General features: G+C 36.7%; 1 long non-coding RNA gene across 1 annotated transcript; it reads right to left on the bottom strand.

The window, feature by feature from the left end:
- Window positions 1–35,815: 35,815 nt before the first annotated feature.
- Window positions 35,816–46,818, bottom strand: LOC106018521 (uncharacterized). Its single transcript, XR_002404224.4, has 4 exons — window positions 46,660–46,818; window positions 45,542–45,646; window positions 43,074–43,200; window positions 35,816–36,232 (listed from the first exon to the last, which is right to left on the bottom strand). It is a non-coding gene; the product is annotated as an uncharacterized lncRNA (long non-coding RNA).
- Between the last annotated feature and the right edge of the window lie 25,271 nt (window positions 46,819–72,089).

Raw genomic sequence — 72,089 nt, forward strand, 5'->3', positions numbered from 1 at the left:
CCCACATTATCCCTAGTCTTCCTTTTACTGTTTACATACTTAAAAAACCCTTATTATCTTTTATCTCTTTTGCAAGCCTCATCTCTAGGCTTTAGCCTTCTTTGTCACGTCCCTGCAGGCCCTGACAATCCTTCTATACTCCTCCCAAGAGGACAGGCCCTTTTTGCATATTTCATAAACCTTCCTCTTCCTTTTGATCTTATCAATGAGCTCCTTGCTCGTCCATGCAGGTTTCCTGCCCCCTTCCTGATTTTCTACTCTTAGGGATGCACCAATCCTGAACTTGGAAGAAGTGCCGTTTAAATGTATCCCAGCTCTCACATGCACCCTTGCCTTCTAGCAACCTAGCCCATGAGATACTCCCAAGCAGGTCCCGGAAGAGGTTGAAGTTGGCTCTCCAAAAGTCCAGGCTTGCAATCCTGCTTTTAGCCTTACTTCTTCCACCAAGTTCCATCTTGAACCCCACCATCTCATGGTCGCTGCATCTCAAGTTGCCCCAATCTTCACATCCCTAACAAGTCCATTCCTGTTGATAAGGACAAAGTCCAGGAGCACCCCCTGCCTTGTCAGCTCCTCCACCACCTGCATATGAAAATTGTCTTCAACACATTGCAGGAACTGTTTGGACTGTGCATGCCTGGCTGAGTTTCTTACCCAACAGATGTTTGGAAAATTGAAGTTCCCCATGAGAACCAGTGCCTGTGATCATGAGGCTACTACCAGCTGCTTCTAGAAGGCCTCATCGACCTCCTCCTCCTGATTTGGTGACCTGTAGCACACCTCCACAACAGCGTCCCCCATACCAGCCCACCCGTTAATTCTCACCCACAAGCTCTCCACTTGTCCTTCACCCTCCCCCAGCTGGAGTTGGGTATACTGTAATTGCTCCCTCACATAAAGGGCAACCCCACCCCCTTGCTTCCCCAGCCTGTCTTTCCTAAAAAGGACATAGCCCTCCATGACAGCGTTCCAGTCGTGCAAGCTGTCCCACCATGTCGCTGTGATTTTAACAAGATCATGGCCCTGTGACTGAACACAGATCTCGAGCTCATCCTGTTTAATTCCCATGCTCCACACATTGGTATACAGGCACTTTAGGGAAGCAGCAGGCTCAGTTACCCCTGGAGGAATGCAAGAAGAAAATTCCGTATGGGGTATTGGGATCATTACCTTCTCTGAGGAGCCCTTGGATGATCCTATGGGACAACTCAGAGGTTTTTCCCTACTGTCTTCAACAGTGACAGCAGTGACAACTTCACCCAGCCCTTCTCTATCACTTTTAGCTTCCCTCCCTTCCACCGTCAAACCTAGTTTAAAGCCCTTGTAATTAGCCCAGAGAGCTTGCTTCCCAACACACTTGTGCACCACTTGCTGAGTTGAAGTCGGTCAGCAGCCCAGATACGTGGTTTCTCAAAGGGCTGCCCAAGATCGAAATACCCAAATCCTTGGTCCAGACACCACCCCCTCAGCTAGTCGTTCACCTGTCCTGTTCTCCTCCTTCTTTCTGGGTCCTGGTCACCCAGAGGGAGGACAGAGGCGAACAGTACCTGCACCCCTGATCCCTTCAACAACCTTCCCAGGGATGTAAAGTCCTTTTAAATATTCCTAATTTTTCTAGTTGCAGCTTCCCAGGATCCAACCTGAATGACAACAAAAAGATAGTAATCCTCTGGTTTAATGAGTTGTGTCAGAGCCTTCCTAATGTCTCTGACACGTGCCCCAGGAAGACAGCACACCTCTCTGGATAGGTTATCTGGGTGACAAATGGGAGCGTCAGTGCCCCTCAGCAAGGAGTCTCCGATCACTAAGACTCTCTGTTCTTTTTTTTTTTTTTGTGGCACTGGTTGTGATGCAGTGCTCCGCTCAGCCCTGATCCCTATGCTCAGTACTTCCCCCAGTCTTGACACGCTTCGGAGGGTTGCTTCCCAGGGTCCATGTGGTTCTGCAGACTAATCTATTTGACACTAAAATTGATACATCATAAAACAACTGTACACTAGGCATAATTTTCTTTAATTCAGTACTAATTGAATGTCCATATCATCATTTCATCCACTAAAAGAGAAGTGGAGCAGAAAAGTACAGGGAAACTCTATAATGCAAGGTAAAATAAGGGAACAGACAAAGGGCAGAGAAGACACAAAATAACTCTATAAATGTATCCAGAAAATATGATGGATTGGAGAGACATAGCCTTGTAAAATGACATGAGTATCACCTTTGTCCCTGAATGACAGAGTTACTCCAAAGCTATGAATTCCTTCCTAAAGGAGGAATATGAATGGACCATCAGATTGCTATTAGCTGCACACTGTGACAAGAAGCATGCTAAAGTAGGCACTGAGAGGAGGTTGTGCTGCTCTACAAATGTAGATAAAAATGTAAAAGAAATTGAATGTGGTTTTATGTAAAGAAAACATCATCTTACTCCCCATAGCAGAAATAAGAGAATACCTGACTTACACAGTGTCCAACAATTTGTAATGTTAAGACAAATTTCAGCTTAAAAAGCAAGTGAAGGAGGATTACCCACATGCTCTGTCTTATGCTAAAACAGAACCTGTGATTATTCTGTTCTTTGTCACTCAGAGACATTACATGAGATTCAATACACACCTCTTTCTACACAGACAATTATGTAAGTCATCACTGCTAAAATCCATGGTGCTAATCAGTATGGAATCACAGATATACAGAGAGAAGAGAAATGTTAAAAAATAAAATAATAATAACAAAAAAAAATGAAACACCTGGCATAACTTAAAAGTATTGCAATGTTTTAACTATATCAGCATTGTCATATATTGTCAATATTGTCAATATTGTCCTGAGTCTTGAAAGTGTTGAAAGTAGACTTTAAAGATAGTTCCATATTGCCTGCCAAGAGAGGCAAAGACACCTTCCACTATATCAGGTTGTTCAAAGCCCCATCCAAATAATTTTAGTTATAGTTTTTATGGAAGCTCAAACTTAAAAAGGGACTGACTATTCTCAGTTCCCACTGAAACCAAAAGGAGCTGAGATGGAGGTTCAGCAAATAACAAATATAATAAGATATAAACCTTAAATTCTGATCTTTGTTGAAATATGTCCCAAAATTAATAAAATAAAATAAAATAAAAAATGGATGAATAAAGATCTTTCTATTGAAGGACTTTAGCAGCCTTCATAAGGTAAATATTCTGATTAAGTTAAATAATTTAACACCTATGTGTTTATATCCATCTCATCTCTATTTCACAACATCTACTACAGAATAAATGTATGTTTTCTATCTAATAATGCCCAACTAACTTTCTGGCTAAAGGGAAGTGCCAACTAAATTCATATTCCCACAGGATGATGAAATAAATCCTGATGGATTAATTGACCGTATTGTCACACTTATGTCCCAAATTAAAAAAAGGATAGTACAAACTGAATCTTATTCCAACAACAGATGACTTTGAGTTTAGGCTGATGTGATAAGAAATCTGAAGCAATGAGAAAAAGGTGGCTTGAGGATACATGAACACTGTTGATAGCAAGCAAAAACAAACAAACAAAAATCTCCACCTCCACCACAAGAGCAAACAAAAACAAAGAGATAAACAAACAGACAAAAACAGCATTTGGAGTGAAAGCCAACTGAAATTGGATTAGAAAGTCTGTTTACCAAAGTGGTTCTTCTATGAAGCAGAGAATCCTTATTTTCTACCTGTGAATTCACTTTGCCAGGAAACACCTAAAAAGAGAGTATTCAAAAAACAAATATTCAACAAGAAAATATTATAGAAGGAGCAATGAACATTATGAAAGAAGCAAAGTAACTACCAGAGTGCTCTGATGGCATCATTCCCAGTCATTTTTGTGACACAATGAACAGTCATTCAGATATAGGGGGGTGGGGTGATCACTGTTGGGTCCGTACCCATTAGCCGCTGCAGGCTAGAGCCATACAGTGTGTGATCCGCCCCAGTTACTTGGGCCAGTTGTCTCATACAGTTGTCCCCCCATTCTCGTTTAAAAATGATCATCCCACCCCCGTCAAAGATCAGTCTACAAGTTTGTTTTATATCAAACGGGAGCATGTCGTCTCCCCTGAAAACACCATCTATGAGGGTGGAGACCATTGCAGAATGAAGCCCTTTATCCACAATGGCTTTAACGATCGCTTGCACATCCTTAGGGTTTGTTGGTGAGTGAACCCTCTGCCCCCTGTCTGTCACCCAGACTGGGAACGCTAGCATGGCCGATAAAGCCCAGACAGCACACACAATCTTAATTTTCCTCCAATCCATGAGAGGAATTTCTCTCCCTCGCGGTGCAGCTTTATTTCGGATGGGGATATTTTTGCTATCTGTCCCCATTTCCTCCTCCGAATTTGAATCGGTATCTGATCCGGAGTCGGAGCTCGACTGACTGCTCACCTCCGAGTCCCGGTACCCTCCCATCGAGTTCGGGCCCCGCCCACCGCCCCTGCGGGCGGGCTGCTCCCTGCTCCGGCCCCGCCCCCCACCCCTGCGGGCGGGCCGCTCTCTGCCTCGTGGCTCGCCCCGCCGCCTTCTCAGCGAGGCGTTTGCGCCACAGGAGCGTTTTTTCAGATGGCCGTTCCGATCGGCTCTCTGCCCCTCTCTCACGCTTCTACCTCCTCCCCGGTCGTCCCCGCAACCGTTCTCTTTCTCGCATTTCCACTTGTTAGTAAAACCTAACACTTCATCCCCGTTCCCGCCGGAGGCTTCTTCACCCAACTCTTCATCTTCTAGTTCAGCACCGTACTGGGGCGCACATGGCCGTGGTCTCTCCCAGATTTCCCCAGGCTCTGGTTCCCCACCGGCACCCCTGGCTTCCTCAGCCGAGCCACCCCATAGCTTCCACAACTTTGATACGACCTTCACAAGGGTTTCCATCTTCCTTGTTGGTCCGGGAGCGTCCTCCCCACCGGGCTGGTCCCGCCGCTCCGGCCGCCGTTCACCCGAATCCAGTTTTCCCGGGTTTCGGCACCACTTGTTGCCTTCAGGGGGCAGTGGCGACCTGGTTCAGGAACGGCACGGCGGCCAACCCCAGGCCGCTCGGTCCATCAGCTCACAGACACCAATGTGGTGGATGGCAAATGGCGTTTATTGTCGAGTCCCATGGGGTTATATACCCGAGGCCCATAGCGTCACTTCCGCTTGCTTACATCACAGGCCACACGCTACTGTCCATCAAGGGAGGGGCTCCACCTTTCCGTACATCACGACATCTTCCGGCCGCCAGACCCTAACTACCCACAAACAAGAAAATATATTATAGAAGGAGCAATGAACATTATGAAAGAAGCAAAGTAACTACCAGAGTGCTCTGATGGCATCATTCCCAGTCATTTTTGTGACACAATGAACAGTCATTCAGATATAGGAGTATTTCTTGGTATCCCTACCTGTGTATGTGTCCACGTGCCTTAGATAAAATGGCTGACAGGACTGGGCTGGGCTGTGAGTAAGTGTATGTGAGTAGATAAGTCCAAACATCTGATGGTATATGCCCCAAAACAGTAATGCTGAAGATGAAGACGGATGAAGCACTTTCCAGGGGATTTAAGGGAGTGTGAAACAAAGAAGACAGCTTGAAAAGCCTATAAGGTGAACATAAAGATATCAAGAGGTGAGAGATGCTATGGAGCAAAGAACACCAGTAGTGTGGGTTGCAGCACCAGGGCCCTGCAGCATGGTGCACCAGCACTGCCAGGGCTTTATCAACATAGGGTGGCAAGCATGGGGGTGTTGGGGACACCCCTGCAGCCAAAGATCCCAGACTGCCTGCAGGAGGGGTGCAAGGGGTACCCACATGCCCACAGAGAGTAGGAGAAGAGGTGGAGGAGGCTGGGAGGACAGGACATTTTTGTGTTAGAAGATTTTAGGAATTTGCAGCTGCTTATTAACTTTTTCTCCCTGTCTCCTATTGCAACTCTGTATTAGCAATATTGTTTCTGAATGTATAGTTCGCTGGTTGCTGTTTAATCACAGGTTGTTAGTAAATCAATACACTGTTTCAATCCAGTTTTGATTTAAACCACTTGAACTGAACAGTTTTTCCCCTGAGACACTGTATAAATAATTTTAGACAAATATGTCAAACATTTGCTATGTGCTGTAACATTCTTGATGTGAGGCAAAGGATGAAGGCATCTGTCATTCACTATACTCTGAGTTGATAAGGACAATGATTGAAGAGAGTGTCAGAAATGTAAATTATCTGAGGAAAGGAAAAATTTCCAATGATATCAGAACTATGTAGAACTCTTTGCCCAAAGTCTGAATGAGTGGTGAAGGACAGTTTTAAAACTTTTAAAATTACTTTTAAAATTATTTTATTATTTACATTATTTTTCCAAATTATTTAAATGTACATGTTGTTTAACTAGATTCAGTTAAATAATAACAAATGTATATATGTGGGAAATCAAAATACAAAAATTCTCATAGATCTATCAGTATTCTAATGTTATATTAATTATCAAGCTAAAAGTTTAAAAATGCAGTAGGCCTAACACTGTTTAAATTAGTGAAAAATAGCTTAGCAGTCTTTCCTCTACGTTTACTCTATGGCTGCCTGTTTTCACCTTTTTTTTTTTTTTTTTTTTTTTTTTCAGGCAATTTTATAATTTTTGGCAAATATTTTGTAAGAGAGCTACAGTTTACTAGGGATAGAAATATGCTTAATTGCTTATGAACTCATATATATCGAGCTCACATAAGTGTAATTTCCTCAGACACCTAGAAAGAGATGAAAAAAGCAGCATTCCATATTTGTTTGTCCATATTTTCCTCCTATCAAAATGAATTAAGAAAAGAAAAATAATACACAAAGATAGGAAAGAAAGCAAAGAATAAAAAATATTTTTTTTTTCCTGGAAAACTCTTTCTAGGCAGGTTCAAATCTTTGGTAAGAATATCAATGAATTGTTTGCTAGAGAAAAAATGTCACCAAGGTAAAGTAATTCATGTTGAGAGTTTTAAAATTAATGTATGATATTTAAGATTCAAAATTATATTAAAACACATTTTCAGAAGTTATTATGAGTAATTACTCGTATTTCAAAATATTCAGAATGCAAATGGAGTACAGTTTCTCTATTCCAAAATAGTATTTTAAAATATATTTTTTCAGTTCTTAGTTACCTAAAAGCCCATACATTTAATCATAAACAGGATTGTCCAGCTAAACACAATTATTATTCTTAATATTTCCATTAAGAAGTAGCTGTTCAATGACAAGAAAAAATAAGAGACAGCTGACAGAAAAAATCCAATACGCACACATACAGATCCACAAATAGATAGATCATCATACTATTTACCTAACACAACTAACAAAGAAATTAAATGTTTTTTTTTATGTACATTCCAAATAGTTTAAGCACTTACGTAATTCCTTTCTATTCCACAGTAAAATCTGTGGTTATTGTGTACCATGTAGGGCAAATACTTCCCTAAAAGTTATTTCATATCTGTCAACAAACTGCAGCTACACCCTTTACTAAATACATGCCACCAATTCCAGAGAATCACAGCTTTTGAACAGGCAGCTTGTTTTTCTTTGTAATTATGACATTTCAATACAGCCACTTATGCATGGGATGAAGTAGACACCTCATAAATTTGTAGCTGTTTTATGTGGGGAAACCCTCAAAGTCTTGGAAGGCTTTTAAAATGATCTAAAGCTGAAAAATACAGTAATATTTAAAAGCAAAAATTGCATGTTCACTTAGGTTTTACAGACTGGCATAACATAGCACCACATTGCTGGACAGGACAAGATGAAAACAGCTACATTTGTTTGTAAGGACTGAGATACATTGGGAGAGCTATGTGAACACTTAGCACAATAAAAGACCACTCAATGTCTGACTCTTAACAGTGGTGTTAATTTTGCCAAGTATTAAATTCATGCAAAATAAATTTTACATACATTAAAAAGACAAACCATTAGAGCAGAACTTGTAAACAGTTCTGTTTCAACTAGAAAACACACTTAAAGCAATGATGAGAGTGAGTCTCAGGCATAAGCTCTAAATTAAAAGTATCAAGATTGTGGGAAATGTTTTATCTTCTAACAACATATCAGGTTGTTATCCCTGCATCCTGATATCCCTGCATCCCATGGGTCCCATGGCAGAGCAGATCTCCATGCTGCAGCCCATGGAGGAGCTCCCAGTGGAGCAGGTGGATGTGGCCTGGACGAGGCTGCGGCCCATGGAGAGCCCCACAGAAACAGGCCCCGGGCTGGAGCTGCAGCCACATAGGAGCAGGAGGTCTGGGGGGAGCTGCTGCCCATGGAGGGACCTGTGCTGGAGCAGTTTGCTGGGGATGGACTTCACATTGTAGTATTCACAGTATAGTATTTACTAGAAAATTATAGAAAAGAAAAATAATAATAATAATAATAATGCTTCTTCACTGATAAGCATGTATTGCAATAGCTGCAAGAGAAAAAAGCAGCTGAACAAACTCATTTCTGCAGGAAGTTTCTTTCCTTCATTCCTTAATGTGATAAGCAGAAGAAGCTAATTGAAAAGGATAGTTCTTCAGCTGAAGTTATCATATAATCATTAGCCAAGGTTGATAGATTTTAGACTTAATTTTTTTTCTTCACCAAAGTAAGAGTTTAGGGTATCAGTAAGTAATTTTATCATTTTCAAGTATTTCAGGTGCTGATATTATCACCTGATATGTTATTCTAGCATACCATTTCTGATTATCCAATTGCTTTTTCCATCTCTGAGTCTTAAGCAAGTAAATACAAAATACTTCCTCCACTTTAAGTAAGTAGATGGTGCTGCTTGACACTTTTGATATGCTTACTGTTTTGAGAGAGGAGATAATCTTTTCCTTTCAAACTTTTACTTTTTTCCTGTACCTTCACACTGAACAAATGTCCTGTACTGTGATAATTCCTGCTTGCCACCAGCAGCCTATATCTGATTCTTTAAAGAGCTATTAACTTCACTGCAGATGCTAATTACAGAAAATAAACTGTAAGCATAAATATCACCCTTAAGGACAGAAAATTCAATTTTATTTTATTTTTTAATATGTGATATTCATACTCTTTCATATTATGAATTTAATAATGAGGATGATCGTATGAAATACTATTATTACTATTGACAGACCAACGATTGTCTGCGTGGCTGATGCAATGTTCAAGATTTTGGGTTCTGTGATCTCAGATGTCCTTTTGAGAGACCAGGCATGTTGAGATTGGATGGGGAGAACTTGACCAGGTCAGACAAAAGTGTTCTAGGCAGCTAGCTGGCTGGGCTAATTAGTACGGCTTTAAACTAGATGTAGCAGGGGAATGGGTTGGGGGAATGGGTTGTACTTCTGAGTGATGGAAGTGAACCTGGGAACAGTGTCACTTTAGGAAACAACAGAGAAATACTTGTAAAGTAATTAGGAAGGGTTCATCTGAAAAGATGATGTGACCAATAGCCCAGCTGAAGTGCCTTTACACCAATGAATGCAGCATGGGAAATCAGCAGAAGGAGGTTGAAACCATGGTGCAATTAGAAATATATGAGTTCATTGCTATCATAGAAATATGGTGGGATGGATCACATAACTGGAACATTGTAATAGAGGGCTACAAGCTTTTCAGAAGAGACAGGAGAGGAAGAAGGGGTGGAGGTGTTGCCCCCTATGTCAGGGAATGGATTGATTGTGAAGAACTGTCTCTGCAAAACAGCCACAGACAGGTTGAGAGCTTGTTGGTAAAAGTTAAGGACCAGACTAATAAGGACACCTTGTGGTTGGGGTCTGCCTGATCAAGGGGAGCTGTTGATGAGGTCTTTTTTTTTCACCTACAAGAAGCACAAATTCTCATTCTGATGGGGGATTTCAATCACTTGGATTTTTTCTGGGAAAACTACACAGCAGGCTGTGAGGAATCCAGGAGACTGTGGGAGTGCATTGAGGATAACTTCCCGATCCAGGTATTGGACTAACCAGAAACTAACCAGAAGAGAAGCATTACTGAACCTGGTGCTCACCAATGCAGATGAACAGAAGATTAAAGAAGTCAAGATTGGAGGCTGGGCTGCTGTGACCACTCCCTTGTTGTGTTTGTGACCTCAAGGAAAATGGGCCTGAAAAAGAGCAAAGTCAGGACCCCAAAATTTAAGCTAATGAATTTCCAGCTGTTTAAAGACACTGTGGATGAGATCCCCTGGGACACTGTCCTTAGGGACAGAGGAACTGATCAGACCCAGCAACTCTTTAAGGATGTTTTTCTTAGAGCGCAAGAACTCTCGATTTCCCTGTGTAAGAAAGCAAGCAGGGAGGGCAGGAAACCAGGATGACTGTGCAAGGAACAAAGGATCCTATGTAAGGATCAAACTAAGGTACAAGAAGGAAATGTGCAGGCAGTGAAAGCAGGAATATGTGACCTGGGAAGAGTAGAGGATACTGCCTGGATATGCAGGGATGGGATCTGAAAAGCCAAGGCACTGATGGAACTGAACTTGGCAAAGGATACAAAAAAAAAAAAAATAACAAGAAAGGAGACTATACATGCAGGTACATTGCTGAGAAAAGAAAGGCCAAGGATAGTATACCCCCTACAATGGATGAGAAGAGAGAAGTGGTAGCAACTGACATTGAGAAGGCTGATATACACAGCAAGTTCTTTGCCTCAATCTTCACTGTCAGTCAGGCTTCCCATGTCTCTAGCCTCATATCTGAAAAACCATAGCAGTCAGGTGATGTTCCTGGTGACTGGAAAAAGGGAAACATCACACCTATTTTTAGAAAGAGTAGAAAGAAGTAGCCATGGAACTACAGATCAGTGAGCCTTACCACTGTACCTGGAAAAATCATGGAACAGATCCTCCTGGAAGAAATGTCAAGGCACATGCAATGCAAGGATATCTGAGACAGCCAGCAGGGCTTCAGCAAGTGCAAATCATGCCTGACCAATCTGGTGGCCTTCTATGATGGAGTGACCATGTCAGTCAGCAAAAGAAGACTGACTGATGTCTTCTCCTTGGACATCTGTAAGGCCTTTGACACAGTCCCAAATTCTTGTCTCCAAATTGGACAGATATGGATTTGATGGGTGGACCATTCAGCAGATGAGAAATTGTCTTGAAGGCTGCACCCAGAGAGTGGTGGTCAATGGCTCTGTCTCCAAGTGGTGTCCTTCAAGGGTCTGTCTTGCAATCAGTACTGTTTAATATCTTTATCAATGACATAGACAGTGGGATCAAGTGAACCCTCAGCAAGTTTGCATATGACACCAAGCTGAGTGGTGCAGTCGATACAACAGAAAGAAGGGATGCCATCCAAAGGGCAAGCTAGAAAAGTGGGCCTATGGGAACCTAATGAGGTTCAACAAGTCTAAGTGCAAGGTGCTGCACCTGGGTTAGGGTAATCTCAGATATGAGATCAGGCTAGAAGAATTCATCAAGAGCAGCCTGCAGAGAAGGTCTTGGAGGTTCTGGTGGACAAAAAGTTCAACACGAACCAGCAGTGCGTGCTTGCAGCCCAGAAGGCCAACTACATCCCAGGCTACATTAACAGAGGAGTCATCAGCAGATCAAGGGAAGAGGTTTTTCCCCTCTTCTCTGGCCTTGTGAGGCCCCAGTTGAAGTGCTGCGTCCAGACATGGGTTGCCCAGCACAATAATTTATTCTATTAGATCTGTACTGTATAAAAGCTAAGAACTAGAATGGTGGTCTAATTTATTTATTTTTTTAAGTACAGCTATCATACTGATTTTTCTCATGTAATGATTTCAAGATGTAATAACTGTGTAATAACAGTATTAAAATGTTCTTTACATATTTTTGTGCCTAAAATGTTTAGAAATGATAAACCTGATACAACAAGGACATGAGAAAACATCTAGCAAGCTAAAATTACAAAGACATTTATAAAGACATAGTTATTTCAGTAATATTTACATGTTTTGTTTTGTTTTTTTCCAAACTATATTAATTTAAGAAATCTCTTGTCTGTTTATGCAGTATTTATAGTAAAGATTTTATATGACAATATATACTAAATGCTGTTTAACCATTAAAAAAATGTAAAGTTACAAAAAGCACATTCTATTTTTTTAACAGTTTTTCTTTTCTTAGATTTATAAATGTCATCTCCCTGAACTGTTCATCACTAAATGTTATTAGAATTCTTCATGAATATGAAAGTAATCTTCCATATGGAGATCATTTTACCAAAATAAAATTGTTAAGATATTTTCATTTTCTTTATGAAATGATTTTTTTTTCTCCATAATCTTTTTTTTTCAAGATTGTTTAATATAGTGAGATTTTCTAGTAATGCTGAAATGTGATAGAATTAAATTATTTCAATGACTTTTCAAATACAGCAGTGTATCCTTCATTGAAAAAAAAATAAAAATAAAAATAAAAATAAAAATAAATCTTTAACACAATCTGTCTTCTTTCACTGTGCTAAAAATTGTTTTGCACATAAATCATTGCTAATATATTTTTTAGATTATTAACTCCTTCCAATTGCAGTTCTATTTCAACAATAAAGAGTTTTAAAAAACTTTCAGTGTTTGTAATGAAAGCTGCACCAAGCTCACAGATAATGATATTTTATAGAATTATAGAATCATAGAATGGTTTAGATCGGAAGGGGCCTGAAAGATAGTTCCAACCACCCTGCCATGGGCAGGGACACCTCCTACTAGACCAGGTTGTTCAATGCCCCATCCAACTTGGCCTTCAGCACTTCCAGAGATGGAAGTGCCTCATTGCCCTCTGAGTAAAGAACTTCTTCCTTGTCTAAATTTATTTAGTTAGTTAGTTAGTCAGTTTAAAACCATTACTCCTTGTCCTATCAGTATATTCATTGACAAAAAGTCCCTCTCTTGCTTTCTTGTAGGCCCCTTTTAGGCACTAGAAGGTTGCAATGACATTTCCCCAGAGCCTTCTCCAGGCTGAACAACTTATACTCCCTCAGCCTGTCTTCATCAATGTTCCAGTCCTCTGATCACCTTTGCGACCTTCCTCTAGACTCATTCTAATATGTCGATGTCCTTCTTGTGCTGGGGGCTCCACAGCGGAATGCAATACTCTAGGTGGATTCTCAAGAGAGCAGAGTAGAAGGGGAGAATCACATCCCTCAGCCTGCTGGCCATGCTTCTTTTGATGCAGCCCAAAATATGGTTGGCTTTTGTGTTGCATGTGCACGTTACCAGTTCATGTCAAGCTACTGATCAACAAACACCCTAAATCCTTCTCCTCATGGCTGCTCTCAATCCATTCTCCACTGAACCTATATTTGTGCTTGGGATTGTCCCAACCAACATGCAACACTTGGTCTTGTTAAACTTCATGAGCTTTGCATGGTCCCACCTCCTGAGCCTGTCAAGGTCCCTCTGCATGGCATCCCCATCCCTCCTGCATGTTGACTGCACCACACAGCTTGGTGCCATCATCAAACTTGTTGAGGGTACATCCTATCCCACTCTGCATGTCACCGACAAAGATGTTAAACAGCACCAATCCCAGAAGTGACCCCTGAGGAACGCCACTTTTTGGATAGAATTGTAACAAAATTAATTCTTAAACTATTATGTGTCACAGACATTAACTTTCTTAATTTTGTTTTTTGGAATATTTGGAATAACCTATCTATTAAAAGAGCTAGCAGTAAGTTCAAGTTCTTCCGTATAATTTGCAATCCTTCCAAATAAGATGTCAGAAATATTTATAGTGTCATTTGAAATAACTTTCCCATTTCATAGGAAGTTTTTCTCTTAGGAAATTTTGTTTTTTAACCAACTGCAATAGTTACTGGTAGATGATATCCTTAAGTCTCTTTGGAAAACTGGGATTGTGGCATAAAGGCTACACAGACACCAGGGTTCTTTTAGGATCAGTAACTGCTACTTCTTTATTGATGACATAACATCATCTCTCTCTTACCGAAAGCCTAATTTCATCTCTCATATTGAGGACTTAACTTCATTATCCTTTTATCGAGGACAGGCTCCCTTCTTAGACCATTCGCCACACAGCAGTACTTTTCCCTTAACTATTCATTGGTCAACAACTTTGTCCAGCAACCACAAACACCCAGCAACTTCCATGCCTTAACAACTGGAGAACAAGCAACCAGAGACAACAAGGTGTCTCCTGAATCATCCTTCTTTGTTCCCTCTAAACTTTTTACATTCCTGATGGCCTCATTGTTAAGAATCTGATGTTATCACCAACCATGGGGCTTGTCGACCCCCATGGCCACACTCCCACATGGGATGAATCACTTTTTGGGGACAGTTGTTTCTCAGAGAGAATGCTGTTAAACAATGACTAAAGTAAATTACAGCTGAATAATTTTGTGTTAAAATGATCTGGTTTAAAGACAGTGAGAGACTAGTAGTAACTACTGAAGCATGAAATAAAACAAAATAGCAGATCATGTTTATTTTGTTATATATTGAAACATTGTTTCCAGGTGAAAACTTTTCCTTTATTTTTCCACTTGACAGATTTTTCTCATTGTTGTATCTACAACCTCTGCACCTCTGTGGTTTTATTTTTGAAATTCTTCTCCTTAAGTCTTTTATAATATTAGATTCTGAGCATGTTTAGATTAAAAGGAAATTATTCTGTCCTTTTTGACATCCTTTTCTAGGCAATGAATAACTAAATGAACATGCAATGAAAAACTAAAACTCCATCATCCTAATGAAAACTTAAAGATTTGTGGGTTTTGGTTTCTGTTTTGTTTGTTACATTGAACAATATTTATACAATAATTTTTCTGGTACTTCTTCTAAGACCAGAGAAGATTTAATTAGAAGAGATCTCAAATGTCATTTCAAATGTAGGGAGTTGCTAAAATGAGGGACATCTTTTCTCCTGCACATAATACCCTGTGTGAATTATCTTCCACTTCAAGTTTTTTCTAGTAACGCTACAATCCTTTTGTATTATGAAGGATCATTTTGCCCCATGAAAATATGCATGAAATGTCTGCTTTGACCCTGATCTCCTTGAGAGTAACAGGCAATCTCCACTTGTAAACTATTAATCCAAGGCTCTATTCATGGTTTCTGGTGTTTGTGGATGAACTGAAGTCCTTTTTTCTTGTATGTTATGCAATCTCAATTTCTGGCTATCAGGAAACTTTATTTTTCTACTTTCAATTAAAAAAAAAAAAAAAATTTAAACAACATTTTCAAAATAAACCTCATTCTTGTCTGTACGGCAAACTTAGCCCTCTCAAACATTTATATACACACAAAAATACAGTCATCTAAAGTGTACTTATTTTCTTTAAATAAATGAGAAAGAACTTCAGTTATCTATTCAAGTAATCTATTCAAGTTAGTAAGGTTTCTCTTAATGTCTTACCATGATATAAAATAATTGTTGAGAAAATTGGTTCTGTATCCTTGCACTTTTAAACACTAATTTAGTTAAGACAGGTTGTGGTAATTATCTCAGCACAAGCTGCTCAAGTTATACTAGGTAACAAGTGTGCAATTTATCCCTGACTAACTATATTGATTTCTCCCTTGCTGGCTATAATCAGATAAATAAGCCAATAAACAACACTTGTTCTTAACATCACTGCAGTTCAACAAAACTCAGCTTTGTTTACTGTTTTCTGGCAAATATCCCTGCAGAACTTACCCTTTTCATATCTAGCTGGCATGTGAGCTATGTTCTTATACCTGATAGATCATTTCCATAATAGCAGAAAAGTAGAGGAAGGAGAATCCCTAATGAACATAAACCTGTTTTGGGAGTCACATTCCACTGCTTTAGTCTTGCTTTAAGTCAATGTTTGCTTTGTTTGGGGCTTTAACATCTTAATTTGTTGGTAATAGCAGCTGTTCTCTTAGCCCATACATGGATATACTTATTTACTTTTCTCTCAGCTACAAGCAGTACTGTCTTTTTTAGAAACTACGTGAAATATGGATTATTTTAACATCGTTGGATTTGACTCTGCTACTTTGTATTTCTATTTCTCTGGGGAAGCAGGAAGCTTTGAGCTATATCACTGCCTAGGTGATGGCACAACTGACAAGCACTCTTCATATGAACATGTTAATAGGCCAGCCTTTTGAGAAGATAGAGTATCTAGATATCTAAGAGTATCAAGCATGGATATTAGTTTTAATATTTAGTCCTTTTCTGTATGGTATCTGGCCTGAAGGAGATTTGTATTAGCTATGCACAGTGACTCAACCAGAGCAGTACCTTTTACTTGGATCTTTGTAACTTGAGGCAGAAAATGATTAATTGCCTGAGAAAGCCTACTTCTGTAGCTGAACAGAAAACACAACCATTGGAAAAATATTTGATTTAGTTTTCAATATGTGTGTTTAAAGAGAATAAAATCTTACATTAACATAGCTATTCATTAAATGGCTATTGTGGAGTAGGATGAGGAACTAGGATGATTTTGTCCTCTCTAATGGAAGATTCCTCTCTCTTAAAATTTGCAGGCTTCTTATATGCCTGCTCATTTGAATTTCAGCCTTCCAGAGTTCTTTTTAGTTGAGTGTAATTTACAAATTACAGAATCACAGAATTGTAGGGGTTGGAAGGGAACTCCAGAGATCATTGGGTCCAACCCCCCTGCCAAAACAGGTTCTTTAGAGCAGGCTGCCCAGGTAGGCATCCAGACAGGCCTTAAATATCTCCATAGCAGGAGACTCCACAACCTCCCTGGGCAGCCTGTTCCAGTGCTGCATCACCCTCACCATGAAGAAGTTCTTTCACATGTTGGTGCGGAACTTCCTGTGATCCATTTTGTGGCCATTACCCCTTGTTCTATCCTCACAGACCACTGAAAAGAAGTTGGCCAAATCCCTCTGTCTCCCACACTTAAGGTATTTGTAAACATTAATAAGATCCCCCCTCAGTCTTCTTTTCTCCAGGCTGAACAGACCCAGGTCTCAGCCTTTCCTCACAGGGGAGATACTCCAGGCCCCGTATCATCTTTGTGGCCCTGCTATTATACCCTTATTATTACTGATTATTTCATCCCAACTTTAATTTTATTGAAATATTTATTTTTATATATTTCTAGCTCAAGATTTGCTGTATAGGTAAAGATGTTTTTGTGTTCATACATAATGTAGCAAAAACATCTATTGACTCAAGAGTTGAGTCCAGGCAGAAAAATAGAGGGTAGGTTAGTTCTGTATTTTGAACATTTATTAGGACAATAAGGTTAGTATGGTAATTCAAAGCTAGTTTATGAAATGGTTTTAGACATTCAACTGTAACCAAAAGGTGAACCGAGAGAGGTTAAGGTAATCAAAGAAGTTTCAAAAATGCACATAAAGTATACAACTGATTATTTTGTGACAGTGAAAAAAAAAAATTAGATTTGTATTATTGAAAATGGACCTATGTGAACAGCAACTTTGGAAGTGAATTTTGTGGTAGAGAAAGATATAATTATACTTTCTGTCAAAATATCCTTCCTGCAACATGGAAGGAACACTGGCCCTTGGAAGGACTAACTTTAAAAATGTGATTATGCCCCCAAACTTTTATACATGTATATTATTGACTTACGTTTTATGAAATTATCACAGAACCACAGAATTGTCTAGGTTGGAAGAGACCTCAAGATCATCAAGTCCAACCTCTGACCTAACACTAACAAGTCCTCCACTAGACCATATCGCTAAATTCAACATCTACATGTCTTTTAAAGACCTCCAGGGATGGTGACTCCACCACTTCCCTGGGCAGCCCATTCCAATGCCTCACAACCTGCTCAGTAAAGGTGACTCCAGCTCAGACAGACCCAACACATAATTACAGCAGAAACAGTAGTTCAGACCAGGTGAATAATTTCTGTATTATTCACCTGGTCTGAACTAATATAATAATATTAATATAATAATAATAATAAGTTCTTACTAATATCCAACCTAAAACACCCCTGACGCAACTTTAGCCCATTTCCCCTTGTCCTGTCACCAGGCACATGGGAGAATAGACCAACCCCCACCCACCTTATCACCTTATTATAATAAGCATTATCCACAAAGACTGTGACAGTAAAAGTAAAATGAAGTGAAAGTAGTGAGAATTTTGTTTAAAACTGGTTTTATCTGTGGAAAAAAAAAAAAAAAAAAAAAAAAAAAAAAAAGAGTTCCTAGTATTTGCCTCTTGAACTATTTCAGTGCCATCTAAATATCACAGCCTTGAACTGTACCACTTACCAAAAATTCTTCACAAGTTGTGGGTGGTAGTATCTCATGTTAAAGATCCATGTAAAAATTTCAGGATCATTTCCTTTTACAAGAACTTTGAGATTTCCATACCCAAATTAATCTGTGCCTCACTCCATCAGTTTCTCTAATACAGAAATTATTCACCTGGTCTGAACTACTGTTTCTGCTGTAATTATGTGTTGGGTCTGTCTGAGCTGGAGTCACCTTTTCCCTGCAGCAGTCCCCACAGTGCTGTGCTCTGCACTCGTAGCTGGAACAGCACTGATATCACTCAAGTGTTGTGCCTATTGCTGCATAGTTCTGGCACAGCATCAGGACTCCTTCCAAGCCCCCAAGAGCCAGCAGGCTGGGGGTGGTCAAGTGATGGGGAGGGGACGTCGCCAGGGCAGCTGACCTAAACCAACCAAGGGGTATCCCATAATACCTGATGTCATACTCAGCAATAAAAAGGGGGGCTGTTCCTCCTGAACAACCACTATGCGTTTTGAGGCCCTGCTTCCCAGGACGTGGCCGAACATCGCTCGTTGATGGGAAGTAGAGAATAATTTTTTTTTTTTTTTGCCCTCTCTCTGTGCTTCCACATGGACTTATTGTTTCTTTTGTTTCTTTTTCTTCCCATTCCATTTCCCTTTAATTAAACTTTTCTCATCTCAAACCTCAAGTTCTCTGTGTGGTATTTTCTCCCCCTTCCTCTTTGAGGAGAGGGGGAGTGAGAGAGCGGTTGTGGTGGAGCTTGGCTGCCCACCTGAGTAAAACCATCACAAATTATTAAATCATTGATATGTGCCCCTGCAGGATGATAGCATGACCCCTGTACACATTAATGGGTCTCTGCTCTGCTGATTTAACAGTTTCATTACAAAAAAAAAATTACAGAAGGTGGCCTTTGTGTTATAATAACCTTTGTAACCCTCTGACAACTCCTCCAACCTGGAGCACGGAGCAAGTTTTAACATTTTCAGATGAATGACTATACCTTTCCAACAATATAATATAAAGTTATATGGACTGTTGATTAAGATCTACTCTAGATATTCCAAAATACAGGAGAAAAATGTCATTAACTTTACAGGTAAGAATTGGCCCATTATAGTGTAAAAAAGGAGGAAAAACTACATTAATTTTTTGTTTGCAAAGCGGTCAAATTTTGTTCACAAATGGAACAGTCCTGTGAAATAAATGTCTTCTTTCCTTTCATAATGTTAATTATTTCCACACCAATACTAAATGAATCTTCCCTGTTTGTATTCAGCTAATACATTGTGGCAGATTCCCTTAAATTGTTTGGGTCTTCTTCTTTTGACGTAAAACTGTCTTTTGAATTCTGTCTGTTCTGTAGCAGTATCTCAGGTTCCTAAGACACTATGATTCATGTTCTAGTATTATCTGACCTGCTTTTATATTGAAATCACTGGCACTGTTTCAACATTGTAAAGCATAACTATAATATATGCTTTAACTCAAGTATAAATTATGGGATCAATACATATATATATATATACATGTATATACATATATACATATATATATGTATATATATATACATATATATGTGTATGTATTGTATATATATATGTATATATATGTATATATTGATGAATTTCTTAGCATTTTGCATGAGGAAAGAATTAATAGGCCATAAATTGTTCCTCTTAGCCCTAAAGAGGCCCTCGGTCTATGCAAATATTAAGAACAATGATAATTTAATCACGGGATTAAATTTGCACACCAAGGTTAAAATGACTCAACATGCACATAGACTACAGACCAGATTTTCAAAAGAAAATGTCTTTTACTTCAGCAACTAAAAAGAATCTGGATTTTCATAAAACCAGAGTGCTCAGCTTGCCAAGAAGTTCACACAATCTGGCCACTAATTTTTGTGAACTGGTTATAAAAGTGCATCTCTGTTAAAACTAATTGCAGGGTTTTATGGTTGTGCAAACACATTGTTCTGCCCTGTATTTCAGAGAGGAACTGAAATAAATAGAGGTACTCACTGTGATATTTACCTGCTAACTTTTCAAATCTCTTTTTATAGTGAGTCAACAGGAATAGGGATCATCAATAGACAGGTCAGTAATCACCTGACCTGTTTTGGACATCTGTGATATCTTCCAGCAAATAGGTGAGGAATGCCTGTTTTTGTCTAGGTATCTAGGTGACTAATTTAACTGCAACCCTACATGTCTGACCAGATGGATCCTTCACCTAATTGCTCCTGCACTAGGAATGTCATAATTCAAGAGAGCAACCCGGTGAAACAAATAAAGAAAATATTTATTTCCCTACTCTATATTATTTGTAATACTCTAATAATAACAGATGGTATTCTCCTACAAAAATGCTCTGTGGAAATTGACAGTGCTGCTGATTCTTGGGAGCCCTGTAGTACTCACAGTGCTGAGACTTGGGGAACTAGACTATCTGCATCTGCCCCTATCTCCTTTTCCATCACTGTATAAGTCCTCCTGTGCTTCTGTTTTTTGTTGTTGTTGTTATTTTGCCTATGATTTATAGAAAAACATTATTGCACTGAGGTGTTGTGAGAAGGAACATGCAAGTCTTTTGATAGACTCAGTATGACAGAAATGGAGACAAATCAGTAATAAAACAGATATTAATTATCCTTTTGGCAACCAGTTTTTTTAGAAATCACCTCTAGGAGAAAGAGTATCTGACACACATACAAGAAAAACAATTTTGAGCATCTTTTTCTCTGAAGTGTTTTTGTTAATTTCTATTTATAATTTTCCCAAGATTCAGAACTTAAATAATTTCCTTTGTAAGTATATAATTATAATAACTATAATTTCCCTTTCTTTTCTCTTTGTAGTTAATAAGCTACTACTTTGAATGTTCTTTTTTGCTAGCTCACAAACTTTCAACATTTTTTTTAACTTGTGCTCCAGTAAGCTTTCTGTGTTGACACTCTTTCTGATACTGTCTACCTACATATTCTCCCCAAACAATAATCTACAGAAACAAAGAAATGTTGTGTGGACCTTAAGTTCAGGTCTTTGCCCTATCTCCTTGCATGAGTTTTGTTGGAGATATTCTTCTCCTTGACATTGCACTTGCTGTCCCTTACCCAGCCTCACTGACTTGGCTTTCTGGCCCAGTCTCAGACTTTTTTGTCACTATGGTCATGGCCAGCAATCACAGGGCTGTTGTTTGCTCCTGGTCATAGACACCAATCCTCTTCTCTTCTTGCATTGGTACTGTGGGACAATGTCACTTGGTGGAATCACTGCCCTGTCACTCCTGGCTCCCCTTCTCATGCAGTGGAAAAGCCTACACTTGCTTATCCCTGACAAACATAACATGCCCTGTGAAACCGCATCATGAAATGCAATGGTTAAGGTAATACTCTCTAAGTAATAGTCTAAAATGTACCTATTTACAGTCAGTCACTATTTCTGAAATGTGGAGGTAGATAAGAATTAATCTTTATTCATGAAAATTCATGGTACCAGCCTAGTCCTTAAGTAAACTTCATGAATGCATGGTCTGTTACTCTTTTAATAAAAGTCATATCTGTTATTTCTAAAGTAGTTTTCTCTGAGGAAATAAATAAATAAATAAATAAATACACACACACACACACACACATATATATATATATTTTATTTTTTTTTTTTCCCTGTATATATTTGGACTGTTAACCTTTTCTCTTTTCTCAGCTAGATTTTTACTCATTCGGCTGTACACTGAACTTGGGGGGAGGGGAAGGAAACCCCAAACAATAATAGAAATGACAAAGTGTAGATGTTAATGTGAAACATTGCTACACCTTAAGCCAGGAAGTAACTATGTGAGATGAAGCAGAAAAAACATCTTCTGACACCTGACAACTGCAAACAGTTGTGCCTTAAGGCACTGGTGTTGGCAAGTACATAGAGGAATGCCTTCTTGTATTCCCACTGTGTCCTAATAAGGTTTCAAACGGGAACAGCTAACATCAAACACAGAAACGTCAGATCTAAAAGTGCTGTTTGTCTGTTAAAAGTATGAAAGCATTAGCATTTGGAACATTTGTTTTAAAATTAATATATAGTATTGCGATTCAGAGAAGCAGTACGTATATTTGGCATCTCATTATACAGAGGTTATTAGTAAGTTACAAAAATCTGCCTAGAGGTAGAAGTTGCAAGAATGAAAAATAACATTTAGGCTCTGGGATCACAAGTGGATAAACTGGACAAAGATATAAAAGCAGCTGACAGATCTTTAGGAACTGTGTAGAAAGCAGCTGCTTCAGGCTTAACCATCTTTTACATTTAATATGTAAAATTGACAACTATGGTAGTGGAAATATATATATACATATATTTATCTGTAGGTCACTGTACAATACAATAAAAATATAAGCCATTCTGCTTATTTGAGGGAAACAACTTTCTTCACCCAGCTTCTCATTTTTTCATCCCTATTCCACTTGTGTGTGATCTGAAAGATCTACAATTCCTGTATAACAACTATGCTTTATTATTATTGTTATTATTATTATTATATTTTTATTTTTATTAAGAAAAGTGTTCACCATCAGAATTTGCTATTATAGAAGGAAAGTTATAAATATGGGGTGGGGGAAAGTCTACTCATACTGATACAATTAAAAATGATGAATCTTTCTGACACTGTTTGGCAAGATCAAGTGATCAAGGGGAAAAAGAAATGCTACCAGTTATATCTCCACTAGTGCCTTTGTTAATATACCTATTGTCTGTACCTTCAGTACATCAGATTAATTTTTAAGCTAATTAATTAATGTGCTAGATAATTAGCTTCCTCTCCCTCTGTTCAGAAAGATTCAGTCTGGCAGGACTTTCTTGTTGTGTGGCTGAGCAAAAAGAGACTGATGGGTCTTATCACGAGAGAAAGGAGACCATGCTCTAGCAGACAGGTCAGGCCTGGTAAAATTCTTGGTCTCTACTCCTGAAATTGCTTGGGAATTTTGTGCTAAATGGACACTGGATACAAAATAGAAAATGTAGAAAGAAAATGCTTTTCTTAACAATCCTTTCCAGAAGAATTTTGACTCACCATTTTACAGAATCTGGCACTCTCTGCATCCATGAATTTTTAATCTTTTTCTGAGCAGTATTTTACTATGTAAATATAATGTTTACTATATATGCATATGTATATTATATATATATATATAATTTATGTTTACTATATATGTATATGTATATATTTAAATCTTTACTAAGTTTAAAGATCTTTTTAATTTAAATGTAAGAAAACATTTGTAGATCCAAAGGTCAAAATTAACACCTTGATCTCCATTAAGAACTTGTACAACTTAACAAAAATACATTTTAAATCATTCTTTTTACCACTTCCCTTACTAAGAATGTGTCAGGTCCCTAAATTTGTTTCAGCATCTGATTATTCCTCTAGGTGGGATGAAATCATCATTTAGACACTTGCTATTGCTGTATGCTTGCCAGTGTGTTGGATTCTCATGAGGTATTACTATAGCTCAGAACTATGTTACTCTTTAATCACAAAAACATCTCCATGAATCAATACAGTAAATGAGCATTTAAATGAAAACCTAAGATGTGTAATTAATCGAGTTAATTACATTGAAAATAAACTTTCACTAATAAAACCTCTGAAAGCAGACAGAAAGTCAGAAAATTTGGAGGAAATAATAGAAGACCCAGTAGAAAGGGAAGGAAATACAAAAGAGAAAGTGGGACTCTTTATTGATGGGTAAAATTTGTTAGTGTGTATAATAAAAGATATCTTTATTTCTGTAATGTGGGTGAACTTCAAGAATCCAAGCCATTTTCCTAAATCTCAGATTAAATCTATCACAGATCAAATTCAGATGGTGTAGTTATGATGGAAGAGTACCAAAACCTGTAGAATGGAGGGACTCACAAACCGGAGTATATGTAATGGGAAAAGGCAACTGTGAGCTGTAGTTGTGAAACTGGATAGGTGAAAAAAATTAATATTCTACCCCACAGAAAATAAATAAATAAATAAATAGGTTTCCTTATATGCAAACAGACATATTAGATTCAAACTCTTGTTTCTACAAAATTATTTTATATCACATTATGTCAGTATTTTGTATAGACATAGTCTAACGTCTCCATATCTCAAATGGACAGAATTTGAGATAAGCATTTGGTAAGTGTGTTCTTTGCTTACCAGTTGTATTTCAATTGATTTTATGAAGTGTATTTCTGTTCATATAATTCAAAATGCTGTAAATTTGGAGGAAGAAATATAAGACTTCAGAGCTCAAATAAATACTGGAATTCACTGAATACATACACTGAATACACTGAATGTTAGCTAACAGAAAAGATTATAGTGTGCCCTGACAAGATCATGCATGTTGAGTATCCTGCATATACTTCGGGGATGAATATAGGAAAAAGGTCAGAATTGATGAAATGGAAAGGAAAGTACCCTAGGTGCTGCATAGGTATTACTTTTCACAGGGAGATCAATAGAAGAGGTGTTCCAATAGAGCTATCCTGGGAAAATAATAATAATAATAATAATAATAAAGGATATTTCCCAAAACAACAAGCTTAGAAAACATATTGTACAATACAAAAATGTATTGTACAAATTGAATCAATGTTCAAAAGTCAAACTTTAATTTTTTGCTGGTTTGCATTTTTTTTTCTTATCTAAGAGAATGATTCCTTCTTGGCAGGCTTAAAGTATTTATTATAAAAATATAATAACAATAACAATAATAAAATAACAATAAATATTTTTAATATATAAAAAATAATCTGCCTGTAATAAAAATAAGACAAAGACTGGAAAAAGAAATTCAAAGCATCTCCGTAAATATACAGAGAGTTATTACTTAAATCAGGTACTTAGCATGCAAACAAGGAGGGGGGGAGGGAGGAAAAGATTGTTTATTCATCACTTATATAACAAAAATAACGGGAGACAGAATAGAAATAAACACAGGTAAGCCACTGAATGAGTCTTGAAATTTCTGCCACTCATTTATTCTGACAGGTGGAATACCAGTGTATATTTCTTACTTTGCTAAAGGTGTTTATTTCTGAAATGCAGTAGGAATAAACTAGAAATGTGTGCTGTTTCTAGGAATGATGAGACAAAAAATGCCAATGGAAAGTCTAGTAAATCCTAGAAGTGTTTAATCTGAAATGTTGTTTTCCCTTTTTCCTGAACTTTGCAACATGTGATGCAGACTTGCAATGCTGTACAGTGTGACCTGCATAATTCTCAATGAGGATTAACATAATTTCAGGAAACCAAACTCCATTATTAATACAAATCTGCAAGGTCAACTAGAATGTGTCTATCTGGCTACACGATGACTACCTCCACTTGATTAATGCAGGTGGATTAGACAATTGAGATGTAAAATGAAGCAGTTTGTATACATTCTGCTTTACACAGAGGCTATCATTTTCAAAGTCATTTCTGGCACCTAATGCAACGTAGAAATTGAAAAAGTTGGAGCATAAAATTTTTCATTTTTAAATGTCTTTTTTAAAGTTGGAAGATACATATTTAATAGTTCACCTGAAGCTAGAATCTTTTATTTTATGTTGCAATAGTAACTAATTTATAGTGACATTTTGGATTTAGGATACAAGACTGTACCCCTAGTTGGAACTAGAACATTTTTACTTGGTGTAGCCTTGTCATAAATTCTTCTCTTGTGTCTAATTATGATTAAAAATTCCAGAATATTTAAGAAGACCTGAAGTATTTGATGTAATTTATTAATGGCTTTTAGTAATTTTACTATGTATAATACTTTTGATTAAATATTTTTCTGATTGAAATTTATCTATAGTTTGCAGTGCTAAACTAAGATGATCTTGGGAAAAAAAAATGTTTAATATAAGAAAGGAAAATCAGTTATATAAATATTTTTTCTGTAAGTATTAGAAATAGTAATTCTTAAAGAATTAGGGATATAAGCAAAGGTAAGAAACTACTATGCGAGTGTCACTGTGGCATGAGGAGGTCAAAGTGTGCAAAAAGAGAGTTTTTGCCACTGTATTTGTGGTTGCTTCCATAAATACTTCCAACCCTGACACAAATAAACCAAGTTGTTGAGTAGAATCACAGAATCATTGAATCACAAAATAATAGAATGTTTTGGGTTGGAAAGGACACGAAGAATCATCTAATTCCAACCTCCCTGCCATAGAGGACATCTTCCACTAAAACAGGTTGCTCAAATCCCTATTCAGCCTTGCCTTAAATATTTCCAGTGATGGGGCATCCACAACTTTCTCTGGGCAACTTGTTCCTGTGCCTCACCACCATCATGGTAAAGAATTTCTTTCAAGTGTCTAATTTAAATCTACCCTCTTTTAGTTTAAAACCTTTACTCCTTGTCCTCTCACTATACTCCCTGACAAAGTATCTCTTTCTTGCTTTCTTGTAGGCCCTCTTGAGGTACTGGAAGGCTGCTATAAAGTAATTCCTGGAATCTTCTCTTCTCTAAGCTAAACTCTCTCAGCCTGTCTTCATCGAAGAGGTGTTTCAGCCCTCTGATCTTCCTTATAGCCCTCCTCTGGACTTGCTCAAATATCCTTCTTATATTAGGGGTCCCAGATCTGATCATGGCACCCTAGGTGGGGTCTCACAAAGCAGGGTAGAGGGAGTTAATCACCTCCCTCAACCTGCTGGCCATGTTTTTTGATGAAGCCCAAAATATGGTTGGCTTTCTAGGCTGCCAGTGCACATTGTCAAGTCATGTTGGGCTTCTTTTCAACCAATACACTGAGAGCCTTCTCCCCATGGCTGCTCTAAATCCATTCTCCACTGAGCCTAAATTTGTGCTTTGGATTGCCCTGACCCAGATGCAGAACCTCGCACTTGGTCTTGTTAAACGTCATGAGTTTTGCATGGTCCCACCTCCTGAGCCTGTCTGGATGGCATCCCTTCCCTCCAGCATGTTGACTGCACCACACAACTTGGTGTTATTAGCAAACTTGCTGAGGGTGCACTTGATCCCGATGTCCGTAACACCAACAAAGATGTTATGCAACAATGGTCCCAATACTGACCCCCGAGAAATACCACTTGCCACTGATCTCCAATTGGTCCTTGAGCCAGTGACCACAACTCTTTGCGTGTAACCATCCAGCCAATTCCTTATCATCAAATCCTTGTCTCTCCAATTTAGAGACAAGAATGTCATGCAGGACAGTGTACAAGTCCAGGTAGAGGATGTCAGTTGCTCTTCCATTATCCATCAATGCTGTAACCCCATCATAGGCCATCAGCTTGTCAGGCACAATCTGCCCTTAATGAAGCTATATTTGCTTCAGACGTGAATGTTTCTCTTTATGTCATATGTGTATATTTCCAGAGGAAAACTTAAAAACTATGTTATTTCATAGATAAACTCATTGCTTTCCTCCAAATTCCACCCGATATCTTATGCAGATAAGGAAAATATTGTCTCCCATGGTTTAAAGGTGTCTAGACATGCAGCAATGTCTTGTGGTCACTGCAGTCTTTTTTCATTCCTGGTGATGAATGATGAACTGATTTTGCAAAAGCGTTAGTCATCAAGCATAACAAAATTTATTTTAAGTACTTCTAATAATCTAATCATCATCATACAATGGCACTTTCAAAATTATTTGTTTTGCACATAGTCTTTTCTGATTTCTAATTAGAAAATTAATTCAATCCAGTTGCAGAAAAATGATGATCTATGTACTTTCCTGAAGTCTCCAAGTCATCCTTTTTTCCTAAGAGGTATTTTCCTGGCATTTGTTTTTACTTATTATTTTTTTCATTAATCTCTCTATTTCCCTGGTGCATGGACTTCCAAATTCTGGCAGAGATACTAGCTGCTAATTATGACAAAGTACTTTTCAATCTTAGGACATGCAATCATTAAACACAGAAAGGTGCAGTATAAAATATTACCCCATAAAATCATACTGACCTTCGTTGACTATGTTCCAAAACCAATTAAAAAAATGCTATCCAACCAGAAATTAAGATGTCTGTAGGAGCAATATGTGAGAAAGGGCTTTTATTATTATTATTATTTCAAATGAAATCTTTCCACAGATTTGATATAATAAACCAGAATAACAATATGATATAAAACTGGGACTGACAGAGAGGTGGTACATGCTGTTGCATGTTCATATGGGCCAGATGGCAAGATTCACTGTAGGCCAAAATTCACTGGAGTTTATGTTTTGGAAAAGCATTTTCCCAGCATCCTTTCATTTTGTCTCAGACTGTCCAGGTAGAAACTAAATATTTCATTGCATCTGTTTGGAGATCTAAGGACACTCCTATTAGCCTAACACACTTGACCCTATGTCTTCATCAAATGTTCACAGTTGAAGAACAATGATGACTAGCAAGGTGGTAGGACTGTGCTCAGTCCAGTTTAATTCTCTGTTGTGATGATGATAGATGTGTCCCAATGTACAAGAAAGTGATATCTGCAATGCAGAGAAAACTGTATTTGAGGATTCAGTCCATGAGCCCATTTGGCAATGCTGACAGATGCTGATATGGAGATAGGTTGAAATATATGACTTTTCTCAAAGAAAAAATCAGGGATTATTTTTATTCTTTCTACTTCTTCTAGTTGTGTCTTGAAGTGCTAAATGACTCTGAAAACTTAACACTTCCTTGTGTTTGACGTTTTTAATTCTGAGTAAGGGAAAAGGTCCTTAAATTGCAAGCTGCTGAATGACTGAGTAAAAGTTATTATAGAGGTCTGTGAGATTTTAAGGTCTCAGATTAGACAGAGTATAAATTATCTGTATGTTTGAGACAGGTGATGTGGCTTTAACAATAAAAAAATCTTGGTGCCAAGCTTTTGACAAGGTGAAATACATATGGTGAAAGAAATTTAAGATGTAACACTGAAAATGTGTGTCTCTGTAATATTTTTAAAAGTCAGACTTAAAATGTGACTTTTTATTTCTTTCCTGTATCTGCACTTAATTCCTAGAACTACATAATTTTCAACTCTACAATACATTTCTTTGTACCTATGCTTTTAACAGAGTTTGTTTTCTCCATCTGGTACTTTTGTCCTTTATTGAAAGCTATTGTTACATTCATTTTTGTTCATTCATGGAACTTGCTTTATCTATACCACAGCTTGCTTTTTAATATACTTTTGTTTTGTTTTGTTTTTAATTTATTTATTTCTGTAAAAGGCTAATTGGGAGATGGGGGGGAATATCAAGACCAAATAAAGCAAGACTAAAGAGAACTGTAGGACTGTGACTTTTTACAGACTTTTTGATCCTCATCTATAGTATGAAAAAGTAGTGAAGATGGTTTTACATTGCAGAATTTGTTGTCTTGAATGGAATAATTCCAGGCCCATGGAATGGAAAAATTTCCAGCACGTCTTGGGAAATTTTACAGCATTGCAAATACACTTAGTTCCTCATCAATGTTATCCTCAATCACCAGTCAGTGGACTACCATTCTTTTCATTCAATATCACAAATATTATTTTATCAAATGTTAAAAAACATGTTATACAGAAGTGATGAAAACGGAGACAAAAACAAAAAACAACTGTGTATATGAAAGGAAGTATAAAAGAGAATGTGGAGATGAGCTAAGTTATGATGATTGTATAAATATGATCAACCTGGCTACAGACCACTTGAGAACAAATAGATGGAAATGAAAAGACTTACAAAATTAGGTTTATATATATGGACTGTGTCATTAACGACATGTCTATGAGTTTATAAAAAAAAAAAAAAAAAAGAATATTCAAAAATAGCATCTAGAAAGGAGGTTGTATCTTGGAGTTGTTTCATATCATCTATATTTTAACGTAAAATGTAAATGTTGGAATAGTTTTTTTACTAATCAAATCTTTCATGATCTTTTGATCTCTCCAATTTCACATTTTTTCTCATTATCAGTGCAGTAACTGAAATTACACATCTACAGTTTCCGCTAGAGAACTCCGTGGAAGTGGAACTCTGTGATATCAGTGGAAGATTTCACCTATCTGTAGTAATTCAAAACAACTGCTAATAGAAATTATACAAGACAGTTCATCTATATAGCAGAAAAAAGTAACTGGAAAAACAGAAAGATTTTTGTTGTTGTAAACAAAGTATATGGACTAGGTAATTATAATGACATTGAATGACAATGAAATTATAATGACAAAGTCAATATAGTCAAATGTGAAAGCAATCTATGTCAGAATAAAATAATATGTTGCATATGAAAATTATTTAGTAAGATTAATTCAGTTAATGAGGTTTTAACTTTATAGCCCAATGGATAGGCATATGATATATTCAGGATCATATTTTATACTTCTAATTAATCATGGTTAAATAAAAGAAAAAAAAAAAGAAAAACACAGCTAAAGAAAGTATATGAAATTTTGAGGAAGAAGGATCAGAAGCTAAGAGTTCAATACAATACTTTTAGACCAAGAATTTTCAGTCATGTAGCTCAGTACTTCTTCAGTGGAGACTAGCTTATTACAGGAGAGAGCCAGAAGGCAATTGTCTGCTCTTCTGAAGCTTAGAAATTCTTTGTCAGATTTAGGGATTAAAGATCTATCATGCCATTCTAGCCCTTAACTCTAAGAAAAAGGCTATGTACCAAAAATATATTGTCATAATCTTTTTGTCTCTATGTTTTGCTTTCAGCAGTGTACTGTTATCTAGCTATTCCCTTGCACAGAGTCCTTTCCCTCTTACTCATTGAAAAGTGGAAATCAAAATGAGGTTTTAAATCGGAAAGTTGAATACCCAGTGAACAAGGCAATTCAAATATTCATAGTTCAAGATTTTTGTTCTTTAGATTGAAATATAAAAATACATTTTTATGTTAAATGTCATACAAAATTTTTAATAATAAATTTTGTATAAAAGTATACACTTTTTTTTCTGACCATTGAAGATTTCTGCCTACAACTCAAAAAAATTAGGTCAGTTTTAATATTTTAATGTTTAGGATAGTGTGTATAAAACAGGGGCAAATTTATTCCAATCGAATATTAAATTTCTAAAAAATATATACTATACACATATATACACATATACTTGAAAATATATAAACAACTATATAGAAGTTATTTAGTGCCTCATGCAAATCCCACTACATTGGAGATTACCTTGAGAATTAAACTTTCTTAATGTTTACAAATATTATGAATGATACTACTAGGCTATCCTAACAGCATACTAAAAAGATGTACATGTATTTAGGGGAAATAAAACTACAGCTACACAGGCTAAGAAAATGGATTTCTGACAATTAAATTGCCAAGACCAGAGGAATACTATATATTTCTGCTACAAGGAAAAATACTGAAATAAGGCATATGTCAGTTTGAATAATATTTTGGTTTGAGGAAGCCACAGAAAGCTTTGCCATCAAATTTAGTAAACAAAGGCAAAAATTACTTCATTCCAAGATTCTACCTCAAAGAGAACAATTATAAAATTATTATTTTCATTTTTATTAAAAAATAATAAAAAAAAAAAGAAAATAAAAGAGAGATTCTGCATGCAGTACCTTCAGAAGCTGTGAATAGTGAGGAGTGGCTGAAGTCAGACGTGGTGTACTGAATAGATAATCTTGAAAAATAACCTGTCTATTTCTACACCAACAGGCTTTACTAAATATACTTTAAAAGGCTGCTTGCCTCAGTATAAGCTACTATATAAGCATAATTAATTTTCTAACAATGTAAAATTACCAGAACTTCAAATGCAAATCAATTGAATTGCTCTCATTAATAATAGTAATAGTGATAGTGATAGTAATAGTAGTAATACTAATAATAATAATCACAACAACAACAACAACAGCAATAATAATAATAATAATGTCCCATTGCACTTTTGTGGAAAGTGGGTGGAGAAGAGGGGTGTGTACTTATTTTTCCAGGTTTAATAAATATATATGTTAATAGCTTCTGTGGCTCCAAGCATTCTTTGTGTATGAAAAATATTTATAAAGTATTTTTCATATTTCCAAATCCAAAGATTTTTAATTTATTAACATTTTCTGAAATTGTCAGAAATCCATTCAGTATTGGCGTATTGGTGTCCATCAGTGCTGGTCAGTCTTTAAGCACTGCCTCCTAAAAGCACAAGATCAGGCAATTCCAAAATATCAAAAGTCAGGCAGGCGGGGCAGAAGGCCAGCCTGGCTGACCAGGGATCTTCTACTGGAGCTAAGGTGAAAAAAGAAAGTGTACGGCTGCTGGAAGGAGGGTCAGACTACAAGGAAGGAATACAGGGATGCAGTTCAGGTTTATAGGGAGAAAATTTGTGTAGCCCAAGCCCAACTAGAGTTGAAGCTGGCCATGTCTGTGGGAGACAACAAAAAAGTTTTTTTAGATATGTGAACAGAAAAAGGAGGACCAAAGAAAACATAGGTCTGCTACTTGATGGGGAAGGTCTCCTCACAGACAATGACATAGGCATGCCAGAGACATTTAATGCCTTCTTTGCCTCTGTCTTCAACTCTGATGATGGGTTTCAGGATCCAGGGTGTCCTGAGTTGGAGGACCATGACAGTGGGAATGACAAACTCCCAACCGACCCTGAACGTGTGCGGAATTTGCTGCTCTGCCTGAATCCATACCTATGGGTCCGGATGGGATTCATCCCAGTGTGCTTTCAGAGCTGGCTGACGTCATCGCAGTACCTCTCTCAATTATTTTTCAATGATCTTGGGAATCTGGAGAGGTCCCAGTAGACTGGAAGCTGTCAAATGTTGTGCCAATTTTCAAGAAGGGTAAAAAAGAAGACCCTAGCAATTACAGGCCTGTCAGCCTCACGTCAGTGCCTGGTAAAATTATGGAGAAGTTGATTTTTGAAGTTATTGAAGTGCACCTGGGGGACAATGTTGTCATTGATCCCAGCAAACGTGGGTTCATGAGGGGTAGGTCCTGCTTAAAAAATTTGATTTCCTTTTATGACAAGATCACCTGTCTAGTCGATCAAAGGAAACCAGCTGATGTGATCTTTTTGGACTTCAGCAAGGTATTTGACACAGTTTCCCATAGAAACTGTGTCAAAATGTCCATACAATGGGTGAGCAATTGGCTGACAGGCAGAGCTCAAAGTGTTGTGGTAAATGGGGCCACATCTGGCTGGCGAATGGTCACTAGTGGGGTCCCTCAAGGCTCCATTTTAGGGCCAGTCCTCTTCAATGTCTTTATCAATGATTTGGATGTAGGACTAGAAGGTGTTTTGAGCAAATTTGCCAATGACACCAAACTTGGAGGAGTTGTGGACTCTGTTGAGGGTGGAAAGGCCTTGCAGAGGGATCTGGACAGATTGGAGAGCTGGGCGATCAAGCAAATGAAGTTTAACAAGAGCAAGTGCCAGGTCCTGCACCTAGGAGAGGGCAACCCTAGCAATACATACAGACTGGGCGACAGGACGCTGGAGAGCAGCCCTGCAGAGAGGGATCTGGGGGTTGTGGTTGACAGCAAGTTGAATATGAGCCAGCAGTGTGCGCAGGCGGTCAGGAGGACCAACCATATCCTGGGATGCATCAAGCACGGCGTTGCTAGTTGGTCGAGGGAGGTGATTGTCCCACTCTACTCTCGCTGATGTGGTCTCACCTTGAGTACTGTGTGTAGTTCTGGGCACCACAGTACAAAAAGGATATTAAACTGTTGGAGAGTGTCCAGAGGAGGGTGACGAGGATGGTGAAGGGCCTAGAGGGGAAGACATATGAGGAGCAACTAAGGTCACTGGGCCTGTTCAGCCTGGAGAAGAGGAGGCTGAGAGGGGAAGTTGGGTCCCTTCCAACTCAGGATATTCTATGATTCTATGATTTTCCTAGGAAATTCTCATTGGCCCCCAGACCTGCCAAATCTAAAATGGGATTGTCAATGTTGCTTGAATGTAAATGAGCTATATTCCACAATAATTTTTCTGAGAATTTTTGAGGTTCTGGCTATAGCCAAATAACCCCCCATAAAACAAAGAAACAAACTCTTGGAGGTTTTGAAAAATTCTTAGTAGAGGAATGTCTATATCATTTGATAATGGTGAATGAAAAATGGGCTAAGGTTTGAATAATAATGTCACTTACATTAAAAGCTGTATGGAGACAAAGATTTATGACAGATGGTAAGCTTTTAATTGGATCTTGTTCAGGAAATGTAAACACTGAGCATCTGTAGTCAAGTCACTAGTTATATAATAGTCAATGATCCAGACATCTACAGTAAAATTGGAATTTTCTTCCAAATGAAAACTGGCAGTTTCAGTTTTTAAAATTATGAATTATGTAATTATGAGGACAATTATAGTGGGATGAGGAGGATGGTGATTAGACTGAGGAAGATGAAATAAAAATTCTGAAAAATTAGTGTCAGAATAATAAGACACTAAACCACATCCACATGTGGAACTGAGGAAGGCTGAACATACTTAGACAGGACAAAGAAAAGAGAAGGGGGAAGGGAAGGGGGAAGGAAAGGGGGAAGGGGGAAGGGGGAAGGGGAAAGAGGGAAGGGGGAAGGAAAGGGGGAAGGGGGAAGGGGAAAGGGGAAAGGGGGAAGGGGGAAGGGGAAGGGGAGGGGAGGGGAGGGGAGGGGAGGGGAGGACAGGGCAGGGCAGGGCAGGGCAGGGCAGGGCAGGGCAGGGCAGGGCAGGGCAGGGCAGGGCAGGGCAGGGCAGGGCAGGGCAGGGCAGGGCAGGGCAGGGCAGGGCAGGGCAGGGCAGGGAAGGGAAGGGAAGGGAAGGGAAGGGAAGGGAAGGGAAGGGAAGGGAAGGGAAGGGAAGGGAAGGGAAGGGAATCTTGTTCCTTGATAAAGGGAAATCTGGGAAATGTTCCACAAAGATAAATATAATTAGCTAACTAGTAAAAGGGGAAGGTCTATTCTTAGAATAATCTGCTTATCATTCTGAATTTTTGCTATGAATTTTGAAAAGATATCTGTAAATTTCATCCTAAAATACTTAACCACAACAAGGAAGTGGAAAGGTTGAAAACAGATACAGGTGAAAATGTCTCTGTTTTCATTAATAAGTGTTGAAAAATACATGTATACACCTGAAATGCAGATATACATAGGATAAACATAGAATATTAGAAGTGATGTCCTCAAAAGTGGAACTACTCATACTGACCTTCTCTCTTCTGATAAATTGTATTTTCCTAACTTTTTGATAAAGCTGAATTCAACCATCAGTCGGTATACATGTCTTTTATTTCACATTTGGATTGTAGAGACTATGTAAATGATCACTAATTGCTCTCTGGAGAGCTGTGTGCCCCCTTTTTGATCTATGTATTTTCTCTGTGCATTCTTCTGAGAGTACAGAAATACTGGAGGAATTGCACAGCATGTAGTTTGGAAAAAAAAAAAAAAGGTTTTGAAAGAGAAGATGCTTAGGAATGTAAGGTGTATCACATTTGAATTCCTCAGTGTTTTATGTATGGAAATATAGTACAACTTCAAGAAAGGTTATATGATATTTTTAACTGCACAACACAATAATTGCTTTTGATTATTTTTTATTATTATTATTTACACTGACAAAGTGTTTATAACCCATTATTTCTCAACGGGTATAGTCAGTTGAGTATAGGATATATTCTGAATCCTAACTCAGTTGCTAACATTTTCAAAAACAGATTACACTTCAATTGTTCTCTATACCATTCCAAAGATTGAAAGCCACAGGCAATAAACAATCATTTACACAAAATGCAGTAAACATTAGAACTCCATTTGATAACTTCAGAGTATAAAATAAGTTTAGAATTTCACAGCCACCCCAATGTTGTTCACATGCTGAAACTACTGTTGTGACCCCTGGATCACTTAGGAAATAGGTGCAGCAGGAAACTTTAAGTCTGCAAATCTAACTAAAATTATTAGCTTCCTCCTCACCTCTCAGTTTTTAAAGTGGTATTACCTATTGTTTCTATGTCTGTCCACTTTTAAAATACAGCCATCTGTTCTTCTCTTCTTCTATAGCAATACGAAAAATCTCTCGTGCGATAGTCTACTGTCCAAAGACAGTACTCCCATGGTGATCTGTAACACAATTGATAAGAGATTATATGACCCCTGTGGACACAAAGAAATAAACCAAATTAATGATTTATAATTTAACAGCTTTTTTTACTTTCTCTCAGAATTTAAGAAATTTACTTACAAAACAGTTAATCTTCAAAATATATGCAGCTTCACAGTTGCTAGCATAAATTAGTTATGAAAATACCATTACCCTAAAGGAAAAAGACACTGACCTAGCATGCGATGATGTAATTAAATTATGCCCCTCAGCTTCAATATTATACTAAAAATACATGCAGCTATAGTAACAAATGCTCCAGGATTAAACAAGTCTGGCAATTAGAATAAAAAATTATTATTTCCTAAAATCACTGGAAACATGTTAGTGTACAAGAAGAAAATTTAACTCTAAAGCAGTATGAACAGTTCTTATTACACTTGTTGAAGTAACATCATCAGTTAATGTTAACGTAACACTGTGCAGATCCTTGACGGGTGTAAACTGACCTAATTATATTAAGGACAATGGAATTATACTAATTTATGTTAGCCTAGAATCTGTCCTCAGGGCTTTGTTCTCTTGTACTTATCTATCCATGGAGCTCTAAATAACACTTTAACAATAATAATAAGTATATTTCCTGAGGATTTCAGTCATCTGCAGCTTTGAGAAGTCATGTTTCATACATATTCTCTTCATAGACAGAGGCATAGCTATCAGTGTTTTCCTAATTGTATAATTCCTAGGAAATTTCAGCAAAACAAATATGTTGTGTTGTCTTATCTTTCTTGTGTTCTTGCAGATGAGAGAAAAACATCTGTCAGGAGGTCAGGCCCAATCAATCACCTGGATCTTCAGTGAGTCAAATATCTTCAACCTATGTACCAACTGGTTGACATGCTTTGTTTAAACACAAACAGCTGAAAGACATCGACAACATTTGATAACAACTCAAAGGCTTATCTCAAGTTCCAAATTTTTCACTGTATTCAGTAAAATTGTTCAAAGTCTTGGCTGACCAAGATGCAGTTCCAGAAGTTTTTTCATATGAAAATTGATGAATGAATTAATAATACTCCTGTTCATTGTAAACGTATTTTAGATACACTCTTTGAATCTGATTTTTTTGAGCATAATCAAGATTGGAATGATTTTCCAATGGATGGAAAATCCTGTTTATGCAGGATTTCCATTTCACTCAAGTCCAAAAAAAAACCAAGTATTTTGAAAATTAATCCCCCACTATTTTAATGAAACATCAGAGACATGCTCTCAAATTCTACCTTCAATACGTCAATAAGTTTTGCTGATGGATTGGAAGTTGCTTATGTTAATAAGTGTTGTTCTGAAAGAGTAAAAATGTTGTGTAACTTAACATACCAGTAGATTTTCCCTTTCACTTTTATCTTAGACCTCAACACTCATACATATAGACATGCAGTTATTGACTTTTCTTCCCTCCATAGGCTTGTGTCAAAGTACTTGACTGAATACTGTAGATTGTAGATTTTCATGAACATAGGTAAATCAAATTTTTACATAATAAGAAACTACACTAAAACATCTACCCTGCAAAGTCTGATAGCACAACTAAGAGACCGATCTATGCAGGTTTGTACTGGGTCTGGCTGGGATATTAAATTTCCCCACAGCAGCCCATAGAGTGTTGTGCTTTGCACTTGTACCTAGAACAGCACTGATATCACACCAATATTTTGGTGTTATTGAGCAGACCTAGTGCAACAACAAGACTCTCCCCAACCCCACCCCCTACTCCCTCAGCCAGTAGGGGTGGGGAAGGAGTAAGAAATGGAGAGGGGACATCACCAAGGCAGCTGACCTAAACTGGCCAAAGTGATATTCCTTATCATATGGTATCATACTCAGCAAGAAAAGCTGGGAAAGGAGAAGGAAAAGACTCTTCTTATGAAAAAGTCTGTCTTCCAAAACAATCAATATGCATATTGCTGCCTTGATTCCCAAGATGTGGCTGAATGTGGCTCATTGATGGGAAGTAGAGAATGATTGTTTTTCTCTCTTTCTTTGCTTCCATTTTTCCCCTCTTTCTTTTCTCTTTAATTAAATTATCCTTATCTCAACCTGCAGGCTTTCTTCTTTCCCAACATAGTTTCTCACCACCACCACCCCCCGCAACCCACCTCACTGAGGAGGGGGAGTGGGAGAGGTTGTGTCTAGTTCGGCCATCCATTTGAGTGAAGTCACAAAGTTATCTATATGCAAGAGAGATGAGAATGAGAGTAACTAGCAGAAATCCCTCAGAGAAGCTGTGCTAGGAGGAAGTGCAGAAGTAGCTGCAGATACTTTCACTTTGTAAGAGTAACCTCAGCACAGGTTCTTTCTCAGTAACCTTGGTTACATCATAAGAAAATAGTGTGTGCCACAGTTTATATTCCTTCCAGCCAGTGGTGCTCAACATATTCTGTTTGGGGCATTTGGCAACAAAATAGAATTTAACATTATATCATACATCTTTAACAAGCTAGATTTGGATTATTGCTAATCACTTGTAGCAAGAGATCCTAATATCATAAGATACTACCAAATGAAAATCGAATATGAGGAGAAAAGCCTTACATATTCCTTGCAGACAATGAAAAGGCTGCCTGCGATATTAGGCATTGTACATATTGGTTCAATGTAATTTGTATTGAGAGCCCAGATGTGACAGCACTGATCATTGTTTTTGACATTATTAATAATTCATATCTACATATCCAGAAATCTAATTTCAGTTTGATCACCTCCATTATTCTGGCAGGTTTTCAAACCTTTTGATGGTCACTGACATAGGGAATATTAATAGACAGGAAAAAAAACAAACACTCAGAATTATAAATATATATGCTTCATATCTAGCAGCTAAAAATGGCATCTACTATTTTCCCTGAGACTTCTTGCACATTGTAGACATAAACAGCTTTTATGGAAAGCGCTTAAATATCAGGGTAAGATCACTAGCTCCTAGTTCTAGACATTAATTTCAATAAATATTTCCAAATTTCAAGATCTCAAGGCAATATTCATGAAGTATACGGTATGAAACTATTGTTGCATTTCATTATGCATTATAAAGATTTAAATATTCCACTGAAAAAATATTTTGCTTTATATCAAGATTTTTCTTCACTCAAATATTTATGAAAATATGAGTTGAAATTCCTGTTTTAATGTAGAGGTTTGTTTTTTTTTTTCACCTCAGGCATGACTCCTTCATTAAAAAAGATTATCTGTATTCCCAAGTGCACAGTTCCGTTGTTTTGATCTTTAATATCACAGTGAAGCTGGCAGAAAAATGGAGCAGTGCACTGAAAAAATTGTAAAATGATCTTAATTAATTTCCTTCCTATCATTTAAGAGGAGGAATTCCACTTTATTGTAAAGTATTTACGTTTGTAGGTAAGGCATGCATTTCAATATATTCAATAAGTCTTGAAGGATGTCCAGGGAATTCATTAAAAGCCAGGACCTAGAGTAAACTTTATTTAGCCAGCCTGGAGGTTACTGAAATAATGTGGTGTTTTGGGAAGGTGATAGTATAACTGCGGAATACTAAACACTTTTTTTTTTTTTTAATATCAAAGTAGCTATTACAATTGGCCTTTTTTTTTTTTTTTTAAACTCCAGATACTTTTTAATTCAGTAGCAAAGCAGATACAATGATACTATTGAGAACATGAAGGACACAATTGGTAGTATTTGGCTGAACATTTATTTTGTATATGCAATGACGGTCATTTAAACACTCATTAAGTCATCAACATGTACAAGAATGATATGATGAAGAGGAAAGCTTAAAGAAGGCAATAAGATCTGGAGGAGTTTAAGGGGTTGTTTCTATGTGAATTGGCACTATACCATTAAGAACTGAAAATGCAGATGTTTTCTGCTCAAAACTGGGCTCCAGTAAAACCTCCGGGGTAAATGTTCTGTACAAAGTCACCACATGAAAAAAATTGTAGAGCCTTGTAGCAATAGGCTTGATCTCTTCTATTTTCTCTCTAGTTTAACTTTTTCTCAATAAAAATAATTGAATAAATAAATAAATATTGGCTTTTATGCTGACAGCTTTCTCATGGACCTTTCAAAAGTTTTTAGAAATGCATTTGGAGATTTAGAGGAATTATTTTTATGCTAATATTAAGAACAAGTTAACTTGTATAATCCATTATTAAAATTTGTGGTTCTATGCAATCACTCAGCTATGCTGCTGACTAAGTGGTGTTCCTGGCTATGAGAGTAGACTGACATATATATTCTCAGAGGAGAATCACAGAATAGCAAACACGATGCAGTGAATAATTCAGATCTGGGTAACAGATAATGTTTGACACTCTTGATGAAAGCTAGTTCATTTAAACTGCAGGCGCACTAACAGAAATCCTTCATTATATTGAAAAATCCTGTGCCTTAGATATTTTTAAGTTTTGAGATAACTTACATATTTATAGGAATCTTCTTATTTCATGCCTATATTTACTTAATTTAATTTTATGGACAGTTATTAACTGTCACACTGAAACAACTGATTGATAACACAGTTGAATGACGTTCTTCTAGCAAGTACCATGCATTTTATTTTATGTGTTCTCAACAATGTAAGAAAAAATAAGTAATCTTAACATTGGTAAACTGTTTTTATCTCAAGAAGGTTGGGGGGAGGGTAAGAAAGATCTATTTTATAAAACCACACAAAATGTAAAAAATCTTGAAGAGGAGACTATTTTTATTGTACCCTCTTTCTCCTTCTCTCTCCCACCCACGTAATGTTGATTTTTTTCAGTTTAGATACTCTTGACCAACATTCATGGGACATTACCAGACATAACTATCTCTCTCTCTCTCTATATATATATACATAACTATATATAGAGATACATAACTATCTATACTAGGTTGAACATATTTAACTCCCTCATTTTTAAATTTTGCAACAAAAGAAAGTACTATGGACATTCATAATCTGTCCAAGACGACAATGTGATGAACCATGTATCACTCTTGTCTGCTGTGGTGAGGACAGATCTTCAAGGTAATGCTAAAAGTAGCTCCACTGTCCTCCCTGAAGTATTCAGCCTCTGAATGTTGTTGGCATTACTGAGTATATTCAGAATGTATGGTATTGGAATAATAAATAAATAAATAAATAGAATTTAACTGACTTTAACACTTTTTTGTTGTTGTTGTTTTGTTTGTTTGTTGTTTTGTTTTGTTTTTTGTTTTGTTTTCTAGGCCTGGCTCTGCTCCTCAAGTAAAGTTGTTCCTCAGTTAACTTAGATCTGTAAAAAGGGTATGCTTGATAGAGTGCATATGTGGTCCAGATACACCTGGCTGCTGAAGGATTCAGCTCCTTGCAGTTGCTCTTGGCAATTCAAAGAAGTCTCAATGAAAGTTTACTTTTAGTTTTAATTAATAGTCTTCAGAAAAATAATTTCAATCAAAAAATATGACAATTAGTAATTAAATTACCTTTTCTTATTTTATGAATTTCTGATAATAAAGGTCTCATAGATTACTGTTGTCATTAATCATTACTTTTTTTTTTTTTCAGACCAATTTAAGATAAAACCTTTGTTCTTTGCACAGTTTGTATTGAATTACACCTCCCCTTTTATTCCAGAAGATTTTAACAGGCTAGGAGGACATGGCAATTTTCTACTGCTCCTTTTATTACCAGGATTTGCATATCCTTTTTTACTGAACTGTGAAATTGGCATTACAAATTCAAGTAAGCTACAGTTTCCAGACATGACAAATAATTATGAGGCCTAAATAAAATCAGGCATAAGATCACATTTGTTGGATCTCCTGATATTATTTTGAACACAGCTCTGTACTGAAATCAGGTTCTTAGAGAGTAAGTTTTTATATAAAATGATTCTAAAAACATAACCCTCTATTTTTTGGCATCAGAAGAATATGGGAACACTAATATGGTAAGGATTGACACACAGTACAAACAATGCACAATGCACAAACAATGGTAAAGAGGACTCAGAACATGATATACTAGAGCTTTACATATTAACTGGGAAGGGTCATTGAAGACCGTTTTATGTGACTTCAAAAATAATGTGCAACTGCACAGTGTAGAGAATTAACTCCTTAAAATCCTCCGACCTAAGATCAAGAAGCATTTTCCTCACTGCTAAGAGTAGCAAATATCTGAGGACTCTTGCTGTGCTTCATCATTTATTAGAGCTATCTTTCACAAACGGGCTTTGGAAACTGACAGTCTCTGCAAACACCTAAGCAGACCACCAATGACATTAAAAGCCTTATATTTGTTAGAGGGTATGCAGATGTTCTGTGGCTTGTCATACATTTGGGTCTTTACATTCTTCCTTCTAGGTAATACTTATTATAATCATCATATTGGCAAGCTGACACGATGAGCCACTCCAGTCATATTTTTCTGTTACAAATCTATTTTTGACACATTTTTAGAATATTAAGCAGATGATCTCTAACTCTGATTGAAACTCAATTCTAAGATTTAAACATTCCTTTATAACATTGTATCTCCAGTCAAATTTTTGAGATATTTCTAATTTTTCCAGAACAGGTGACTGGATGATTTCAGAGTATTTGTTAAAATTTGGTTGAGTCTGGCTCTTGTTATTAAAGTCTCCTGACTATAATCTTGCTTTGAACAGAAAACATATGAATTATCATAGAGTTAGGGAACAATTCTAGTTGGGAGGGACTGAAAGAAGATCCCAGGTAAAACCTGCTGTTTAAATCTCAACTACGAAGTCAGAGAAGGTTGCATAGAATTTTAACCTGTTTGATCTTGAAAACCTCTGTGAAGGTATTTCCCCCTACAAACACACTTCTCACCTTTGGTCTGGCCTTTGCCTTGTTCAAACACTGGCCGTTGCAGGCAAGGCCTTGCTCAGCCAAATAGCGACGACAGTATTGGCTCAAGCTGGGTGCTGGAGAAACTGACAGACATCTTGTTCAGCAGCTGATGGCCAATGGAGCACAGACACACAAAAACAACAACAACAAATGACTATTAGTCCATTATCTTACCCAATAGTGAGCCAATGGGCTAAGAGCCCTGTGAGCTCTTCTGCACAGCAGCTGGTTGCACAGCAGGATTTCCTCTTGTGTCGGGACACCTCTTAAGGTCAAAACTGCTGCAGAAATTCCTTACTCCTTATGAGAGATACCTTGATGCAATACATCCTTAAAAAGTAATTAATAGCTTGCTAAAATTTGAGAGACTCACTAAAATTATATCTTTGACTGTGTACATATAACCCTTAGCTATGAACCACTGACCAAGTCTGGGACTAGAAGTGGATTCAGCCACACCATTACCTCTTCTGTTCAGGAGTTTGGAAAACAAGGAGGGTCCACTCTGAACCTTGTGACTGAAAAGAAGGGTCTTCCTGACACATCTGACTTACCTTGTACTCTATACAGTAAATAATCAAGAGTAATTTGCCATCTCAAATCTGACTAAGTTGTTGTCTTAATTACAACTAATTTTTGTTAGACTATTACATTATATCAATACATGTATTGCTGCTTCCCTATTATGAGTAAAGCATATAATTTCACCTGTAACAGTCTCTGAGGGTGGGTAGAAATTAGACAAACACTTCTGCAGTTCTTGAGTGTCTTAGTGACTATGGTGGATTGCCTTGGCTGGCTGCCAGAGATCCACCCAGCCATTGTCTCATAGCCCCTCTTCAACAGGACAAAGAGAGAAAATTAGCCAGAAAAAGCTCACAGGTAAAGCCAAGGACGGGGAGACTGATTAACAATTACCATCACAGCTGACAAAGACTCCACTTGGGGGAAATTAGTTTACTGCCAATTAAAAAAAGGCTTGCCTAGTGAGAAACGAAGGCAAATTAAAACAATGCTTTCTCCTACCCTTATTTTTTTTTCAGGCTTAACCTCACTCTTTCACTCCCAGTTCCTCATGCAAATATTGCAGGGGAAAAGGGGGTTGTGGCAGCTGCATCCCTCAGCCTGGGCAGAGACTCCTGGCCCTCAGGCATAGTGCCAATGGGATTCCAAGAGGGATTACCAGAACCAGTAGATGAGGAGGCTGCTCTTAACATCCCAATTTAAAATTACTAGTTCAGTTGTGGCTAAATCTGAATACGTAAGGAAATCCTATGATTTCTGTAATTATTTTATTTTTCTCCCCCTGTAGAGAAATAATGAACATAGAATAGTTTTAGCAGTACTTTCAGAAGCAGAAGGAATAGAAACAATGTATAACAAAAACAATATATAACAAATACAGGGTAACACATATATAGCTTTAAAATATTTTACCTTCTTTTCATCCCAATACACTGATGTCTCCTTAACAGCAATAGCTTCCCCTCTAATTAAGGGGTTTTGAATAATTAGGTTCAGCTGAATGTAATTAGCTTCCAGCTGGTAGTGCTTATCTAAGTTGCATTGAATAGTATTGAATTCCATAAGGGAAAAAAATATATATCAAAAACTTCTTTTCTACTTGACACTAGTCACTAACAATAGCCAGTGTTTTCTGCTCTTATTCCTCTTGACTTCTAGACGTGCTTACCCTAGTTGGATTGCCCACTTTGTATCACAAGGAACTTGTAATAGTAAATTTGTTGAGTCTTAGTACTAGCATGCTGCTTGTTTTTGACTTGAAAGCTTTACTAAGAGTCTGAGTCTTTAGGTTTCTGATCTAGCTCACCTCCCCCTCAGTGATATAAAACAGTTTTATTGTTAAGATTTCTCATTACTGGTTGCCTCACAGGTAAAGGTTTCAAAGAGAAAAAGTGAAATATAACTAGTTTTCCCTGAATAATAGTAGAGTATCAGGTCTCAATCATGTAGTTCTAAGGCCACAGAAATTGTTCATTAAAAAGTGTTCTCCCTGCATTCCTACTAAGCCTTCCACAGGTTCATGAGGTTCTTTAGAGCATGTTTCAAATTCATTTATTCTAAGAACTGTAGTTAATTCTTTCACTGAAGGAGTATTGTATTAATTCTTGATGTAGCTGCAGGCACATGGCTGGATTTGTAATCTTTTTTTCTCTATGTTTAGTTCTTATTTTACCCACCAAATTATTGGTATATCTGTTCTTTTATTGACTTTCAAAAACTCTGTATTCTTCTGTATTTTCTGCTTTCCATCTCTAAGTCTTTCAGGTTTAATCCTTATTTACTACAGTGAAATTCTCAAGTATTAAGTTCTTTTAGTTTTGTAAGGCTCCCTGTACAAAATCATCCTTTTAACTCCCTCTTGAATGATTTGAATTATTTGAATGTAACAGAACACAAAAGCATTTAAAAGAAATTCTACTTACGGAACGGACTTATCTGGATTTTCCTCATTCTCTTTCTGGTCCTGACTTTTATTCTTTCAACTCTCCCGTCCTTTATGTTCTGTTTATTTTCATCCTTCATATCTGCTGTTTGGGAATGGTTGTGATATAGATTAGGAGAAGATTGGAGAAGATTTGCTAGATTATCTTTAAGGCTTGTATAAAAGTAACACAGCATTTTCATTATTCCTTGAATTTTCTTTCCAATGTAAATAGAATTCTTCCTAGATTAATCATAATTACAACAAGGAGAAAAAAAAAATTATTGGTGTAAATAAGCAAAGCTGTATTCTTTACTATTGTATGTGTACATGCATATACATTCCCAGGAATATAAAATAGCGGAAAAAATGGTATGCAATATTCTTGTAAAGGGCAAGCTGGAAATCCTTGTAAGAATTTTCCCCAACAGACTTTTTCTAACCTTTGTTATACTACTTCTTTGTTCTTTTCTAGCCTATACAAATGTGTAGAACTGGTTTATAGGATTTTTCATTTTGTATCTGAGTGAGTGGATCAGTTTCAGAGTTGTATGTGCTTGTCGGAAATAAACCATTAGAAAAGAAATCAAATACATGAGTTTTGTACCTCTTTCCAAATGGACAGTATTCATGCTAATTTTTTTCCTCTTTTTTTTTTTTTTTTCCCTCCTCTCATGAAAAAGCTTCCTTTTCAAACTTTGCTCTGGCTTGTTAAAGGTTTTATATCTGTGATCTCATGTAACTATAGTTGTAGGTCACATTTAACATCTTTAAAAGGAAAGAAGTAACCTCTTAAGGTTCCTATGATGGACTTCAATGTTAGATAGAAACATGAATGAGTAAGTGAACTTCCCGTTAAAGTGTTAGACTGCAGAATGAATAGATAGGGTATCTGACACAAGCAATAATTTATGTTGTCATAACTGACTTTTTTTGAATGAATGAAACATTCATTTCTAGGTATATTTCATATAAATTAATTTTAACATAATACAGAGCCTAACTTAATCCTTTACTTTGAAGTTTACAGATATATTAAGCAAGATAAATAAACTCGAGTGTTTTTTTCCATCTTTGAAATAAAGTATAGAATAATTCTCCGCCCTCGTGAGACCCTACCTGGAGAACTACATTCAGCTCTGGAGCCCCCAGCATAAGAAAGATGTGGACGTATTAGAGAGAGTCCAGAGGAGGGCCTCAAGAACGATGAGAGAGTTGTAATATAGCTCTCATGAAAAAAGGCTGTAGGAGTTGAGATTTTACAGCTTGGAGAAGGGATGACTCCTAGAGGACCTCAGAGTAGCCTTCCTGTACTTAAAGGGACCCAACAGGAAAGGTGGGGAGGGACTCTTACTCAGGCGTGTTGTGATAGGACAAGAAGTAATGACTTTAAGGAGGATGTAAAAGAGGTTTAGATTCAACATTATGAAGTAATTCTTCACTCTGGGGTGGTGAGGCACTGGAACAGGTTGACCAGAGAAGCTGTGGCTGTCCCATCCCTGGAAGTGTTCAAGGCTAGGTTGGTTTGGGCTTTGGGTAATCCAGTCTGGTACCCATGGCAGGGGGGTCAGAACTAGATGATCGTTAAGGTCTCTTCCAACCCAAACCATTCAATGATTGTATAAAAATGTATAAGAGCTATTCTTTTATAAATGATCAGATTATGGGATACTAAAAGTTTAATGGGGTTACCTATACTTTGGGATTTACTTATTAGGGAAATTGTAAGAGTATTTGCTCTCTAATACTTTATGTTCATACTCCTTTTTATGACATAAATAAACCAAAGGTGAAAGCATTTACAGTTTTCAGTTATTTATTGAAATATAATTATTATTGTTTTCAGCTATTTCTTGAAATCAATATCTGATTCTTCTTGACAAACAATTAACAAACAATATCTGATGCTTCTTGAATGTTGCAAACAAAATAAGGACTCAGTACCATATCGTTGAATACATCAAAATATATTTAAAATACAGTATACAAGATGCCCTACTCCCTTCACAGTAAAACAGAACAGAATGTGGAACTCTGTGATGAGTCCTTGAATCGGAGAAGTGTAAATGTAGCCAAAGCTATTCTTCAATAGCCAAAACTACATGTTTAGAATGTAATGTTTAGAAATAATTTCTGTGTTCTGAAGCTTCTCTTCTTTCTCCATCACTGTGGAAAAAAGCACCAAACTGTCTAATAATCCAGTCAATAATCAAAGCATCATCTTCAACTTGGACCTCTCTTTACTGAAACTGTTTTTAAATGGTACCTCTCTTTTTCTGTAACCTCACTTACACAGTTTTGACTGCATAACCTTGCACAGAGAAGCATTTCGGCTCTCAAGCTGCTTGTATTTAGGATCGTAAAACATTCTTTTCCCTAAGAGTGAAAAATTATTATGTCGTTATGCACCTATCCAGAATACATCAAATGTTTCCTAACTCTTCTAAATATACCTATAATCATTTTCTGTCTTACTAACCAACATTGCCATTGTTAGTTTGACACTCTCTTGGCAGCCTGTACCCATCTTGTGACTTGTTTGTTAAATTTTTGCATAGAAAGTATTGAGCAGGTCCAAGTCCGTGCTTAAAACTCTTCATTGTTACAAGAAAAATAATTAAAGGAAAATGTTTTTCACTATGCACCACATAACTACTTGGCTGTAAACAGACTACTGCGTGTGGACTGTGCAGATTATAAAGCTAAGGCAAATAAGAAAGTTCTTTTCTACCAGACACTAATGAAAATCAAAGCAACTGATGTCTCCAGCTGGTATGCATTTTTAATTGTACTTCAGCAGTATCTAATTGCAAATGAACTTGTTTATTTTATTACAGTCGAAATCTTGTTTATGGGCAAAAAGAAAACATAGCATATGTATAGGCAGATATATGTACACAGACATGTAAGCCAAGAATATATATATGTATTATATAGATGTGTAAAGCTAAAAATTCTTGTTAGTATAATTGAAAACTTAACAGTAATCATTATTAGTCTAGATCCAAATTCTTCAGACATTGAAAGATTATTAATGTAGGTAAAACTGTTATACCTAAAATTCTTGGTTTCTACTCCTTCATTGTGAAAAGGAAGAGTTTGTGCATTCTCATTTCATATATAACATGTAAACTATTTTATTATGTGGTCAAATGTAATTTTTAACAGACTTCTCTTTTGTTAAAATTGTTAATTCTTTTCATTTTGGTTAACAGATAAAATCATCCCCTTTTTAAGATCTTCCCTCAGTTGTCAGCCTATTTTTGCTTTCTCTAAAATGTTCACATGTACAGCTTATATATATGTATTCCCTTATGGAGAGAGTGGACATTGCAAAAACTGCTCCTAACCTTCAGGTGATTTTTAAAGATCAAATTTCAGATGTCTAGTTCTTCTCTGAAATAACTGAATAATATGTGGGCTATATTATTTTCTAAGACCACATGGTTGTTACATTCTGCCAACAAATATAAAAATGTATTGATTGCTGATAATTTTCTGCTTCATATGCTGCTGCTAAATATTTAAGGACAGGCATAGTAACAGAGTACTTTCAGCAGGCTCAGCTGAGTCCAGGGTTTCTACTTGCAGATTCTGTGGTGAGGAATGTGGGAATAGAACTGTTGTTTTTGCAGAGTTACATTGTTTAGAGGGAAGGAATGTGGTATTGAGATATGCTTACAGTGCTAAGAAAGCTTAACAGACAACCTTGCAAAATGCAGACCACCAGACTCCTTAGGACAATTAGGTGAAAATCACGGTGTCAAGTCAGATAAATGAAGAAACATTACCACTTCAAGCAGTAAAACTGTCAAAAGAAATTTGAAATTTAACAGGCCAGCAACTGAAGGCCATGCATTGTTTCTGAAGAATCAGATGGATTGTGAACCTGGATTACCCACTCAGTGGGGAAACAGGGGAGGGTCCTGTCATCAAAAAGTATATAAACTGTGTTTTGGAACTAGTAGGCGCGCTCTCTTGCTTGTGGGGTGCCCGCTATTGCAATCGTGAATAAATTACTACTTCGCTGAGATTCTCGCTTGAGCCTAAGTCATTGGCTACGGAGTGTTTCTCACAGGAATTAAAGCCATGAGGCAGAGACTTTTCTGAAAAAATCTCACTTTTTGAAGTTTTATTGGGTTTATGCGGCAAGGTTTTAGTAGTGGGTAGCTGAAGGGGTGGCCTCTGTGTGAAGAGTCCAGAAGCTGCCCCATGACATGTAAGGGACTGCTGAATCCAAAAAGGAACCACAGCTGCCCAAAGCCAAGCCAATAAGTGGTATTGTTTGCATCTCTGGAAATGCATATTTAAGAAAGGGAAATAAACTAATGCACAACAGCAGAGAGAGAGGAGTGAGAACCAGCCCTGCAGACAGGAAAGTCAATGCAGAAGGAGGACAACAGGTGCTCCAGGCACAAAGCAGTTCTGTGCTTTGAAAGTCCCCCTGTGGCCTGTGGAGAGGCCCCTGGTGGAGCAGGCTGTCCCCCTGCAGCCCATGGAGCAGATCTCCACGCTGCAGCCCATGGAGGAGCCCCCGGTGGAGCAGGTGGATGTGGCCTGGAGGAGGCTGCGGCCCATGGAGAGCCCCCCCAGGAGCAGGCCCCAGGCTGGAGCTGCAGCCCATGGAGAGGAGCCCACGCAGAAGTAGGGAGTCTGGGGGGAGCTGCTGCCCGTGGGGGACCCGTGCTGGAGAAGTTTGCACTTGAGGGATGGACGCCATGGTACAGAGCCATGTTGGAGCAGTTCTTGAAGAGCTGCTGCCTGTTGGAAACCCACACAGCATCAGTTCAGGAAGGATGGCATCCCATGGGAGAAACCCCATGTGGAGCAGGGGAATAGAGTGACCGTGAAGGAGCAGCGGAGATGAAGCGTCAGGAACTGACCGCAGCCCCCATTCCCTGTTCCCCTGTTCCCCTGAGGTGGAGGGCGTAGAAGATGGATGGCAGATGGGGGGAAGGTGTTTTTACTTTGTTGTTGTTGTTGTTTGTTTGTTTCTTACTGCTCTACCTTGTTAGTAATAGGTAATAAATCTCATTAATCTCCCTATGTCAAGTCTGTTTTACTCATTACAATAATTGTTGAGTGATCTCCCTGTCCTTATCTCAACCCCTGAGTCCTTTTCATCGTATTTTCTCTCCCTTTCCCTTTGAGAATGGTGTGTGTGTGTGTGAAAGAATAGTTGTTGAGCTCAGCTGCCAGCAGAGTAAAACCGCCATACAAGGACACAACCCTTTTTTATTTTTTCTTAATAGACTCAATATGCTTATGACCCTTCCACTTCCCCCTTCCACCCCTAAAAAAAAAAAAAAAAAAAAAAAAAAAAAAAAAAAAAGAAAAGTGAAGAACCCTTAAAACCTCTCTTCCCCCCCCTCCCCTTATTTTTTTTTTTATTATTTTTTTATTTAAAACAAAGAGCTGGATATGGCTTTCCACTTCCCAGGCAGTTGGCACTCAACTAACCAATATTAATTCAGTCTTTAATCACTGGCTTATAGAAACTAACTCTGTTGTACTCTTGTTTCTATAAACTAGGAAATGTCCTCCTGAAACAATCAATTTTACTCTCAGCCAGATACATAAGTGATTTTTATCTCAATTTCCCAAAGGCAGATGAGCAGCCCTCATTTATTTATTACAAGCCTAAAAGAATATTTTAATTGTTCCCTACCATACCTGGAGATGTGTGGATGTGGTATGAAGGGACATACTTTAGTGATGGGATCCAGTGGATCACATTGATGGTTGGATTTCATGATAGTGAGGGTCTTTTCCAACCTAAATGATTCTATGATTTTATGATTTCAAAGTTCTTTTAAGTGCCATTATGGCACTTACTTTCTAGCCAGTCCTGATAAAATCCCCCAATCTTAAGATTGGATCTTAAGTGCAATCTTAAAATCGGATTATTCAAACTCATTTTTTTCATATAAATTATAAAGAATTTACCTCTATATATTTTAAATGATGTATTATTTCTTAATTTCCCAATAACAAGGATGATGTCAGATTTTTTGTTTTGTAGTTCTTTTAATATATTTTTCTCAATTTAGATTCAGATTGATAGTATGGACTCTGCTAAAATGGTTGTGCTTTGGTTGTGCTTTCTGGTGTTAGTTTTCAAAGGAATCCTGTATAATGCATTCTAAGCAGTATTTTAGACAAAGAAAATCATACTGAGTAAATAGAATGCATAATTCTATATTGTGTTCAGTGGATAGGAATTCAAGTGCATTCTTTTCTTTCTTCTTAAATTGCTAATATTCCCTAGGAACCATCTTGTTGTGGATGAGATCCTGTTTCTCTTTTTCTAATCATTTGTCTTTATTCATTACAGCTGTTGTAATTACACAGCAAAATGTTTTTGAGTTTGCATTTTTAGAATATTTTATCTATTGTGCAGAATACATCAGGGGTTATAATAACCCAAAGCTGATTAGACTTTAAGGTGTGAAGATGTCAAATGACTATTGTCTGCAGTACATGCAATGAGACAGTTAATCAGCTGTCTATGAAGAAGGAGAAGAAAAAAAAAAAGATAATTTGGGGAAAGGGGGAGGGAAGGAAGTAATTCTAGAGAGATATTTACTTATATTGTTTTTTGCCTTGCTTATCTGAGTGCTCTGGTTGCCAGATGGATTCCATAAACTGACATTTTCATGGTACTTGCTGCATGTAATGATCAGAAAGGCTGTATGTAGTATAGTATAAATAGATTTATAATATTTAACATGAATTAAAAAATATATTGTGTGTTTAGTTATTTTTTTTCTTCAGGACCATGGAAAAATCACAATAACAGCTAGTGCTGAAAGAATAGGTAAAAACAATGAATTAAAAAAAAAAAAAAAAAAAGAGAGAAAAAGTAATGAAAGATAACTTCTAAATTAAAATGACAAAATTAGTGTAATCTTCCTAGAGATAAAAAGCTTTTAATAATAACCTTCTTATTTTCTGTCTAAAGGTGTCATAGGTTTGCTATACAGGAAGTATTACCGTTATTACAGTTGCTGTTTTGGTAATGAAAGATTGTTGGTGATGGTATTCCAAAACAAGTGCAGGCAATGGTAAGTTTTTACAGAAAAAGTTTTGGTTTGTTACCTCAGTAAGGCAACAAATATTATGTCTTGATAAAGATTTATAAACCACACTTTTTTGTCTTTAATATCAAATTCCTTCCAGCTACAGTCAGAAAACTGACTTGTACCATGAGGAGGAATCAGGATCCAAGTAGATTTACAAAGTTCTACTAGAGCTTAGTCATGATCATGAGACCCACTTCCTCTCCATTAGGGAATTGAGAGGGAGAAGGCACCCCACCAACACCCCTAAAATTTGCAGTAGCTTATTATTTAATTTGCAAGAAAATGCTGTGCAAACATGCCAAATTATATCATTTAATTTGTCCTAACTCATCTTTGCTCATTACCATACGTGGTGAAGTTTCCAGCATGGGACAGGCGCAGGCCTAAGGCTAAAAAGACCTAAAAAGGTCTTTTCCTTTGTTGTGTCACCTTGAGACCTTGCTCATCTCCACAATCGAAGTTACCTCAGAACAGGACATTTGGTATTTTGGCACATAATCTGTTTTTCATAACACATCCCACAAAAGCGCTTAGGCCTCTGTTTAGGCCTCTCAAAGTGATCAGTTCCTGGCTTCCAGGAAGAAGAGTTAACTCTTTCCTTGTAGATCACATGACACAGAGCAGGACAGAGCAGTTAACCCTTTTCTAACAGTATTTAAGCCCTGTAGTAAACCTCATATATTTGATTTTTGTTCCTAAGAAAAATGTGGAAAAAAATTGAAGAAAATTGGATTCTGCAACAGCATATGCGTACTTACCTCTAGGATAATTTCAAAATGTGGTTGGTAATGATCAAAACTGATTTATATGTGCTGACTACATTCCTGAATATCGCTCTTAAATTTTGAGAGTTTTATGTCTCTCCTGGAAGCCTTATGCATCCTCATATTTAATTTCAAACATCTGCAGCCATGCTAAGGATAACAAGTTATGTATACCTGTCCTTCAACTGATGGGTGCAGCAGTAACGTTTGTCTGTCTTGCAAATAGTGTGTTCTAAGCATGACTGCTACACTGGACAGTAATTTTAGTTGCTGAACTATGTCTCTCCTTAGTTTTTATGGCAGTTTTTATAAGGATGTCCTGACTATGTAAAGAGATATATAATTGTCAGTATTCTTTGGCCATTTAATCTGTAGGCAACAGAACTTCATTTCATGGAAAAACAAATTAACAAACAAAAAATTGTTCATTTGCAATAACAGGTGAGCTAAATGACTGATAGAAAAATACTTTATGTATTTTTAAGACATTCTGAAACCATCACTGACTGCATTGGGGAAAAAAATACAGCGGTATCTCTGATTCTAGATATTTGTGTACATGATTTTCATGTAGTCAAGAAAGATAAGTGGGAATCTCCCCTCAGCCAAAATTCATTTTGTACTAATAGTTTAGTTAGCCAACTTCTATATGTTAAAAGTTAAGCAGATTCCCAAATATATTCTTTCATACATTATTGCAGACATCTTAGATCCTTTGGGCATTATCAGCATATAAATTCAAAAAATATATATATAAAATAAATAAAATAATAATTCATATGACTCAATGGGAGGCATTTTTTTTCCATAGTTAGAGAAAAAAAAAAGTTGTAGAAATTATATTTCAGGAGCACTCTGAGGTTGATTAAATCTGAAGAATTAAATAGATTTCACTAAAGCAACTGAGTTATCAGAGAGCAGGGACTTTACTATCTGGACGCCATCCTGAGAGAGGGAACAGGACAGGATTCTGGGAGCCCAGCTCAGTTGAATAGTCCATGTTGACAAGGTAGGTCCAAGGCCAGGCTAGGGCACCAGCCCACAGATGGGCCCAGCTTAGCAGGCACATGGCTGCAAGGCAGAGGAAGTTGTAGTTCAGTTGGGCTCAAGGTAAAAATGGGCCCCAATGGACCTGAGCTAAAAATGGCTCCCCAGAGCAGGGAGGAGAGCAGTCAGCCCTAGCTGTGGCTGACCCACAACATCTAAGAGTCTCTCCCCAGTCACCAGCTGTTCTTGCTTGTTTGGCTCCCCAGTAGCCAAAGTCCCAGGAGTGGGGAGAATGTATGCAGGGTCCTCCCTCTAGGTGTAAAAGGCTGAATGATAGAAGAGGTATGTTATGCTGAAATAGCATTTGGGATGTGCAGGAGGGATGTGAGAGAAAGAAAACTTACTGAGTTATCTGCTCAAAGGAACAACTGCACAGTTCAGTACATTAGGTGTGTGAGATATGTTCATCTGATTCGTGTCAGTATGGAACAATGCTAGGGCCGCATGGTATGATGAATGTGACCTGTCTTACATACCCTTGTATAACCACAAGTCTAAGAAAAACAGAGTGGTTAATGTATATAATTCTTGTATTTTGCAAAGGAATGTTTTAGCAATTCATGTCAATAGAGGGCTTGAAGGGAAATGTATTTGTAGGCTTTTCCTTGAAGTCTCTGATATCTGGGGGGTTTCAGAATAACTGCTAACTATTATGACTATTGCATGGGACACTATGCAAGTCTCTGATATCTGGCCAGGAGACTAAGGAGACGGGGAGAGCTGAAGAACAATTAAAAGACAAAGCTTGCATGGGACGTTGCACAAGTCTCTGACATACAGCCAAGTTGGACAAAGAAGAAGGACAAGAGGGAGGAAGACTGTGAGCCTTCAGCACGAGAGACCCCCAGAGGGACCACTGGAGACTGATACACATGCTCCAGTAGGAGGGTTTGAATTCCAGAAACTAATTATAATAACCCTGTTTTTTTTAGAAGTAGTAATGAATATGTATCAGCCAAGGAGCATAAAAATCAGCTGCTTGATGTAACCAGTGTGTGTCTTGGTGGAGCAGAGACTCCCGGTGCACCCAGCGCTGTTTGCTTACCTCTATTCCTTTAATAAATTGTAAACTTTGATTATAGTCCTATTTTGAAGACTGAGCCATTTATTACAGGTGTTACAAATGTTTGGAAATCATTAAAGCAAAGTCTCAGAAAGAATCAGAGAAAACTCAAGGTACAACTGAAAAATGCAAGTAGGAGAATGATCTGTATTCAGGACACAGGTAACAATTACTGGCATTCCATAGGAGTGACACAAAAATTCAAAAGTGTAAGGGGGAGAGTAGTGTCAGTTTGGATATGTTTTTGTTAGTTTGTTTGTTTTGTTTTTGTTTTGTTTTGTTTTAAATGCATCTGGTGTCCTCTAAATATGTAGAATTAATCAGAGTGAAGCTATGAATCATGTAGACTCCAGATTCCAGGGTCTATCATTCTGATGGTTGGATCATTTAATTTTAGCTGTGCATATTGCTTCTTTCTATAATAATGGATCTTTGCTAACTTCACACATCCACAGTCCTAATTTTCTGTCTCATTATTATCTGCATTTAAAATGGAAGGGCCAAAATATTTTAATATTTTTCTCTTGCTGCAGAGCACAATATTTTGCAGTTCTCCATTTGCCTTTGTCTCTTGGAACTTCTGTGATTCTGCTTTGTGGAAATATTTGAAGTTTCAGACAGAGTGGTGATCTCATTTCTATCCCTTCTCTCACTTCCTTGTGATATACCTGGGTATTTTAACAGTTCCTTTTGCTGCAGAGCATAAGACTTTGGAGCAGAAGTTCCTTAATACTTAGATAATGAAGTCCTTGATATAGTAGCACCTTGTGTACTCTTAGTCTTTCTGCTCTTTTCTATCTCTGTAAAGATTTTCATATAGTATTCACATTATTTTTTTTCTTTTTACTCTGATGGCCCTGTTTAATCCATTCCAGCTATGATACTGTATCACAGCAGCCTCTCTGCAACATGCTATACCAAAGCTATGCCTGCAATTATCTTTATGGTCATAAAAGCATTTCTAATCTCTACAAAATGCTGTTTTTTGAAAATGTTCTTGGTGCTCAGTGTGTGAAAAGGAAGATGTAGGTCAATACATGTCACAATTTCTTTCTCTAACGTGGCATTCCAGTTTCATGGTAAAGTATTTAAAAAAAAAAAAAAAAAAAAAAAGAGGAAGGAACTATACCATTTCCTTACTGAATTTGGGACAGTTATGGGTAACATATCAGGAATTCAATTGGAACTGATGCAAATTGCTATAGTCCTATCAACAGTACTAGAGATGCACAGACCATTACTGATGGAAAACCTAGTGCTTTAGATGAAATCTTGCTGGTTGTATTGCAGTAACTACATGTATTTGTATTGCAGTAACTACATGTATTTGTAGGGCTGTCCGTAAGCAGAAGGACCTCCCTGTTCTCTGCTCATACATGTCTGAGCTGAGGGAAATTCAATCTGGCTAGGCAGATTATCTGATAAAATAGTGGTCATTTTCTGGACTGGCTCTAGGAAACTGCATTCTCATGTGCTGTTTTCCAGAAATGAGGGTGCACATCTTGATTCCACCTGTTCCTCCTCTTATACCTACCTGTCTACATGTAACATAGACTTTTGCATCCCTTGTCTGGCCCTTAATATTGTGCTGGTCATTGGTTATTGATATATATGTATATAACTCTATCAGTGAGACTCTGGAATGAAACTCTGTTGCTTTCTCACTCTTAAACAAGAATCTGAATTATGAAATAGTGCCAATGACTATGTTTGCTCTTCCAGTATATATTTAGAATTAGATATTGATTGGAACAGTGCTTACAGGTTGTAGCTGCACACCCCTCCTAAATATCGTCATTCAATATTAGTAGGACTTTGAATGGTCAGAAATATGAAATAAGACACGGAGGTCTAAGTCAAGAAACTAAAATTTCTTGCTATTCTGACAGTTAAGCCACTGTTTGACATTGAGCGTGGCAGTCTGTAGTGTTGTCTATAACCCTTTTTCTCCCTTCACTTTTTGGAAATGGAAAAGGCTCAAGTCGCTTATGCTTCTTCCTCAATTTTGGTGAAACTTACTTCATTGAATTTTCTGGACTTGCTGTAGGTGAGTTGTTAATATTTGCCAGACTCTGGAATTTTTATGTTTCTCTTGAGCTGCAGTCATGTCAGTGTGTCTCTTCTAATTCATCTAATTTAGAATTCTTTCACCAAAAAAAAGCTTCTTGACTGCTTGAGAAATTTCTGTTAAGCACTGTACAAGTTTAAATTAAGAGGTTTAATATGAATAAAATGGAAGGGCAAAGTCTTGATTACAAATTCAGAAATACAGTTACAAAAGAAAAAAAAAAATAATTAATTCACTCCCAGGAAAGAACTTCTGTGTTAAATAATCCTTAGCTCTTTCTGGCTTTCATCTCTCTCATAAAACTCTCCTTCCTTCCTCTTCTCTGCCTTACTCCAAAGGTTTTCATAACATACCTTCTCTCTTTCTTTTTTTACAAAACAGCTCCTCCTCCTCTGTCTTTAATCTTACATCCATCCCTGATTCTTTTTCTTAATAAATTCAGCTATAGAATACATGTAAAGTATGCTTGTGTTAATTTTGGTGCTTCTTATCTTTTCTAGTCTTTGTAGCTGAGTATCATCTTCCTTGTTACCCTATTCTTCTTCACTCCCAATGACTGAATTTGTCTCTGCTCCTTCTGAATTTATATTTCTATCATTTTCCTTAATGTGTTTTTTTGAAGTTAGTAGCACTTCTGCCGTTTAAAGCATTACCATGTTATGCAATAAAATGTTACACAATGTACTCACTGAACTAATAACTTTTCCTTCTCAGCACTTTTTTATTGTTGCTTATACTCATACAGTCATGTCTCTTCCTGTGTGTTGTATTGAGGTTACATAAAAACTACAAGTGGTTTCTTCAAGACAGGCCGTTCCAGTATCCTAACTTGGTGTCGTGAAGATGAATAGTGCTTGTTGACACCACCTTTAAATTTGATAAGAAAATAGGAAGAAAAATGAAGGACTTTCTGAATATCAGAGTGGCATGGAGAGTGCTGAAGCAGGTTTACATATACACAAATAAATTGTTGGAGGTATCTAGCTTATGGCATACATGGACTCCAACAGCAGAAGTTCCTTTGAGGAAAAATATAGGAGAAGGGGGGGTTGGGAGAGAGGGAGGTAGAGAGGAGGGAGAGAAATGGAGGAGTGGGATAAAAGGGTGGGGGGGCGGGGTAGAGAAGGAGAGAGAGGTGCTGTCACAATGCTTTCTACTAGTCACCATGCTTTCTACTAGCGCTTTTGATCAGGCCCAACATCCCACTCCAGTCCTCATTGGCTGTACTTGTTTCTGATGGTGATGGTCCTTGCTGGAGTATACAAGCAGGGACAAGTGTTGCAGAATGGTTGTTGAGCATCTCTTCACATAAACTTTTGAATAACAATTGTCAAGTAGTTACATGACTGTTGTTTTCTTGTACCCTGTCTATGGTTTTCTCTAACATAAAAAACTACAAATAAAGAGCTAAAGAGAGGTGGGGAAGATGTGTAATTCTCCTGCCACTGGTAGTTACCCATCATTACAGCACTATTGGAGTTTGCAGCTGCAAGGCCAAAAGAATTAGCACACAAAAAACAGCAAAAGAACAGCAAGGGAAATACTGTTACAGACTCTCTGGAAAATGCTGCCTCAGCAGCTTAAGGGAAAGTTTACAAAGCTGCAAATAACAAGCCTTTAGATAGTTGTTTTTGTTTTTATCATGAGTTGTCATGGGAATCAGATACTTCAGCATAGGGAAAAAGAAAAAAATAAAAAATAAAAAAAAAAAAAAGAAGAAGAAGGAATTGCTAAACAACAGGGATTTGCAGGGATTTGGAATATAAACCCTCAACAGGGATTTGGAATATAAACCCTATGGAAGAAAAGTCTACTTTGTTTTTCTTCAATTGTCTTAATGAGTCCTTATGTCCTTATGGCAAAGGCAGTTCCAGAATCAGCTGATATGAAGAGCCTGGTGATATTAAAATATTTTAATCAGTCTAAAGTATTTTAATATTCATATTTATGTATATATATATATATATATATATATATTTGGAACCCTTTAAATAAAAATGGAATTAAAATATATATATGAGTTTGCAATGGAATTGCTTTAGTGGCTCAAAGACTTCTTAAAAAAATAATAATATTCATATAAATCATTTTGTTCTGCCAAAAGTTAAAATGTTATTTCTAGCAGCTTCATCTTTTTTTTTTTTTTTCTCCAAAAGCTTTTTCTCCTCCACAACCCAAAAAGTATTCTCTTAATTAAGTACTTAAGGATACACATAAGCATAAACACAACATAAAATAAAGTATTTTTTGTTCGCTTTTTTTTTTTGGGGGGGGGGGAAGGGTGGTTATTTTTTTTTGTTGTTTGTTTGTTTGTTTTGTTTTGTTTTCCAAGCAATTTATAAAAAAATATTTTAAAATATTTGTTTTAATAGGATGGTACAAATACTCTGCATCAGAAAACTAAGCTAGGTATCATGAGGGATTTGATTAGCACTTTTTGATGAAGACAGGTTGATATGTAACATTGTACCTTATGTTTAAAAAAAAAAATCTAAAGCAGTTTTCTTGAAGAAAATATCCTAGCTGAATGATGTGTATACAAAAATAGATTGTAATTTCAAAGATCTTAGGAAAATGATGAACCCCTAATGTCTTAATGCAAATGCCTCCAATAAACCCCTGAGTTTTCATAAAGCCAAGCAGATTTCAAATGAATTCAAAATTTCATTAATTCTTTGTAGATGGGGCCTACTGAAAGTTATTTTGAAAAGGGAAAAATAAACAAGTAACAACAAGCATTAAGTTCCTCAATATCTCAATATTCTAAGGGTGATCTTAGTTCAGAGTATTGTAGACTTGGTTCCATAACTGGGTGTTGAACTCTGTTCTCAATTCCACATGTTTTGAATAAGAGTACTAGAGAAAGGAAACTAGTTACATAGTTGTGAACCAAATATTCATGGTGTAAAACATTTTTTATTTGTTTTTTATTTTGCCAGACATTGAGGATATCTGGCACCTATGAAAACTGGACTGTTAACATTTTTTTGTTTGAGTGTTTTGTATAGAACAGCAGCTAATTACCTCTGATTTTAGGTGATCAGGTTTTAAAACTTTGGCCACAATGAAAATTTCCAGGTTGATCTCTTACTTGTGCTGTAACTGTCTTAAAATGTAATGCTTTATTTATGGGGTGGCAAGCATAATTGCAACATTTGTTAGCCTCCTCCAGTTGAACCTGTATGTAATTTATTGAATTTGTATGATTTGATGGTAAACATTGTCTTTTGTTTGAGATTCGGTAGCAAGCTGAAAAGTTAAGCAGTTTAATGAAAAAAATAAAAAAGAAAAAAAAAAGTGAAAATCAAATTCCTTTAAGTAGAAGTCAAGCAACAGTTCAATAGATTTTTCAAACTGCAAATAACATTCTTAGTGTTACATACAGAAAAAGTAAGCAAATGAATGTCTCATATGCATGTAATTAGTGCCCAGAAAAAATTATATATGTTAAATCTCTCTCAATACTGGTAGTTAAAAAATAAATAAATAAAAAGGAAGAGAGAGAGAATTTTTTTCCATTCCAAAATAAGGAAATATATTGATATCTCTCATCTTCTGTTCTGGTTTACTGTTGTCTGTCACTACTTTTAAGAACAAGATTGGTTGAGCAGAAGATTTTGGTTAGAAACTCGTCCATATGTGTGTTGACTTTGCAACCAGTCTGTAGTATAGAAGGATTCATACCCACTGGGACATTTTTTTTCTTTCTTTTTGCTCGTAAAGATATTAATTTTTTGTTTGTTTGTTTGTTTTGTTTTGTTTTGTTTTTGCTTTGAAGTGAGGTGAGTATGAAAATCCATGTTCAGATTTGCAATTTAGGAAAGATGATAAATCTCAGAGCTTTCAGAGAAAAAAAAAATGAGAATAAACAACAGAATGCTTGTTCTTCAGAAATATATACAGATACAAACGTAACAATGCGTTTTAGATTTCTTTATCTTTGGTGTGTGTGTGCATACATATATATACATATATGTAATTTTGCATATAAATAGTAAAATAACTGTGGTCATTCTAAAGTTACAAGTTTTTCTACTTTAAACATAAAGCCCAATTTCTATCAACGTGTGTTTTATTTGTATAGTTTGAAAGATTGGATTCTTTTGTTTTTGTTCATAGAAATGTTTGTGGTTATATAATTTTCAAGGCATTACTTTTTAAGAAGGATAAGTCTCAAAAAACTCTTTAAAACTTTTTGTAAGATCTGAGGCCCAAGTAAAAATGGAATCCTTATTTGAAAATCTGTTCAGTTGTGTGTTTGTGAAATACACACAATAATTCAAGAGCAGGTGCTAAAATTATAGACACATGCACATAAGGTTATTTGCTATAATATTTCTCTTTCATGCAGTCAGCAAATGGAAAAGGCAGTTGTATAAAGCTTGCTTTATTTTGTCGTTAACAAAACAGTTTGTGTAGCTTTAACGAAATAAAATAACATTGTTATATATCACTAAGAAGACACTAAGGAATAATATACATGGAGCAGCAGGTGTTAAGCTACTGATAATATGCCTTTCTTATGAATTGCTCTTGTCTGAAGAAATTAGGTTGGCAGAAGAAAGTCTATTACTTCATGAATATATAATGACAGATTAAATACTGTTACCTCTGCTACAAAAGTTACAAAATCTCTTTGTTCTAAAACAGACTCCTACTGAGCATCTCTGAAAGGCATATTCATAAAGACTTATGACTATTTTAATTAATAAATGGTACATTGCATAAAGTCCAGAATCTTGAAACATGAAAACATTACATTACATGTAATAAATGGATTCTTTTAAATTGAAAAGGAGCACAGATTAAGATAAATTTTCTTATTATAGTTTCACTTTCACTTCTAACAACTGTAAATTTATTCCAAAGCAGGGGGACTACAGCACCTTAAAAAGGGACAAGAAGAAAACAAGAAAGTACTTCTAGTCCTGCCAAAGTTAGATGAAAAATCTTTTTTTTTTTTTTTTTTTTTTTTGTCAGAACCATTTAACAACTCTTATTTCTTATAATTATTTGTCTTTTTAAAGTCATGAATTCATCAAGATTTGTTTCCTTTTATTTTAATGAATTTTATGTGAGTTGCTACAAGTGTTTATATATAGCCATAAGCTACTGTTCTGAGCACAATATTGCAGCCCAGAGGGAACTGTTTAAAAATAAATAAACTTGGAAGAAAAACAAAAACAAAAAAAAATTATGGATTATACTGGTTTGCCATTCTGCAGTCACTAAACGCTTGCCTCAAAGTATCTTCTGAAGCTGCTAAACTTTTCATCTATTGAAGTAATTCGTTTCTTTCTAATATTAAATCACAATATGAATGGATTATAGAAAGAGGTAATTGATGTTGAGCTTAGATATCATGTGAATGTGGATCCAAATCTCACTTGGGGACAATCTTCACAATGGTGCCTTACTTTTTGGTCTTTCTCAGAACGCTAAAAAATTATCTTTAGAGAGATAGATAATTATAAAGACAGAGACATGACAAAAATAACAAAAAAATATAAGTTTCAAAGCTGTCATGACAGTTATTTTTACTTGAGTAAGAGTAAAATGACTTAGTGACGTGAAGGAAATGCATAGTTTTAATTTGTTAGCATAATAAACTCCAAATTAAATTAATTTATGGTGTCCCCTCAGGTTTGCACTGAGAAGTACGGGAACATGTTTGTTTACTCTTTCATATTAAAAACTATTGATTTCCTTTAGGAACTCATCTTTGTTGACTGTGAAATAGTCCATTTATTTCACATTTCCATCAACATACATGTTAATACAATATATTGAATTTTTTTCTCTTAGCAAAAAGCTCTATTTAATTTTAAGTTACTTGCATCAACTTCAACTTAAATATAGATAATATACAATATCTTTTCTACATTTTGAAACATAAGAAGTTTGGTGAAGGCCAAAACTATCTAAATACCATCTAAGCTGGGTCTGAGGGCATGCTTGGTTAATTATTTCTTTCAGCAGCAAAGCTTGCTTAAATCCTCCTACTTTTCCTCACTGTCCATTCCGAAATCTGTGATATGCTCTCAGCACTGTCAATATATTTGTAAATGATGAACCAGCCTGGGATTTGTTCTGGGTTAAAACTAAATCAGATAACAAACAAGCAAACGTAGCCCTCCATGCATTTTTTTAAATCCATATGAATTATCCAGTCTGGGTCATCATACTGCCCCAGAAGGAATGAACTCATCCTCTTGATTGGGAAGTTCAAGAGTAGAAAATAACTAGGCAAAAACTGCATAAAACAGGGTCACTGCTGAAACCTTGACTTATCTCTCCTCACCAACTCGACTGATCAGGCATATTAAAAAAATAAGTTTCATGCAGGCAATACTACTAATAGTTGCTTTCATTCAGAAATACAGGAGAAGATGAATTGTTCTGTTCTTGCATAATTTCATGGGTGTGAAAAATATTTTGTCCTCAACTTAAAAACAAAACAAAAAAAAATAATTACTTTTTTGCTTTCTAGAACAATACTCCAATTGTAAAAACAGATGTTAATCTAACTACACACATTCTCTATTTATCCTGTTATAACTGTGCAGATATAAGCATGAAATTAATGAAGCTGAAAAGAAAGAGCAAGCAAGCAAGTATTGCTGTGTTCTAACTCCCTGACACATGCTTTCACCTGGAAGAAAGGAATCCTGGGTTCTGCTCCTAGCACCATTTATAATTTTGCAGTGCAAAACACTAAATAAAATAGAAAAATAGTTTTAGGTACAACTATAACAGTGTCAATTTTCAAAGCCTGTATTTCTGGGAGAGAGGGAGTAAATACTATATATCTGTCCCCTCTGTAACTACTCAAAAGGAGGTTATAGCAGGGAGGATGTCAGTCTATTCTCTCTGGTAAGTGACAGGGTGCAAGGGAATGGGCACAAGTTGCACCAGGGATGGTTTAAATTATCATGATATCAGGATTAAATGATATCAGGACTCATTTTTTTTAACAGATTGACCAAGGAGGCGGTGAAGTTGCTATCCCTTGATTTATCTAAGAGGCATATGGATGTCGCACTTAGGGGCATGGTTTAGCAGTGGACATGTATTGTTAGCTGTATGGTTGGACTTGATAATATAGTCTTTTTCTGACCAAAATACCTCTGTGATTCTATATTGGGTGCACAAAGCCTGAACAGGAAACAGTTGTTCAGGCAAAGAATGATTGCTCTGAATCTAAATATATTATGTTAAAAAAGGAGAAAGTGGATGTGTGTCCTTTGTTTTTTTGATCCAGCTGTGTGGATGATCTCCATTCCTTAAGCCATCTCAGGCAAAGTGACTTAGATCCTCATTGCTCAAATCTAGTTCTAGCTCTTTTAGAGACTGACTGACATGCAACAAAGGACATAACACCAGTTTCAGTGCTTATCTCATTGTTATGGTGCCTCACTACCCTCATTCATAATGTTTCTTCTCATAATTTTTAATATAGCTTTTAGCTTAATTTTTGTTTTGCTTTGCTTTGCTTTCTCTGAGTTGCCTGGGGTTTTGAACGGTCACCAAAATGCCAGACTATGTTCTTGCAGATATGAGCAGTCCTTTCTAAATCCCCTTATTTCATGATAGTTTCATGATAGTTTGAGGCATGCTGCCGCAAAGGCCTGAATCTCTTCTACAACATCTCTTTGAGCCTGAGATATTTATATAATATTTAAGGATGCTCTTAGATGTATATTTATAGTGCATCCTAGATAAGAATTCTTACAGGAAAGATCTCTTAGAGTACTCTTACATAGTGTTGCAGCCATGGGGACTAAGGTTAAATAGTGAATATACTACACTGACAATGCAGAATCATGAGGACTGGTGGTTAAAGATATTTGGTGCTTGTGCTGTCCAAGGAAGATGATAGAAAACAGAGCAATGGTTTCAGAAGCCTACTCAAGACAGAAATTTAATCAGATTTTTCCAAGTTTCCAAGCACTTAGTCAAATGCTCGTGATTTTTTTTTCCCACACATTTCTAATGAAAATTGTTCCAAAGATCACCAAACCCATTAACAAAGTAAATGTATTGAAAAATATTTGATAGAGCTAAAAATGTATTGTAGAATCTAATTTAATTCTGACAAATGGAAAAACATTTTTTTTCTCCGACTGAATGTCTGAAAATTTAGATTGAGCAATTAGAAATAATAAACTGTTCAAAATGTGTTAAAGGACAGCCTTTAGAAAACTTTCAGTATGGATGTTAATAACATGAATAATATTATATGAAAATTCTCAGGTGTGTATTTTTTTAATTATCGTTTATTTTTTCTACTGTTATTGAGCTGTATATATTCTCTTATTTTTCCTGATTTACTTCATTTACTTGTGAAATACATCAATTAATTTTATCTCTGGTGAAAAACAAACAAACAAACAAACAAAAAACTGATTATGTTTATTTTGCAAATGAACATTTTTTTCACTGATGAGTCAAGTACACAAACTTAATTCATCTTGAAACATGAATTCCCCTTCTCTACAATTCCACAGGTGAAAGATAAGTGAATTATTCATTACACAGTGCAAATGCTCACAGTATATTTTTGGTTCAGTTTGCTTGTCAGAATATGATCATTGGTCTTACTGTTGTGGCTGTATTTTTGTAAATCTGGGATATCTTGCTCTTGAGGAAAATGAATGTTTTGAGAATTATAGCTCTGTATTTGGAAGTTGATACACTAATGTACCACAGAAGAAACTGCTACTAAAAAAAGGCTATTTTGAGCTACATTCTTTCTACTGTTTATTTGCAAATATGTTAGAAATTGAGGTAGAGAAAACATGACCCTATTTTCTACACATACATGATTATTTCTTGTGCAGAAGTTATTATTCAGATCAGAGTGATTCTGGAACTCCATTTTACTTGCAGTACAGTCCTGAAGAGACCTTATGAAGAAGCACTGATAGATCAGAAATTATATTTTGGTGATTGTGTCAGCTCCTTGGCTCAGAACCAACTAAACTAAAGCCTGTAGGAAGTGTCCACATCTTATGCACTTGGTATGTGTGTTGCCTTCCAAGATACTTCCCTCACACTTCTTAGATACAGTTCATAGTTTGCTAGCACAGAACTATGTAGATCTTCAAGGAGGAAGCCAGTATTCAATCTCAGGCTACACCACTGAGACTTAGTAATATCCAAATAATCTGATTCAGCTATACCTTGTTTTATTGTTGTTTATCATTGCACTGAATTACTGAAATAGTATTATCCTTTAACACAAAGTAAACAATTGATTAAATAACAGACTAAGGCAAGTGACTTTTTTTTTTAACTTGTCCGATTTGGAAATTTTCACAAGCTTGAGATTAAGAGGTATAGAACAACAGGTGTACCTCTAGATATACCTTTCAGTTTTACTGAAAGACAGGTAGTAAGAATAACTATTTTCATTGATTCTTCCATTTGTAAGACATCAAAGACAGTAAGTGATTTTCTCTGAACACATGTATATTTACCTCCATATACTTTACTTTGCAAGGTCTTTCTGTACAGCAGTATATTAGAAATACTTCACATTTGCAGTCATTTAGAGATGGAACAGATGTCAGGAAGAAATATAATGTAATCTGCTGCACATGAGCATATGAGAGTACTGACAACAGAAGTAAGAAGGCAAGAGCAGCAGATTCTTAGAGCCCAGTGCTATTAAAGGTAATGAATATCTTAGAAATGAAAAAGCAAATTTCCTTTCCTTTTCCTTCTTTCATTCCCTTCTTCCCCTCCATTCCAAATGTGATCTAAGAGGAGTTTCTACTGAGCTGAAGAGAACTATATGAATAAATTGTATATTCTGTAAGTAGGTTCAACACTAACTTTCGTTAGGATATCGTAGAAAAGATTCAGGAGTGAATTAGTCAATATGGCCAATGGAATGGCAACAAGAAATATAAAACCAAAAAAATATATATGTGAAATGTTGTTAATAGATGATTTTGTACATTTCTTCTACAATATTCTGTCACTCCAAAAAATGGCACTCTCCATTTTTTATAAGCCCCCTTTAGCTACTGAAAGGCTGCAACAAGGTCTTCCCAGAGCCTCCTCTTCTCCAAACCGAACATGTCCAATAGTATGTCTTCATAGGAGAGGTGCTCCAGCCCTCTGATCATCCTTGTCACTGGGGGCCCCACCCCTGGATACAGTACTCCAAGTGGGACTTCACAAGGACAGAGAGGAGGGGGACAATCACCTCCCTCAACCTGCTGGCCACACCTCTGTTCATGAAGCCTTCTGGGCTGTAAGCATGTACTACTTGCTTATGTTGAACTTTTTGTCCACCAGAACCCCCCTTCTCTACAGGGCTGGTCTTGATGAGTTCTTCTCCCAGGCAGTTCTCATGGCTGGGATCGCCCTGATCCTGGTGCAGCAACTTGCACTTGAACCTGAGCTTTATGGGGACCCACTTGAGGACCCACATAGACCCACTTTTCTAGCTTGTCCAGGTCCCTTTGGATGGTATCCCTTCCTTCTGCTGTATCAACTGCACCACTCAGATTGGTGTCATCTGCAAATTTGCTGATGGTGCACTCAGTCCTACTGTCAATGATAAAGATATTAAACAGCAGTGGGCCCAAGACACATCCTTGAGGGACACCACTTGTCACTGGTCTCCACTTGGACATTAAGCCATTGACTGTAAGTCTCTGTGTGCAGCTGTCCAGGCAATTTCTTATCCACCGAACGGTCCACACTTCATCTTCCACATCTCTCATCAATTTAGTGATTGGGACATCATGTGGACTGTACCAAAAGCCTTACAGAAGTGCAGATAGATTATATCAGTTAGCCTTCCCTGTGTCAACAATCATTCCATCATAGAAGGCCACTAGATTGGTCAGACACAATTTGCCCTTGATGAAGTCATGCTAGCTGTCTCAGATCAACTCCTTGTCTTACATGTCCCTTAACATTGCTTCCAGGAAGGAAGCAATGTTCCATGCTTTTCCCAGATACATAGGTGACATTCATTGGTCTGTAGTTCCATGGCTTCTCCTTTCCACCCCTTTTGAAAATGGCAGTAATGTTTTCATTTTTCCAGTCACCAGGGGCTTTGCCTGACAGGTGTAACTTTTTAAATAGGATGGAGGGTGTCTTGGCAACTACATCAGTGAGTTCCCTCCAGACTCTGGGATCAAGTCATTGTGGCCTCAAGTTATTGGGCCATATAGACTTGTACCTGTTTAATTGCATCAGGTAGTGTCAGACCTGCTATTTGCTTACAGTGGGAGAGACTTTGCTCTCCCAGATCATGCCTGATGATTCAGGGACTGGGGAGATGTGGAAAGCCTGACTGACAGTGAAGACTGAGGCAAATTTGCTGAGTACATCAACCTTCTCTATGTCTGTTGTTACCAGTTCTCTCTTCTCATTCATTGGAGGGGGTACACTCTCCTTGACCTTTCTTTTCTGGCCAATGTACCTATAGAAAATGTTCTTGTATTTTTTGTTTCCCTTGCCAAGCTCAGTTCCATCTGTGCCTTGGCTTTCCTGATCCCATCCCTGCATATCCAAGCATCATCTCTGTACTCTTCCCGGGCCACATATTCCTGCTTTTGCTGCTTGTGCATTTCCTTCCGTAAGAATTCTTCCCCCATAAGAATGAGAGCATGCTAGTGTAATGCTTCCCATAGCTGAAGCAAGAAGGCCTTGTCAACAGGCCCCCCTTGATCAGGCAGCCTGTAGTAGACACCAACTACATTACTTCTTTTTAGATTACGCTTACTTGAGTGAACAGTAATAACAAAAATTTGATACTGTAGGTACAACTCACGTGAGAATTCTTGTTTGATTAGAATTAAATTTACTGCTTGAAAAATCAATGAACTTTAGTGCACGTATTTCTTATCTGAGACCGGTGGATGTAAAATTCCTCTTTCTATATTTACTGAACTATATCATCTCAATTTGCCTGCATTCCTCATGGTTTTACCATTTTATTCTCTCTCTCCCCCCTTCCTTCCCCCCCCCCCTTTTTTTTTTCCCTTCTTGTGGAAAAAATCAAATAGCAATTTCAGGAAGAACCTGGGGAACAGAGAGATGTTTATACTTTGTGGTAAAGGATGGGGCAGAGACTCCTGACTGTACTCTAATTTAAGCATTAAATATCAAGAAGGGAACCAGTGCCAATCCTTACCATTGTTAAAATAGAAGGACTTGATCTGCTTAAAGGAATTTATTTCAAGAATAACCACAACAATAAAACTGAAGGTATGGAGTCTTTTTTTTTTTTTTTTTTTTTTTTTAAACCAGAATTAGGTGCCTGATTAACTGTGCCACAGAGCAAAATACAATACTTTTTAAGGAATGAACAGTCAGCCCCAATTCCCTTCATTAGATATGTCATTTAATTATGACATATCCATCACCATCCAATTCATATTCAAACAGTTCCTAGATGATCTTTCTGACACTAGTTACTGAGCAAATTCTGGCCAAGATTCAGTTCCCTATTTCCTACAATGAAGACTATATCTATATTCAAACTTTTTGTCTTATCAATAGCTCAACCAATTAATGCAAAAACAGTAAAGGTACCTTATCAGGGACATAGCATACCAAAAGTGTCTTGTAAGTTGCTCTGTAAATTCCCCAGGGAATCAAAGTATTCAAGGTTTTTTCTGCACAATACTCAGTATGGAGTGCCAGAGATACTGGAAACGCCAAGATCTAGGACACAGATGGCATCCCTGACTGCTTTTCCCTAGAAGAATGGAATTTTTCATGAGACAGATGAGACATTCCTGTACACAGGGAATTTCCTTAAATATCTGAACTTTGATGTCACAGCTTAGAAGGTACAGAATGAAAGTCCTCCAATAATAATAATAATAATAATAATAATAATAATAATAATAATAATAATAATAATAATAATAAAAGTCAGAGCTCTAAAGGTATCTCATGCAGTTTCTTTTTCTAAGAACATGCATCTTTGAATACTGTGACTAAGCAGGTCTTCACTAAAGAATGCACTTTCTCCTAGAATGTATTTACTATCTCCTAAACAGTTCTGTATTTTTAATCACCAAATAACTCCAAGAACTGAAAGTAATAAGATTCCATGTAACGAGCACTGAGCTGTGGCCTACCTCAGTATCATTGATATTGTGTCTCTGAGCAAGGCTGATGTCCTTTCCAGTTCCTACTAATTGCTAGAATAAAAACACCATATTTTATTCCATGTGACACTGCCCAGTCAGTTCTAACTGGAAATAATTCTAGGTTTCCATTCAGCAATTTATGTAGCAGTCAGTAATTTATGTAGGCACTTCAGGATTGTTTTCTATTACAACAAAAATCATTTCCAACTAATAGAAACTGTGAGAGGCACACTGTAGTTTTCAGCAGATGCATTTTCTGCTAAGACAGTGATGAGGTTTATAGAATTTCGTATTTTTAAAAGCAGTAACTGTAGTGCATTCATTTCCTACTGACATTCTGCAATGCCATAGCAGATAAAGATCTTTCACAGTTTTCATTACCATTAGGATACGCTTCTTCATATTACTATTTTTTAAGATAAATATTTTCCAGTGTTTACTGTCCTTTACTGTGTCATTCTAGACACTAGAAGGTGAAACAAAAATAAAATTTGATCAGATTTCATGCTTGTATTTTCCATAAATTCCTTCCTTGCAGAGAGCTCATCTCAAAGTCTCTAGTTAAAAGCCCAATGAAATGCTTTTCAAAGTCATTCCATGTACAATTTTTTTATATTGTAAAAGCAACTTTTCAGTAAACTTCTCAAAGAAATAAGGAGAAATAGAATAATTATAGTGATATTCAATTTCACGTTTGGAGAACTTCCTTCATTTTGAAGTAGAACTTTCCTTCTCGAGAAAAGAAGTGATTTTCTTTTTCTGACAGAAAAAAAATATAGCTATTTCTATGAAGTAAAAATTGTCATAAAATCTGTCTTCCTTCCTTAAAAATAATAGATATATAATAAATAAATAAATTAAAAATAATTAAAAAAAAAAAAACACTTTTAGTTGAAAGCTACTGAGAATAGAAGTTGACTTGAAAAAGTTATTTTAAGGTGAAAAAGAAGGAGAACAGTGACAAGATTTAAAGGGAAAAAAAAAAGTGAGTTCTGTATAAAAAAGACAATTTACTAGGCTTTTATACAAAACTCACAAGCAGCCTCTAACAGTTAATCTTGTCACTGAATTCATTATGTTTGGACTCTCTAAAACAAATCTGTTTCATCTTTACATTTCATGCACAGCTTTACTATCAGAATCAATGTCTGCTTTTTGCAAGAATAATTTGGAAGCAAGAATAATTTGGAAGAGTATGTTTTCCATGCAGCATTTTAATTTTCAGTTTCAATTTCTTCTTTCCATTTAAAAAATCCCTCTCCAGCACTAAGTAATTATTATGCTGTTGTTCATTAGTAAATACTCCTGAAAAATATTTCCTAAGAGTTCTAATCTAACTGATAATAACTCTTCAGCAAGTAATGTCTTCAATCTATATTTTTTACCAGCAAAGCATCAGAA

Source organism: Anas platyrhynchos, chromosome 1 (genome assembly GCF_047663525.1).
Source record: "Anas platyrhynchos isolate ZD024472 breed Pekin duck chromosome 1, IASCAAS_PekinDuck_T2T, whole genome shotgun sequence".
In the NCBI taxonomy this organism is placed as follows: domain Eukaryota; kingdom Metazoa; phylum Chordata; class Aves; order Anseriformes; family Anatidae; genus Anas; species Anas platyrhynchos.